Source organism: Vicia villosa, unplaced genomic scaffold, assembly GCF_029867415.1.
Source record: "Vicia villosa cultivar HV-30 ecotype Madison, WI unplaced genomic scaffold, Vvil1.0 ctg.000011F_1_1, whole genome shotgun sequence".
Taxonomy (NCBI): domain Eukaryota; kingdom Viridiplantae; phylum Streptophyta; class Magnoliopsida; order Fabales; family Fabaceae; genus Vicia; species Vicia villosa.
In genome coordinates, this window is record NW_026704941.1 from 75,398 (window position 1) to 146,532 (window position 71,135).

The following is a 71,135-nucleotide window of genomic DNA, read 5'->3' on the forward strand; positions in this document are numbered from 1 at the left end:
GTGATTAAAATTTCATCGAGAATTTGACTACCAACAATTTTTTTTTCTTTTTGAAATCACCTCACATACCACCTTTTTAAGACTATTCGGTAACACCTTTGATAAGACTTTGTTTTGGATTTGTTGTTGCATATTTTTGTTGTTTTAATATTGTTTTGTGTTTGAGTAAGAAAATGTTTTGTGCTAGGTTACATAGAAATCACTAGAAGTGGAATGTGAAACTAGGATGTCGGAAAGCTTTGTTGGATGCTAGTGTTTGTTTGACAACAAGATAGGCATGTTCGTGAAGGTGGTGTTAGTTGGCAACATAATCTTTGTTTCAAAAGTAGTATTTTCCTTGGGGTACAAATCTGTTTCAATAATGGCTATAAATAACGAAGCATTTGTAGAAAAGTAAAATGAAACTAGAGATTACGATTGTTGATTATTTTTAGAAATCAAATTATAATTATTTTAAAATTATTTAAATAATTTAAATTTATAATTATAATCACATTTCAATCCATATTAATTATAAAAATGATTATAAAACCTTTTTTTCGAAAAAAAATCAATTATAAATGATTTTTCTATAAAAAACATTTTAAAACCAATTGTTTATAAATTTGAAAAAAAACAGATTATTTTTTAATTTAAATTTTAGTTATTTCTTAAAATTTGGAAAATATAATATTTTTTCTTGAATTTTTTTAAATTAAAAAAATTGAAAAAGTATAGATTATCAAAAAACAATGAAATTTTATTTAAGAAAAAAAAAAATTGTTTTCAAAAAATAAAAATTATTTATTTCCGAAAAATAACTTGACAACAAATAAAGAAAAAGTAGAAGTTTTATAATGAAAATAATAATTTTAACTTTTTTCAAAAAGTTGAATACATTAATATTTCTATATTAGAGAAATGATATGAATTTTTTTTAACATTCTCTTACAACACTCATTTTTGTTACAATATGTGTGGGTCCTACTCCTACCATTTTATGTGGAATCTATTTTTAAAGTAAGGACTCACACGTGTTTTTACTAATAATTAAGTAAGTGTTGTAGAGAGTGTTGAAAAGAGAATTGTGAGCACTCCTCTTCTATATTACTTTTTTCGTTTTAAAATAAGTGTTGTTTAAAGTTTTTGCACGCGAAATAAGAAATACAATAATGTTGTTATAAGGCATAACATTTTCACTAAATTAACCCTATTAATATGTTAGAAATAATGTACAAGCTAATAATTAAATGACACAATTGAAAACAAATAATAATCATTGATACATTAAAAAAAGAGAATGACATTCATTTTGAAACAATGTTTTTCCTAAAACGGAGAGAATAGTTTCTTTTAAAAGAAAATGTTAAATCCATAAAATATAAATGGTTAAATAAGCTATAAATAAAAAAAACATATTTTGACTTCTTCTATAATAAGGTTTATATTTATTGGCTAATTATTAGGTTATTTTACATGACCTAATTAAGTAGCTAATTATTTAAAGACATTTTAGATAAATTATACTCTCTCAGTTTTAAAATAATTATAGTTTAAGATTTTTGCACACAACTTAAGAAATATAATCATATTGCCAGTTTTACTAAATTAACCTTATAAACATTTTAAAAGTAGTGTAAATTAAAATAATTAAGGAAAATTTTATGGTGAATTCATACAATTGACTTCTTTGTTGAAGAAATTAATTTATTCAATGAAAAAAAAATGTTGACTTAGTCAACGTTGCATATTATTTTATTTTATTATTTTAAACTAAAAAAAATTTATTAATTCAAAAAACAATGAATTATATGTGATCACCTGGATCCAACAAATCAAAAAGGACAAAGTCTACGGAAAAACACTACTAAATTGTAAGCCTAACAATGTGAACTCTTAGATCTTTATCTTTCCAGCCTCTATATATGATATTTTCAACCATAATATTAGCTGTACAACTATCAAGATTACTAAAAATGGTAGAATTACGCAACTGCCAGATACCACAAACAATTTTTGTAAATGTCAACTTCAACAATCTAGCCTTCCGACAATCTAGCTTTCCGACCTTTCTTGTTTGTACTGTCACTGATCCACATCATTTCAGCTGGGAAAAGCTGAGGATAATTTGCAACCTTAATCCAATTCAGAATGTGAGACCAATTGAAGAAAATATGGTAGAGTGTTTCGGGTTTAAACTTACCAGACTACATGTATGCTACATAGCATTTATTATATATCCTCAGAGATTAAAAGGGAAAATTTATTTCAATATTTATATTGTTTTTTAATTTTAATTCTTTCTATTAAAATAAATCATCACAAAAAATTTAAATGAAAATCATGAATAAAAACATATGTGTTTGATAAAAAATAAACTCACATATAAACCAAAATCATATTCATATATTTTTAATATACTGAGACATGTTATCAATTGCACCGATTGAATACAAATTCTCCTGCAATAGAAAAATAAATAAGAGATTTTCCCAATGCACCCATTAAATCTTGTAGCCATTAGGCGCAATTTTAATTATGTCATTTGCTTCCGTAGATGTAGAGCTGTCAAAATGGACTCGGTTCATTGGACCGGCCCATAAGGCCTACAATTTAGCGCGGGTCGGGCCCGTCAGGCCTATGCTTTTTATGGACTGGGGTGGACCGGGCCAAGCGGGCTTCGGGCTGACCCATTAAAAAAAGATTTTGGTAAATTTTGGAGAAAAAAGATTGAGATAAGATATAATTTTATAAATGTATTTTCAAGTCATAAAGAAAAGTTAAAGAGGATCAAAAAATATTTTTAAAATGATGTGATCAAGGAAATGACTGTGAGATGTAGAAATTTTTTGATAAGTATTGGTGATAATATTAAATTACTTTTATAAGAGTTAAAAATAGATATTAATTAAAATAATAAGGATAAAAAAGGATAAAAACAATAAGCTATAAGATATAACCTAAAACGCTATTTAAAATAGCGTCTGGAAAATAAGCTATAAATTAGTAAAATAAGTTATAAGCTTGTGATAAAAAGACCGTTAACAAACGAGTCTAAATTATTATATGAACTTATAAAACATAAACTATAAGCTCGAGAACATGTCTTATCAAACAGAACCTAAAAAATTAAATTTTTTAAAAAGTATTTTCGGATGTATGTCTACAGAGGAAGCAGAGGTACAATTTTGACAAATAAGTGGTGCGTGAGAGATTTAAGGGATGAGGTGAGAATTTTTCATAAATAAATTAATTTACTTTTTTTATCTCAAATATATTGATTGATATTTGATATTAAAAAATAATAATTATTACTATATTAAAACGGTATTCATTATAAAACAAGGAGGAAATAATCACTAATATCTCATGAGTTTATAAATACCATTAAATCCAAGTAATCACAATTATCAAAATAAGGAGGAAATAATCACTAATATCTCACGAATTTATAAATACCATTAAATCGAACTAATCACAATTATCGCACACATCTACTATAAATATCATTAAATTAAAGTAGAATTTCCGGACTTTTCATTATTTTTTACTCAAACAATGATATGATAATAAAAGGTTATCAAAAAAATATAAAATGATATGATGATAAAAAACCAACTATCCTTAGTCCTTCCTTACCCAAAAAGTCCTAGAAGAAGGCAAAGAAGAAGTAATGAGTCATGGGCAGTTGAAGAAACTTAACTGGACTCAGCTAATATACTAGTACTACAATACTGTGTCCTATCTTCCTTCAAACATCGAATCTAATTACACTACGTGTCTTTCTCAACAACACTACGTGTCAACTTATTATAGATTCTTCTTTTACTTATTTTAGCAAATAATAATTCCCTCTCTCATAACACCACTACATACACATCACTTGGTCAATTCTCCTCTTTTTTTGGATTTTTTATTTCTAATATCAATTTTATAAATTCAGAAAAAAATTCGGGATATTTAAATTTAATTTGCAAAAAATATAAATAAATAAAAAACTAAAATTTAATTTGTGTTTTGGGTTTGCTTTTGATATCATCATTGTATAAATTCCTCTCTTCTTCTAGACCAAAACCCTAAGGGTTCTTGTAAGAACCAATAGCCGCCAGATTCATGCTTTCATCATCACACTCGATTTCATCACTTTCTTCTCTTCTCACCGATTAGATTCTTGTTTCCGGTTTTCGGTCAGTAATTATGGAAATCCAATCTAAAATACTCAAATTCTCAAGCTTTTTTGATGATTGATTCTTAGGTTAGTTTTGTTTCAGCTTGCAGTGTTCATGTTCATGAAGATAGTTGATTTTTATTATTATTACAATTATTATTATTATCATTGTTATTTTAATTAAGTTTTGTTTTTCAGTTTTACATACAAGTGAGAGCTATTGAAGTTGTAAATATGGGGCTTCTGCGTTTTGACGATGAAAGTTTGGGTTTTTGAGTTGTTTAGCGGTTTAGGGTTTTGTTCTGGGGTAAGGGTAGTGATCAGGTTTTAGGTGATGAAAACTGCGATGATGGTCAGTTTGAGTTTTTGAAGGAAAAAATGTTGTCTGAATTGGGTAGGAGGCCGGTGATTGGTGGTGGTAACGAGGGTTCGTTTGGAGATGAATTTGAGAAGGAAATAGGGATGTTGCTTCGTGATCAAAGACGGCATGAGGTTGATGATCATGAACATGAAGTCAATTTGTATAGGAGTGGATCAGCTCCTCCAACTGTGGATGGTTCTTTGAATGCAGTTGGTGGGTTATTTGGAAGTGGGTCGACCGGGGTAGCTGGGATTTCGGAGTTTTCTGGGAATGATGGTTTTGGTTCTGAGGAAGAGCTTAGGTCTGATCCAGCTTATCTGTCGTATTATTACTCGAATGTGAATTTGAATCCTAGACTTCCACCTCCTATGCTATCAAAGGAGGATTGGAGATTTTCGCAGAGACTAAAAGGTGGAGCTTCTGTAATTGGTGGGATTGGTGATAGGAGGAAAGTTAATGGGGCTGATGATAGTGGTGGTAGATCGGTGTTTGCTACGCCTCCGGGTTTTAACAATAGGAAAAGAGAAAGTGAGGGAGTGGTTGATGAAAAAGCTAGAGGCTCTGCTGAGTGGGGTGGTGATGGTCTCATTGGTTTGCCAGGACCTGGTCTTGGAAGCAAACAAAAGAGCCTTGCAGAAATTTTTCAGGTGATTTGTTTCTTTCATTGCTCTGTAATTTTGTTGGCTTGTTTTACTCGGTTTTTGCATTTGTTTAGTTTTCACTGGAATTTGTCATGTTTCATTTCTGTGTTTTCGCTTTTCAGTTTGATCTTTGCGTCCACTGTAAAATCTTTTGGGCACATGGAAAGTTTGAAACTTCCAAGGCCTCTAACATATTGAATACCATAAATTTAATTGATTTGACTCGTATTCTGCACTTCCTAATAATCCTATATTTTTGGACACTTGTAAACATCATAGTTTAAAGCTTCTGAGCATATGTTGATAATGGCCCTGGAGCTCTTTTGCTGCTACATTGTTGAATTCATATCTTTCAGAGCCTTTTATCCGTTCAGCTTAATCTTTTATTTCTTATTCGATTTTGGATGTTTGCTTGATAATTCATTATCTTTTTATTTTTTTGGGCGAAACAATCTATCTTTCCTACGGATTGTAAATTTTTTTTTTCTTGCTATTATCAAACGCGAACTTCCTGCACTACATGTTATATATTAAATGTATGAATATTCAAATTTTACATTTATCTCTTTCTTGACCCTTTTCATTCTACTGATCATCTCAAACCATTACTTGTGCAGGATGACTTGGGACGCAGCTCCTCTGTCACTGGCTTTCCTTCTCGTCCAGCCAGTCGTAATGCATTTGATGAAAATGTTGAGATTACATCCTCTGCTGAAGCAGAGCTGGCTCATTTGCGCCACGGTTCCTCAGCCGCTGATTGTGTAAGGTCTGGATCAAATGTTCAAGGGTCACCTGCATCCCAAAATGTTGGTTCTCAAGCTTCATATTCTTATGCTGCTGCACTTGGTGGCTCTTCCCTGTCACGAAGCACTACTCCTGATCCACAACACATTGCTAGGGCTCCCAGTCCTTGCCCCACTCCGATTGGCAGTGGGAGAGTTGCTGCTGCTGAGAAGAGAGGTATTACCAGTCCTGAAGCATTTACTGATGTATCACCTGGCATCAAAAATGGGTCTGCAGATATTGTCTCAGCCTTGTCTGGCATGAAATTGTCAGCAGATGATGTGTTGGATGGTGATAACCATTTCCCATCACAGGTTGAGTCTGATGTTAATAATTATGAGAAATATCTTTTTGGTATGCAAGGTGGTCAGGATCATGGCAAGCAACACTTACAGAAAACAGCTCACTCTGATTCAGTTAAGAGAGGCGGAAGCAGGCCAGACATGAAAAGTCCATCCTTGGATAGGCAGGTCGAGCATCAAATGTCTGCTGTTTCTCCTAATAACTCGTATTTCAATGCATCACCTAGCTCTCCTTATAGTGGTGGAGGTGGCTTGCCTGCACAGTACCAGACTTCAGACAGTACCAATTCATCATTTAATAACTATGGCCTGAGTGGGTATGGTGGAAATCCAGCTTTGGCATCCTTCATGGCTAACCAACTTGGAACTGGTAACTTGCCACCCCTGTTTGAGAATGTTGCTGCAGCAATGGCATCTCCTGGAATGGACTCAAGAATCCTTGGAGGTGGTTTTCCCTCTGGAGGTTCGTCTCCATCTGATGTGCATGTTCTCAGTAGAATGGGAAATCAAACTGTAGGTGGTGGTCTTCAGGCTTCTTATGTTGATCCAATGTATCTTCAGTACTCGAGGACACCCGAGTATGCTGCTGCACAACTTGGTGCTCTTAATGACCCATCTGCAGACAGGAATTACTTGGGAAATTCGTACATGAATTTACTTGAGCTTCAGAAAGCTTATCTTGGATCTCTGCTTTCACCCCAGAAGTCACAATACAATGTTCCACTTGGTGGTAAATCTGGCGGTTCCAACCATCATGGTTATTATGGAAATCCTGCTTATGGTGTTGGTTTGTCTTATCCGGGAAGTCCAATGGCAAACTCTTTATCCAATTCGCCAGTTGGGTCTGGCAGTCCTATCAGGCATAATGACCTGAATATGCATTTTGCTTCTGGAATGAGGAATGTAGCTGGGGTTATGGCACCATGGCACCTAGATGCTGGAAACGTGGATGAAAACTTCGCTTCATCTCTGTTGGAAGAGTTTAAAAGCAATAAAACAAAGTGTTTTGAGCTTTCTGAAATATCTGGCCATGTTGTTGAATTCAGGTATACCTTTTTAGCCTGGCTGGTGTTCTGTTGGTTAATTATTTCTAATATTTATCAACATTCTTGGGGGAAAATAAAATTAATTGAATTTGCTCTTATTGGCAGTGCTGATCAATATGGGAGCCGTTTTATTCAACAAAAGCTTGAAACAGCAACTACTGAAGAAAAGAATATGGTTTATCAAGAAATCACTCCACATGCTCTTGCTTTGATGACTGATGTCTTTGGTAATTATGTGGTTCAGAAGGTAATTATAATTTATTACTTTGTATCTATGTTGACCATGCATAAATATGAATCTTGGTAGAGTAACAATTTGCATCCGACAGTTTTTTGAGCACGGACTTGCATCCCAGAGAAGAGAGTTAGCCAACAAGCTTTATGGCCATGTTCTGACGCTTAGCCTTCAAATGTATGGTTGTCGAGTCATCCAGAAGGTATTGACAATTAAGTGCAGTAGTTGATATTTCAAGTGGCTTTGTGTCCATAATTGTCTGAATGTGACATCCTTTCTTAATTTGTATATATAATTAGGCCATAGAAGTTGTTGATCTGGACCAGAAGATTAAAATGGTTCAAGAGCTTGATGGTAATATCATGCGCTGTGTACGAGATCAGAATGGCAACCATGTCATTCAGAAATGTATTGAATGCGTACCTGAAGATGCAATTGACTTTATTGTCTCAACTTTTTTTGATCAAGTTGTGTCATTATCTACCCATCCATATGGTTGCCGGGTGATACAGGTAAGATCTATTAAGTGCTTTTCTTTCTCTTTTTTTGTGCAGTTTAAAGTCCTCGAAAATGTAATACCATTTATTTCACATGGCAGAGAGTACTGGAGCACTGTGAAGATCCTAGCACACAGCAAAAAGTTATGGATGAGATTTTAGGAGCAGTTAGCATGTTAGCCCAGGATCAGTATGGCAACTATGTTGTCCAGGTTTTTAATTCATCATTACTACTACTTATATTTGAGCTATTTATTGTTGCACTTATTGATTCGAAGTGGTTCACCTAACAATCATAATTTTTGTATGGTTTACTTTATTATGGTGTTTTGCTTTGTAATTCATTGCAGTTATCTAGCTTTTCTTCACTTTGGGCCAAGTAAAATCTCAGCCGGGCCACTCGTTTTTGACAATATGCTTGTCTCCTTTTTCTATGATATATACACCATCTCATACAGTACTCTTTATGTCAACTATATTAAATGACTAGTTTTTAGATTTTTTATGGGTTGATACTAAGTTTATTAAGAATGTCTGGTCTTAATTGTTGCTTATTGTTTCTTTAAGCATTTATTGCTTGATGTCATAGCATACCATGCTTTATACTCAATTCAAATCCTGTCCTTTTGTGATCCAAACTTCTAGTTGCTCTCCACCCAATACTTCATACTCCACTTGTATTGAGCAATTACCCTTTAGCATGTCATTTATACTTATAAGCTGATATTTTTGCTTTCATCTTCTCCTTTTCAATAACAGCATGTCCTTGAGCATGGTAAACCTCACGAGCGTTCTACAATTATCAAGGAATTAGCAGGCAATATAGTTCAAATGAGCCAGCAGAAGTTTGCCTCTAATGTTGTGGAGAAGTGTCTGACCTTTGGAGGTCCTGCTGAACGCTTATTGCTTGTAAATGAGATGCTTGGCTCAACGGATGAGAATGAGCCTCTGCAGGTTTCTTTACATTCCTTAAAAACTAAGAAGTTCTGCAGATAGAATCATATCAAACTTTCTGTATTGCTCGACAAAATTGATTCTAATTTGTCATCTTGCAAATGATAAATCAATCCCCTCTTGTATGCAGGCAATGATGAAAGATCAGTTTGCTAATTACGTTGTACAGAAGGTGCTGGAGACCTGCGATGATCAACAGCGCGAGCTAATTCTTTCGCGAATCAAAGTTCATTTGAATGCACTGAAAAAGTACACTTACGGAAAGCATATCGTAGCCCGTGTAGAGAAACTTGTTGCTGCTGGAGGTACGTATTTATTCCTTAATTGAATGTAACTTTTTATATACTCTTGTAATTGCATGAGAAGGTACTAATTACATGTAATTTGTTGCAGAGAGGAGAATTGCTGCTCAGTCTCCTCATATTATTGCTTAGGAGTGAGAGTAGAAAAAGAGTGTTGTCTGTACAGCTAACTGAGGCTAGTGTGATCTCCTCCTCTGCATGCAAGAGTTATTTATGTTTATCTATCTATTTATCTGTCTGTGATGGATAGTTGTGGCCGATTGGTAATAAAATTATCGGTTTGTAATTGAGAACTGTACATTCTGTAGTGTATACATAGAATATTTAAGTGAGGTAAGGTTCAGATGTGTAATACTACTACTACACCTCTGATGCCCCTGCAGTGGAAGATAAAATGACAATACAAGGCAAGGTAAGGTGGATGTAAAGTTTTCATAAAACGGTGAGGTAGTTTATAAGCTGACGAGAATGTACAAAATATTGCTATGTGAAGAGCTGTTTATGTTTATCATTATTAGATGAAAGCAGAGTTTTTCTTTCTCATATTTGCCTTCACTATTATATATATCTTGTTTGTTATGTTGTACCATGTTTATTCACTGATACAAGCTTTTGTACGGTGGAAATTCCAGTCATTTGGACATGGTTCTTTTTAAAAAGCTGCTTGTGACAGGTTCTATATTCAACTTAATTCATTTAGTTACTAATTTCTTATAATTGGAAAGAGGCTTAGTATTTTTTTTGCCAAACTAGATAAATCTATGTTTTGTTGATCAACCTTTTTATGTTTTGTTTTTGTGATCGATGATTAATAAATATTTAGAGATAAAATGATAATGTTTTTAAGGACAACCTATTATTTTGGATATTGAAATTGTTAATGTGTCTCAATTTTGCAAAATCTCAAACTCTTTAGAGCAATCTCATTCTTTAGATGAGCTACACTATGTTGTTTTTGGCAGTTAAGACTTCCATTTTAAATTTTAATATAATGGATTATAGGGTCAGGAAAATTGTAGTAAGATTTTGTGTTGGAATTCCATTCAATTTTTATTGTAAGTAGATGGTGTATTTCCTCTGATGAAAACAAACTTTTACTGTAATTAAACAATATTTAATATTTCGTTAATTTGATGTTCAAGTCTTGGAGTTATTTTTCTTTACATATTACTTTATATATAGTCTGTAGGAAGAGTTTAAAATATTTAATGTAATTTACTATGAAATTTTGTGATAGGAGTTTAATTTAAGTTACATAAATGAACTCAAGGTTTTAAAAAACGATCTACGGCTGCGACAAAACGGTTTTGGTAGATGATGATACTGATATTGTCATCACCGTTTTCTATATTTTAACCACGACGGTTTTTTAATACCTTGAATGAACTTACTTTGTAATGTGTGTATGCTCAATAAATTGTATACTCAATTGAATAGCCAATTCTCCAGAATCTAGCCCGACAAAAAAATGCAAATGTAGCAGTAAATTTCAAACAGAAGATAACAAACTAGGATTGAAGTTTGACCCATAAAAATCAGTGATGGAAACCAACACATGAATCCTCAAACATGTCATTGACGATAATGTTTCTCGCTTCTCTATTAAAACATCGTGATAACTACACAATTTGCTAAACCATAGGAGAAAATAAATCTGATTTCATTGCAAGTATGGATTGGAGAACCTTATGAATTAATCATCTTCCTCGGTTTCAATAATCTTTTGACCAAATCCTTTAGGTCCTGCCCTAACAACTTTCTTCTTCTTTTTCTTTTTTCCACTCTTAGCTTCTTCTTTCTCAAACTTCTCCTTCTCTCTCTTTGTCAAAAAATCGGTTACTGCTAAATAGATTACCTGACATATAAATAATCAAATAAACACCGACTAATTCATGTTTATAAAAAAAAGAGTAAAAAATAGAGGAGCAAATTACGAATATACCCCAATAGTGATAACGGATAAGCCAATGAAGGCGATGAAGAAAAGAACTGATACGACTACGGACACTCCATCATCGGTGGTTGTGACCAATTGCTCTGTAGCATCAACGGCGGCGTCTTCGGCAGTTGCAGCAGCGACGGGAAGTGGGAGAAGTTTGGAGTTTGTTTGAAAAAGGATGGGTTTTCTGGATGTGGTGATAATGGGAGAGAAAGATGGAGTTGTTGGAAGACTTAGAGAGGAAAAGCGTGGTTGGAAATGGAAAGAAGAAGAAGAAGATTTTGAAAGGAATGTTGCAATTTGTGGAGATGATGCAAATGCAGCACTGGCCATGGCTCCTTACCCTCACTTGCTGATTCACCCTCTTTAGGCTAGCAAAAGCAATCACTTGATTTCACTTTTTTGTTTATGTGACGTGGCACAACCACGGTTTTGATGGGTTGATTTGCTATCTTTGTTGATTAGATCCTACGAGGAAATCTTATGGGAAATGTTTAATAGTCCTCTTGTGAAACTTCTAAATTACATTAAATAGTTTTACTCCTTATCTTAATTTAATTTAATTTAATTTAATGTTTCACTTTAGTTTTTTAATTAAAAATTATTATAAATTAGTCTCTTAACTTCATTTGTGCTATACTATTTGGTCTCTTCCATCAATTTAAAAAAAAAAAAAGGTTAAGTTATAGTGACATAGATACAGCATGACTCAAAATCTAAATTTGACTTAACATTTATACTATAAGATAGAGGTTTCACTTAAGTTTTCACTGAATCACATTATCCACTTCTCCATAACGTCTTTTTGCCAGAATTTGACGGAATAGATCAAATAGAATAACATAAGAGAAGTTAAGAGACTAATTTGTAACTTTTTTAGTTAAGAGACAAAACAAAATATTAAATTAAACTAAAAGATTTGGGGACTAAATATGCCTTTAATTATTATTGATAATTCATATATACCACAATGACACAAAATACAAATAAATATTTTCAAATATTGCGTTAAACAAAAATATTTTCAGATATTGAAATATATATTAATGTTTATCTATCATGTAAACAAAACATATAAGTAATTAATTCGGTCAAAGAGTGTGACTGGATAGTAAAATTTAGATTCACCTTTATTATTACGAACACAACACAAACAACAATTTAACAATTTGGTTTAGGATTTATTCGAAGATTGAAATTCAAATTCTTTTTTGGTATCACAAACACAGAACACACCAACAATGGCAAATAAAAAAATAAAAAATAACATAATTTAACATAGACGTTTTATATCACACACAAAATACATAACATAACATGGATACTTATTAACTTAAATCTAACATGACATTTCATCACATATAAATGGTTCACGTTGTTTCATCATCTTTAGAATACTCGTGGTTGATCTCACAAGTGTCACATCCACCTCGATTAAACTCTAAACTATGTAATGATGAAATGTACTCCACATAGCAATTACATCTGCATATGTCTCCAAATCAAACTTATTGAACTTAATCTTTCCTTCATTATCAATAGTTGGTGAACGATATTCAAAGTGAGTGATAATCAGAGTGATGATAGTAGTGGAGTTATAAGAAAGAAGTACCATACGTTCAAGTTACAAAAAGACATGGCCAATTACAAGTAGGAAGTATGAATGTTTTTTAATATCAAAGGGGATTTTAAGGAGGCAATAACCACATATGTAGTACAATCTGGAAGAAACTTGAAGTTCATTAAAAATGACAAAGTAAAAGTAAGGGTTAGATGTAAGGATGAATGTGACTGGGAAGCATATTGTGCTAAGTTGACAAATGAGAATTCTTGACAATAACGGAAGGTGGTTAATATTCATAGTTGTAGTAGAGAGTATAATATGAAGACGATGAGTATTAAATGGCCGAGCAAAAGGATTTGTAACTCCTTGAAAACCAATCCTAGGATGAAGATTAAGGATATAAAGGAAAAGGTGCAAAAGAAGTGGAATGTAGGGGTCAACAAGACTAAGGCCATGAGAGCTAGATTTGCTGCTAAAGATATGGTTGACGGGTCTTTCATAAGGGATTATACTAGGATTTATAACTATTGTCATGAAATATTAAAAACAAAACCCAAGGTCAACTATAAAACTAAATGTTCAACCTATTCAAGAAAGTGAGGCTGATCAAATGACCCATTTTAGAAGGTTATACATTTGCTATGCAGCCTGTAAGGAGATCTTCAAGTTATGTAGACATAGGTAGAGATCCCAATGGTAGATCCTGGCAGCCATAGGTAGAGATCCCAATGATCAAATGCTGCCAATAGAATTTACAGTAGTGGAGGGTGAAAATAAGGATAGTTGTACATGGTTTTTTGGAGCTTCTTATTGATGACCTTGGAGGTAGAGATAAATGTCTAGCATACACACTCATTTTTTATCAACAAAAGGTATGTTTATGTTTGTTTTATGTTTATATTTGATGTTAATCTTGTGTTTTCATTTCTGATCATGGTTATCATTTGTGATTGCATGGTCTGTGACCTGCAATGGATGAGCCTCTCCCTGGTGTTGAGAAGAGATTCTGTGTTAGGCACCTTTATAACAACTTTAGAAAAAAAATTCTAGAAAAATGCTGAAGGAATTTATATGGAAGGCTGCAAAATCTACCTACTCACAAGCATGGGAAAGAGAAATGAAAAGAATCAGAGCTGCAAAATATATGCCTTAGGATGTCTACCTACTCATAAGTATTTATTGAAATTTGTGTCTAAATTTTATGTGCCTACCTTGTGTTGATCTTAATTTTTATGCTGTAGGATGTCAGATGAACACATCTTTGAAGTGAGACCCCTTAAAAATCTAGCAGATACATTTCCTATTAGTTTGAAGGATCACATATGCTCCTGTATAAGATGGGAACTCACATGTCTTCCTCGTATTCATGAAATTTAAGCTATGAAGAGTAAGAACCATAAGGTTGGTGATTATATCCCTGAGTATTACAAGAAATCAACATACATGTCTATGTACAAACATGTGATTTATCCTGTAAATGGAGCAGATATGTGGGTTATGATATAATATCGCGATGTGTTACCATCTAAGTACAAGAAAATTCCTAGAAGACCAAAGAAAAGGAGAAGTCTATATTAAAGGGAGATTGATGGCTCTGATAGAAAAATGAGAAGAACACATTTCATTATCAAGTGCATTAGGTGCAAGAAGGTCGGTCACAACAAACTCAATTGCAAGGTGACACCAGCTAGTCAACCATCTCAACAAGCATCTTACCAACCTACTCAACAAGGATCTCAACAAGGATCTCAACAACCTACTCAACAAGAATCTCAACAACCTACTCAACAAGCATTTCAACAAGCTACTCCACATGGATCTCAGCAACCTACTCAACTAGGGGAAAAGAAGGTAACTACTAAGAGTGCATCTTAACCAACTACTCAACCAGGGGCAAATAAGGTAACTTCTAATAGTGCATCTCCTTTAACTACTCAACCAGGACCAAAGAAGCTACATGTTAAGAGGGCACCAACACCATTTATACCACCAGGACCTACAACTAGATCGGGTGCAACTAAGAGTGAAGTTGGGCCAATAACAAGAAGGTCTACACCAACAAAAAGAACCACACCAAAGAAGAAAAATTAGTTTAGTTTATACTTGTTTGTTGTGTGTTATCTTTTGAACTCAATTTAAGTTAGATTATGGTGCATACACGAAATATTAGTAATGTGTTTTAGTAAAAAATCAAATGAGCATTGTCTTAGCTGTTTTGGTAAAGATCAAGTAAGCATTGTCTTATCTGTTTTGGTATAATGTCAACTGATGTATACTAGTATAAACCATTCAGATGAGCATTGTCTTAGTTGTTTTGGTAAAGATCAAATGAGCATTGTCATATCTGTTTTGGTGTAATGTCAACTGATGTATACTGGTATAAACCATTCAAATGAGCAATGTCTTACTGGTATAAACCATTCAAATAAACCATTCAATTTCTAACAGCATTATACTGCTTCAAACATTAACTGGTGTGAAGACATTATACCCAATTTCTAACAATATTATACTGGATCAAACATTAACTAGTGCAAAGACATTATATTCAATTTCTAACAACATTAACTGGTGCAAAGATATTATACTAACTGAGATGGATTCATATGACTTCAAATTTATCCCATTCAAAATTATTCCATTCAAAGTGATAGCCACTGATACAAATATCAACTTGTTCAAATTTTACAACTTGATACAAACAGATATAACCTAACACAAAATGATTAACTGAACAATTACACAAAATGTTACAAGTTTATAACATACTAAATACCAACACAGAGACAACAATACAAAACATAATCTTCAAAAATTTGGCCCCTTTCACCATCTTTTTCAATTGAATTTCAAGTTCCACAATCTCTTTCTTCTGCTCCTCATTTGTAACTCTAAGATTTTCGACCTCCATTTTTGCTGCATCAACTTCTTTTGCTAGCTTCTCCAACCTACATTTTTGCTCCATAAAAAATTAGTCATTCTTATCTACCACATCTTCATAGGACGAATAAAAAAAATCCACATACAGCTTGTATAAAACCTGCGAATAAAAACAAATGATACATTTATTACAGTTGACACTACAAAGAAAAGAACATTCAAAATCATTCTTACCTTGAAATGTCGACAAGCCCAAAATTATTTTCCAAAAGTTGTAACAATTGATACCCTACGAAGAACAACCATGTATCCACAAGGACAAATGTGCTTCCATCACATATTTGAGCTTGTATATACATTTGAATCAAAACTTGCATAGCTGTTTTGTTTAGATAGGTTCGAATAACGCCCAGAATACATCACATATGAAACCTTCGATTTCAATGCACAATTTTAGTTAGGAATCATCCAATTCATAAACCCAAATTTGATTTGTGAAGAAAACGAACCAGAATATGTAAACCTTAGGGTGGAAACGAAGATGATGAAGAATAACTGCAAACTAAATTGCCACGCGTACTAGATAAACAACGTTTGACCAAAACAGACGGAAAGAATTTCTCTAACACTATTTGAACAATTAAAAGACTACTTTACACTTTTAAAAACCAAGGGTCAAAATGAACTCTAGAATATATTTAAAGGACAAAAAAAAATTTTTTTGCCATTATTTTATAATTTTGTTGTATTCTTAGAAGATGTTGGAGATACTATAACATGGAATTCCAATTAACAATTTGGTATAAATGCATCTTTGCTGTCAATATTTAATGAAGATACATTGTTATTTTTTTCTATGGGTATAGTACCTTTATTTTATGAACCATACATATTTTTATCATATTATTATTGATTTAATGTAGAGAGATTGTCATCTTTTGGGTTGTTACTTTAAGAACCATATATATTTTCACCATATTAGTTTAGTATTGGTTTAATGAAGAGGGAGATTATAATTTTTTGTGAGTACATTAACATTATTTTAAAAATCATATATATATATATATATATATATATATATATATATATATATATATATATATATATATATATATATAAAAGTTAAAAGGTAACATAATTAATAATGAAAAAATGTGGCTATATATATATCAAATGTTTTCATTTCATTTAGAAAAAGCGTTGCACGCTAGTAACACCTGTTTTATATGATTTTTTATGAAAGAAAAATCAAGTAAAAAATTAATTTTTTAAAAGTCAGGAAAAAAAATTGAGGCAGGCTAGCAGCCACGATTTACTTTTATTTTACAAATGAGTTTAATGGATATGCACTGATAGTGTAAAATAGTTTTACATGTCATCTAATAAAAAATCATAAATGTATCATATCAAAATATTTTTAAAATAAATAAATGATTTAATTGAATACATGGTTGTGATTGATTGACAATGTAAAACTATTTTATACCCAAATACTTCAGCTATTTTCACTTTTAAATATTTTAAAAACTTCTTCAATTTAATCTTAAACTTAAAAAAATACTATTTCTTAATTTTAAAAATAATTATTTTGTTTAAGTAAGAAAAATCTAAATCCCCAAAATTGGGACCAAAAAAATCGACTGAAGGTAGAAAACTAGAAATGCAAAGAAACGCAGACGAATTACATGAGAAGAAATTATTAGTCCCCACAAATTTATATCGTTAATTACGGCCGAGAGAAACTCCAAATTTCAACCGAACCAGAAGAACCAGAAAAAGATGATAGAACAACAAAGCTTTCTCCATTAACATGCATCCCTTAACTCTCCCTAAAATGTTGCTTTCTCTTTCTCCAATTTACCGATTTCTTCAACCATCTTCATGCCTCCATTACCAAACCCAAACCACTTGTTCAATTTCCATACCTAGATGCAGAATCAACCCTAGAATCTTCACAAATAGAAATCAGCATGGGAGTAAGGGAAGAGGTAGCAATAGAATAACTGTAATTGTAAAAGCAAGGCGCAGCGAGTCTCCATATGAGGTTCTGGGATTGTCTCCTTCCGCGTCTGTGGCTGAAATCAAGAAAGCGTATCGGAAACTCGCTCTCAAGTATCATCCTGATGTTAACAAAGAGGTAATTTCTATTATTTCAATCTCTATTTGTTCTGTACTGTGTTGAATTTTATCTATTCATGATTGTTGCTGGACATTTATTCTGTTAAAGATAATTTGATAATTTGTCGAAAGTTAAATGCAAATCCAATTCTTTATTATTGTCCCATATGTGAACTATTGTTTCTCCAAAACTGCCATTATAAGAAGTCTAACATATTATTAGTAGTTTTAAATGGCGTTAGCAACTATGAAGCATGGACTCCAACACAGACACTCAGACACAGCTATATATATAATAGTATTTCAATTATTTTTATCCATCTATTATTTAGAAAATTCAAAATATTCTAATCAAAATTAATGTCTTTAATTCTTGATTGATAACATTGTTTCAATGTCTGTTTAACCATTTAGATGTGTGTGAGATTTGTTGAAGAAGTGTATAAGGGGTGTTGAAGCAAAGATAAAAACATTTTTTGTGAAACATATGTCTGAATTGTCCGACATGTGTTGTATGAATGTCATATTAGTGTCGGACACCGATTTAAAAAGTGTCGAATCAAAGAAAAAAAAGCCATTTTTGGGGGACACTTGTTTGACAAATCTGACATGTGTCGTACGGGTGTCATAGAAGTATCTGACAGCACGACACGCCTTCCCCTAGAGGTGTCCGTGCTTCATAGGTTAGCAGTGCAGTAGCTAATTGTTTGAAAATTAAATATTTCATGGTTCTAAACTCTATTGATTTTCGTTGTTAATATTATCCTCATGAAATTTTGCTGGTTTGCACAAAAGGTTGTATTTAACGATTTCTTTATTTTAACTATATTTTCAATTATTGTATCAATAGTCAACTATCAGAAGATACAAATTCTTGGTACTTATTTTTGCATTTTAAAGTGTACTCTCGCAGAAGAATGCACAGGAGAAATTTTTGAGGATAAAACATGCATACAATACATTGCTAAATTCTCCACGCAGAAAGTATGATTCGGGAAATCGTGGTTCTAATTCTTCTCAAAGAAGTCAAAGTCGGAATCCACAAGCTGAAGAAGAGTTTTATGGATTAGGTAAAGGTTTATAATAATTTGCAGTCTTGTTTGGAGATCTATCTACAAACTTCAATTTGAATACTTTTTCAATTTCGTTATTGCATTAGCATCTGTTGAAGAATACATTTTCAATTCTTCAATTTTGTTATTGCATTAGCATCTGTTAAAAAATACATTTTTGACTTTCATCAATTTAGCAACATTTTTAGAAGAAAAAAAATCTTATGTTAATATCTTACTGCTGCAGGTAATTTTTTGAGAGATGTTGAAATAACAATAGGTAGTTATATATACTCTCTGATAAACATCATGTGACCAAACCAGCAATACGATTAGCCTGCATTTCATTACAAATTTTATCCGGGGAAAGGGATGTCTCTAATGTTACAACTTAGTTTTATATTTCATTTCATGTGTAGTTTGAGTTCTGATGATTTCGTTATTACAGGAGACTTCTTTAAGGATCTTCAAGAAGAATTCAAGAACTGGGAAGCCAGTGCGGCTTCACAAGGAAAACCAAAGAGTCTATGGGAGGAATTGTCGGTGAGATTTCCTGTTAACATTTGTATTTGTTTCTAATTGTTTGTGGTTTGTTGACAATGTATAATCCTTTATTATCACCATAGATTTCCAAGAAAAGCCTTAGTATTCAACAAGGAATCATGATTTCTTAAATTTTAACTTACAGGAAATAGGAGAAGAGTTTGTGGAGTTCCTTGAGAAAGAACTCAATATAGTTGATCCAAATGACAATCCTCAAGAAGGAAATCCATCTAATTTATATGGCACAGAGACACCAAACAACAGGACTCAAGGGGAAGCTCGCAAGGAAAACAAAAGCGTTGAGGATAACCTTGATGAAGTAGAAGCTGCTCTTGCTCAGTTAAAAAAGGAGTTAGGTTTATAGAAGAAAAAAATGATAGTTGGTTGAAGCTCAGATGCCAATTTATTGCCTCTCATTCATTTATTATCTCTTGGTGGCTCCTGCTAGCAAAATTGAGGAGTAAATATGTAACTTAGTCATTGAAATTGTAGGAATGCATCAATAGTCTTCTATATCACACATACTATTCATCTGATACCGCGTGCGAGTGTCTTCAGTTATGTGGATGAAATAGCTATTTTCAGACAGTATATGGCTAATGGTCGGACTTTCCAACTCTGTCACACTCTTAATCATGCGTGCTGACTTCTTAGCCAAGCTTAGAGCATGGTCTATTGTGGATCATCCGGCTAGGCTCTATCTGTTTCTTGCACAGATAATAAGAGTGTTAGTTACTCTTGTGGTCAGTAGTTTTCTTTCTTACATTTTTTTTCTTTGTTTTCTCATGTAAACAAAAAGAAAATAGTCTTCACATATCAATATTTCAAAATGATCTTTTGTTATGTAAAATGTTAGTCGATGAGTTGGGTTAGTGGGAAAGGTGTGTAGGAGAAGAAAAAATGTTAGATCTAGCCGTAATTGAGGGGGAAATGACGGTAGTGGAAGTATGGTGAAATTAGCTAGTTACTTTGGGAGATCCTTAGGCTACTTGAATTGTATAGACTATCAATCTCCATTGTGTTATGCATTTTTCTTGTACTAAATAATGTAATTCTCAATATTACAATGTTCTCTACCATATTAGTATTTTACTTTACTTTCATATCCTGTTTTACCAAGTTGAATACTATCAAATGATATCCAGAGCCTTGTTACGATCTCCAGAGCCTAAATAGATATAAACCTCAAAAGTTGAGGTAAAGGTTCCAAACTTCTACCAAGAACTGAGAAAAGATGAGCATGGTGACCGTCATCCTTTACTACTCCGTCTAAATAGTCGGAGATTCTAACCAAGCAGACCGGAGAACCATGGGAGGAGCCTAAACAAGGGGAGAAAGATTTGGAGAATTTCTTCACCCACCTCCTAACCTTCTTGCCCACCCCTGGTGAATTTATAACATTACCCCTTGTTTCGGAAGTTCATTTCCGAAACGGTACTTTTTTTTGAAAAAAAAGGTGTTTTCGGAAATGAACTTCCGAAAACGTGTTTTTTTTTTAATATAAAATATTGATTTCGGAGATGCATCTCCGAAATAAAGTTACATTTTCAGAAAATGTGGTGTTTCGGAAGTTCATCTCCGAACTCACCCCCCAGATGGAATTCGGAAATGAACCTCCGAATTTATGTCTGGACAGCAGAAAAATGAAAAACAACAACGATTCGCTTTATTTAATCGGGTGAAGATTACAACGATAATATTACTGAAAATTAAAGTTACATATTGTTGAACACGGGTAGGTGGGGATGAGTCAACATTTTGATAACGTCGTCCGCCGATCTTTGAAGTTTGACGTCCAACTCGATCGGGCCTTTCGAAGAAAATCGGTCGAACGTTGTCCACAAAATCGCTAAATCTTCGTCGTTCTTGATCTCAAAAGGTGTGAACTTAATGCCTCCCTCGTCGTTAAGCGATGGCGAGCGGTACTCGAGCTTGACAACCTTTCGATTCTCGGGATAGCGCAAAAGCGTGTTGAGTGACGGTATCAATTCCGCAAACGGCGTGTCGCGCGAGAAGCGAAATTGGAACGGCATCGGGTAGCCAGTTTCAAAGTAGACGAATGTTAGGTGGGGGTAGGTTTGTGTCATTTGTGTTTTGTGGTGTGAGGAGGATGAAGAAGAGTGTGTGATATTTATAGACTTATTGGAGCATTGATGGCCCAACAAACCTTATCCTGCCGCAGGGGACATTTCGGAAATGAACTTCCGAAAATAGGCTCCAGACATGTATATTTCGGAAGTTCATTTCCGAATTATGCAGAAACAGACTTAAATTTTACATTTTGTTGCATTGCATTCTGTTTTGTGTAAACAATACCAAAAGCATACAAAATAGGCATAAAATAGGCAATGACAACATAAAACATAGTTATATTATATATGTATTGAATCGGTCCCATTTTGCATGATAAACAACAATGCATACAAAAAATGATCGTTACAAACAAAAAACGATCCGGAACGAACTAAAATTCACCGAACCAATCGGTGGATCCTAAGTCCAAAATAGGCACGTTCTTCGACCGCTCTCTATTTTGCTCGCGCTCTTTGCTCATCATTTCTTCAAACTACGCCATTCTCGAAACGAACGGATCCGGCCAAGTCTCCGCCTCATTTGAACGATGTGTCGTCCATTGACAAGAAGTAGCCAGTATAGGACAACCCGGTTTCAAAAACACTTGAACGAAGTGCCGCGATCGTAGATACCCGATGCATATGATGCGGCCCGACGCGTCCAACAGCGGTCGACTATGAAGTGGAAAGAAAGTCTCACTTAGTCCAAACCTCGTCAAATCGACGCACACCATATCATACGCACTTGCTATTAGATGACCCATATCGGGGAATGACATCCACTTTGAAACCGGAGCGATACCGGTAAGTGATGGAACAAGTGCGTCATGAATTTTTGCAAACTTTTCTTGATTTTCATATAGTCGGCCGTAGATGTCCCGATACGAAGTCAACTCCGCAATGAGCTCCCGTCGGACTAAAGTGTGATTATTTTCCCCTTTACCGAGCAAACCCGCAACGGTCCGATATCCACAATTGTCGTCGCCTCCAACATCAACGATGTTATCGATATATTTGTGCATAAAAAGTGGCATCTCATCAATGTAGACAATCGGTGATTTTTTGATCGGCGGTGTGCGAGGTGGCTTCGAAATACGGGCTCCTTTGTTACCACTACACGTGGACTTCGGTGTCTCATGAATTTCCGAAAACGATGCATCAACATGTTCAAAGTAGGAAGGAGATCGTTTTGTTGACATGTCATCTTGTGTAATTTTGGACTTTTTCGGTGCACCTTTCGTTTTAACCGATTGAGATGGCGGTTTCAAATCGGTGGTCTCCGGAAACGCGATCTTTCGCAATTGTTCTTTTATGTGTGTTTTTGTTGTGTCGTCCGCTTTAGAAAACTTCTCTATTATCAATTCCAACTCGTCGGAGATGGTGATTTTGGAGTCATTTTCTTTCGCCGGGTCAAAATCATCAAAACGAAGTTTCTTCCAATGGTCGGCTACCTCATCCATGCGTATGGGTGAACTTAACTTTTTCTTTTTTGCAAGTATACAAGCACACGGAAGGCCGTATGTAGTTCTAATGGTGCACCCACATAATGAACTATCCGTCCCCGTGGTCTCCGACCGATTAGCTTCATGAAACAAAAAATTCAAACCCGTTCGAGATATGTTGTAAATCAATTGGGAGAATAGAATTTGGCCCTTATACCGGTGTTCCATAACCGTCTTGCTCCGACCGAACGATGTTTGAATTTCATTGTGTTGATTTTCAAGCATTTGGTTCACGGTGTCCCATCCCCGACACAAATCTCCCTTGCTATCACCCAACCACCTCTTGAAGACCGCATGTGCGGATTCAACACGGTTAGTCGTGGTGCAACCAAGATGTCTAACCCGATTTGTCCAAGCGCACACGACTTTTTCTCTAACCTTGTCAAGAATGGTGGATTCGACGTAATGACAAAAAGTCTTAATGGAACCACACAAAGACCTAAAGTGTACTAATTTCTCGGTATACACCTATTCGGAGTATGCATCCAAAATTTCCCTCCATGCCGCCATTATCCTATCAACCACAACACCGGCTTTGACAACTTTACCATTTTCATCCGGCCTATCTTTTGTCCCAACCGCGGGTTTCAACTTGCTTCTCACGTTGCAAGTTATGTGATACCAGCAAAGTAAAAAGGTAGATGTCAGGAAGACGGTATCGACCGTATTCATCAAAGCATTGTCTCGATCGGTGACAATGACGTTTGGCATAACCTCTTGATCAACTAACAAAGACTTGCAAATTCCCAAGGCCCACGTAAAGTTTTCTTCTTTTTCACACTCCAAAAAAGCAAACCCCACCGAATAAGTCTTGTCCGTCGAGGTCACACCGACGATCTCTAGAAGAGGAAGCCTATACTTGTTTGTCTTGTACGTCGAATCCATGACTAGAACGGTTGGAAATGTGTTGAACAATTTGATACTTTCGGGATGAGTCCAAAAAATATCACGCACGGTAACTTTGTCCTCGGAGGTTCGGAAGCTTGAAACATAATTGTTATCGCCTAGAAGTTTCAAAAGTTGTTGCATTTCCGACCGAGGGCCCATATTTAAAACCTTGAGATTGTGTCGTTCATTGTAAACTTGCTTGATATTTGAAACGCTATCCGGTTTCTTACGCTTCAAATCGGCAAGTATGTTGCGAGGCGCCACTTTGACTATTGTTAGGTCCGATATCACTTTCCTCTCTTCGCGGGACAAACGACACGCCATTGGATGTCCGTGTAACTTGACATCCAAGGCATGATTATGAATTCCACAAATTACGGTTAACCGCCACATATCATCAACCCTCCGAGTGGCACGCAACTTAAACGGACAACCGCACTTTCTCGATCCCGTGTCCTCGTGTTTTAGCACACGGTTTGATTGTACATAACTACCACCCCGTTCGCAATTCAAAACAACGAAATCTTTTCGCCTACTGTTTCCGTTGTCCGACCTTAAAATAACAATTCCAAATCCAAGTTTACTAGCTTCGTTCCGAACCCACTCAATCAATTGTTCGCGACTACCGAAGCTCCGATCATTTGTAAATTCTTGCCGAACATCAACCGCATTGATCATAGGAGTAACGTCAATAACCGGATCGTTATTAACGTTGACAATTTCCGGATTTAATACTCCATCGTCTTGCACAATGTTGTCCGGATGCACCATACCTAACAAATGCAAAAAATTAGCAAAATTGGCCAAAACTGTTTTTTTTTTAACTGCTAGGGCATATTTTGGAAGTTCATTTCCGAAATTTATTAGGTGATATATTTCGGAAATGAACTTCCGAACCATATCAGTTTCCAGCATAAATTTGTTGAATCAATGTAGTGAAATAAGGGATGAGATGAGAGATGTTTACCTAAAATTGTAGCTTTCTATGCTCCCTTTAACGTGATCAACGGTTTGAAACTTGATTTTAGGGCGAAAAATTGATGGAAATTGATTGGGTTTTAGAGAGGGTTTTGAGAAGTTTTGGAGAAAAATGATAAAATAGTGAAGGAGGGAAATTTGTATATGCAGCAATAGTTTCGGAAATGAACTTCCGAAAATATGCACGGATTTTGAATTTTTTTTGAGTTCGGAAATGCATCTCCGAAAACATCAAAAATTTGATGTTTTCGGAGATTCATTTCCGAATTAAAAAAAAATCAAAAAAAAAAAAACTTCGGAGATGCATCTCCGAAGCAGGGGCAGTTTTGGGTTTTCGCTGGGGGTGACCCCCATAGGGAGGTGGGTAAAGAAATTTTCAAGATTTGTTATCAAAGGGGGCGCCAATATAAATGTTATGGGTGGCATCACATAAGACCTAACCAATGGAAAAGGGGTGTGGCAATCCGACCCAATGCATGAAAATTTGAATTTAAACCCTAATAACCTTTCGGAAAGTGTACCGATAATGTCAAAGCAATAATAAAAGATTCTTTTCCACGAGGACTGGATTTAAAAAAAATTAATTGCGAAATTTAGTAATTAAACAGAGTGGGGTTCGTTGAAAAGCGATTCTAAACAAGGATTGAAAAGGAAATAATTTAAGATTGCGAAGGTGATTAGAGCTATTTATCGAATCCCTTTATTTTTACCAGTTGATGAACTATGTATCTTTTGAGTTTCAATCCTATTATTATCTCACTACATATTAACATAACCACTACATCCCATTCTCACTACATATTAACATAACCATACATCCAATTTTTTGGTGTGTAGCTCACTAATTAATACGACAATTCCCTAATTTCTTAGGTCAATTCAAAGACAAATTAGGCGTTGTCATTGTGTTAATTCACAAGCAATAACTTTTAAATTCCTATTCTTAGTTCATTAAAAAGTTGAATAAATTTTCTAGTTCAAATAATTAAAATAACGATAAAAAATTCCTAATTATCGAGATCAATTCATACGCATGTAAGCGACTAAAAACATTAAACACAAGAATAATTTAAATAATATAATAATATTGAAAATATTTAACAAATCTCAAATAGACATGTGATCCAACATAGTAAAAACAAGGTTCATCTCAAAAAGCTCTAATCTAGAGAAAACTTAAATACTCATTGATAAATTAACAAATACCATGAGTGGAGAAACATTCATCATCAAAATATATAGAAAAATTGCTCTCTAATGACTCCAAACTCAAAACCCTCTAAAAAGTGGCCAAAATTTCATTTAAATAGCAAAATTCAGAATCCGGACAAGCTTCCTCCAATAATAACAACATCTGCTCCATTAAATTACTCATGAGAAGGAATATCAAAATTGCTACCATTCCACGAATTAGAGTTTGTAACAGCCACATTTTTACGATCATGATAAAAAGGCATTTTACCCTCCATGAGAGCAAAATGCAGTGAGATGCAATGGATGAATTATAGTGGATAATGATAAACGTAATGCATGCAGCATTGCAGCTTTATAATGATATGCAAGAAAAATGCAAGAGGGTGACTAGACAAAGCTCTCTAATCCCCCAACAGACACAGAAAAATGCAAGTCTTATGATGCATGATAGTGGCGGTTGATCTTCACATACTAGAAGATTCTTGTAGTGGATATGAATGCACTTTTGGGGAGATGAAACCAACAAAAATGTAGAAATGTAGTTAAACTTGTTATGTAAATCATCAATATTTGAATCCCTTCATCAAAGAAAAAAATTCATATAACAAGGTTTCATCTGTTATTGCAGACTGTGTGGTAGGGATCACTGGCCACAAAAAATAAAATTATCTAATAGCAAACATCAAGATGCTGCTACATAAATATTATTCCAGAACTTTTGTACCAATTCTCCAAGTACTAAAAAAATCAAGTCTAGCACAATCACCAAAAATTGTGACTTATTTGCAACTTAAAACCTATCTCCGAAACGGAAGAAAAATGCGCCAGTTCCTGAGTTATAATCAATGGCATACTCTGCTCTGGCATTACCAATCATGGCACCAACACCATAAGATGAACCCTGACCCGTTCGCCTATAGACTTCTGAAGGATTTCCCATGACATCCTTTGAACTCCATAGATCATTGCCATGCTCAACGAAGCCAAACACATTCACGCCTTTGACAGGTACCCGTAACTCAGCTGCAACCTGTGGAAAGAAAAAGAAATCAGTTGTTTCCTGAGTATCGGGCTGGTTTGGTTCCGGTTATACTGCAATCTGGTTGAACCAATGTCCGTTTTTTAAAACATTGGTTCGGATAGCATACAAATAATAAAGTTCTGATGAGTCTAGTGATTCCTACCTCCAGCATGTTTCTGGAAACACCAAGCTCGCCCATACCGTAACCCCTTACAGAATAAGGGCCACCGAGAGCAAAAGCATCATAACTTGGAAGATCGCCAAAACAACCACCATGACGGCCGTGGAGGACTAGCACTGGTGGTGGTGATTTACTAGCTCCTTTCTCCACAGACATCAACTGGAAAAATCGCGTCACAGTTAGCAGGTAGCGATTGAAGAATGGGGACTTAGTGCCAATGCCTAGGCCTTGATCCACCTGTAATTTTCACAAGTGAAAAATGTATAATCAGAAAGCATTGACATATCATACTTCAAGAGTTTAAAATACAAAACATCAATTTCTTGTCCTCTAAGCAAGGTTTTATCCTTTAACAACGCGTTCAGTTAACCTCAAAACATCAGATACACTAAAATGCCATTTAGGATGAGATAGTCACCTGAAACATATTTCTCATTCCAACTAGAGCTCCATTCACAAAACGTGTGTTATCACGAGTGATGTTTGCCTGTAAAAATGCCATGCGATCAACGCCAGTGCCACTGAGGCTGGTAGGAGGTCCATTTAGTAAAAATGAACCATCAGGTAATACTCTTGGAGCTTCTGCAATGATCTTGCAATTCTCATCACGAGTTGTTATCTCTTCCATTACAAGTCCATAAGTGAATTTACTCTGCGGCGTGAAACTCTGCGTGGCACACAACAAAAAATTAAGATAAAAAAACACACTACATTAACCTAAATAGCCATTCCAAGGTTTATGTGTTCATGTAATGATAAAGAACAAACAAACTTGCCTCTGTAATATTAGCTTTGACACCAGCACGGTCAATCCATACTGATGGCAGTTCATCCATCCCAGGCCCCGCAATGAATGTCGGACTAATCTTTCTGCTATTGAAACAGTTTACTCGGAGAGTACGGTTTCGTTGATCATCTAGACCATCCCAATAGGGATGTGTGTACTCTAGCTTAAATGCAAGATCATCCTAGGAAAAAACATGAAGGACATTTTCATACACCAATCTCACAATATCTACAAAACACAAAACTATTCTCAAAATAAAATGCACAAACTCAACAAACTAACTCAAGAGTACCGGAGGGTTGAGGAAGTTGCTGGTGGTTATAGTGCCACTAACAGATCTATTCAGTCCTTTAATATTCCGATGGTCAAAAGTAATAGTCCCGCCGGGTTGAAGTGATGCCTAAACAGAAATCAAACAACAAACAATCAGATTAATCGAGCAGACAAAATCCGTCGGTTTTTAAAGAAAACTGATATTTAATTTGACAGTAAAATACCAAAGTTGGATATCCATCTTTTCCAGGGACAATACTCCATTCAGTACTGACTTCAGCCGCCTTCTGTTCCATCTCTTGTAACTTAACTTCAACAACAATGTCTCCCTCTCTACTCTCACCAGGCCGCGGATTAACCTCGATATTCGAAAACAAAGAAAGCGAATTTATGTTTCTCAAAGCTTGCTTCCCTGCTTCAATATTGAAGGTATTACCCGGGTGCAGCTGTTAATCCAACACAAGTGAGTAACTCAAAAACATATAATGAAATCATTGAAATTAGCAGCAGTTAATCACACTAGACATATCAATTATGCAGATTAACAGATACAATATCATGATACATAACTATGTAGTTTATATTATTGTACCTTTTTCGGAATCTCTCTCGTTATAATAGGGATTTGAGTGTTGCCTTCAACAACATTGCCAAGCTTATCCAAGAACTGAATAGTCAATTCACTGATATCCCCTTCCGCAACCTCGCAAACAACCTCTTTTGTATTGAGATTTCCAAAATTAACCACCTGAGCACAAGCATAGCCTTGATCATGGTACCACCTCTGAACTTTATCCCTTATCTTCTGCAACAACCTAGCACTCAATGCCTTCTGTTCGTTCATCATCTCCATAATCTCCATATCCACTGCCTTAGGCAACATACAAGGACTTGCCTTGTTAATTCTCTTCTCGTACTCCCTCTCTTGATTCAAATAGGTTCTTAACTTCTCCTTTTCAGTCATATCAGGATCCAATTCAATACCCTTAGACGTCGGCAACATACCGACACTTATACAACGAAACGATTCAGCGCGTTTCCAAGTACTCTCGTTAAACAGAATCGTAATTCCCACAGTTCCATCCGGATTGGTTTTTCCTTCAAGATCAACGTTCACAAACATTCCACTCATTACCAAACCATCTAATTCCTTACTAAGCTGTGCCTTAGTGTATACTCCGCCAGGAGAAATATTAAGCATCTCCCTGAATGCATCGTTGGAATTCAGTTTTACTTTTCGCTGCCGATCAAAGAATGTAATATCGGAAACCTTGTACTTCTTCAACGCGTTGAGTTTGTATAACGGAATCACAATATTAACCGGCAAGCCATGAGAATCAAACTCATCTGACAGAGGTTCATCCGCGTTTGCTCGTGGCGGAGTGAAAAACCGAGACCAGAATCCTCCGTTTCCGTCTCCACCATGAAACCACCATCCTCCGCCACCTCCACCATTACTTCCACCACCACTGATGATTCCACCACCAGCACCACCACCGATAGTTGGTTTAAAGTGAAGCACAGCGGAAGTTGCTGTAGAAACAGCGAGGGTGGTGGAAATGGCTTTGAAGACACTGCGACGGTTAGGGAGATGTGTGCGAGAATTACATTTTGGAAGAGACCGTTTGTTCTTGTTGTTGTTAGCGGACATGATAGCGCCGATGTTGCCGTTGGAGGGAGCAAGAGAAGACATTGTTGTTGGCCACGGTTGAGAAGGTGACATCTACAAGAAAGCAAGAGATAACAGAAAGAAAAACATAAGAAAAGGGTTTTAGATGGGTTTTGGTTTTGCAAAATCAAATGGTATTTATATTGTGTTTTCTACTACTACAATGCTGCAATGCTATTGGTTGTTGGTTTCAACTAGGTTCATGCATTTTTGCAATTTGTACATCATGTTTTTCATTTGCATTTATTAATTAATAGGGTAAATTTTAGGCTACACTAAAATTAATTACATTTTATCATTTATATTATTTAGTATTTTTAATACAAAAAATTAAGTATGAGATGTCACAAATTTGATAACGAATTTACATTTATCAGCGCTAATAACTTACATAAATCGAATAATAATGGTCATGGCGATCAATCACACTGTTATAACGGTTTTTAAAAATTATATTTGATTTTATCAAATAATAACTATAATATCGTTAGTCATATCGTTATAACGGTTTTCTATAAGTATATTTGATTTTTAAAGAATGGCGTAAAATGTGTTTGTTGCATATTCCTTTTTAACAATGTTAAATATAGAAAAATAAAAAAGTTAATATAAGAGTAAATAAATATCTAAATTAATTTTTTATTTTGTTATAACGGTTTTTTAAAATTATATTTGATTTTATTGAATAATAACTATAATATTGATAGTTATATCGTTATAACGGTTTTTTATAAGTATATTTGATTTTTATCAAAGAATGGTGTAAAATGTGTTTGTTGCATATTCCTTTTTAACAATGCTAAATATGGAAAAATAAAAAAGTTAATATAAAAGTAAATAAATATCTAAATTAATTTTTTATACCGTTATAACGGTTTTTTAAAATTTTATCTGATTTTATTGAATAATAACTATAATATCGATAGTTATATCGTTATAACGGTTTTTTATGAGTATATTTGATTTTTATCAAAGAATGGTGTAAAATGTGTTTGTTGCATATTCCTTTTTAACAATGCTAAATATGGAAGAATACAAAAAGTTAATATAAGAGTAAATAAATATCTAAACTAATTTTTTTTAATATTTTCCTAGATGTGGATCAAAATTAATTATGTCTTCATCCAATGCATGAATAGAAGAATTAAAAATTCAAACAACAATAAAAAATAATGAATTGAAATTCAATTTCAAAAACACTAATTAGCGGGACTCGGAAACCCAGACATGTAAATCTAAGATATATTTTTCTATTGCTAAACTAAATAATTGGTATGGCTTAAAATAGTTTTTTAGAATTTAATTAATATACACCGAAGATGAGTTTTACTTCGTCAATTAGTTATATAACTGTTTGATTTTTACTTTAATTACATTTAAAATATTAGTGATGCACTGTGTAAAAAAAATGTATATAGACACTACTACTCCCTAGCTTTTAATGCAACCTAACAAATTTTAAAAATATTTTCATGGATCAAAGTAGAGTAAATTTTAATTTTCATGACCAAATAAACGCATGAGTTTAAATTATCAAGGGCTTTATGCTTGTTATCCATAGATCATACAAACATTTATCCATCTCTTGATTCCAAGTTGAGTTCATATAAATACTTATATTATATGTTTTGTGAATGAAAATGTGATTAGCAAAATTAATTTTCAAAGTACTGTACACTATTAAAAATCTTTTTCTTTAATTGAAATGTACATAACAAACCAGACAGTGATGTGCATCGAGTAATTAATGTTCGGATATGAAATTTACCTTAGTTTTCTGTTTTCAACATTATATGAAAATTGAACCGTGGTGACGATTCAGAACATGTGCTTCCACTATGAAATGATCCTGTGATGTTCTTTAGAATAACCAAAACTTGAACTATTTGGGATGGTGGTGGTTAAGGAGAGGTTGCTGAAAATGCATTGGTGTTTTAAACAATTTTGATGAATTAGTAGCGGTTGTGAGATAGTGTACTAATTCAATTTCCCATGGTAAGTGAATAACTACCCTACCTTTTTTTTTAGAATTTAATTTTCTAGTGTAGTTGTTACCTACATCAATTTTTTAAATTCTTCCCTCCAAAAATTTTCTCTACTCCCTGTCAAACACAGCTTAAAGAGTTAGAATAAATCAAAATAATGGAAAGTTTTGAGAGGTGGGAACTTTGAGAGTTTATTTTTCTTTGTGATATAATTTTTTTCATGTTTGTAAGAGGTTTCAAACAGAACAAAGGTGTCGACTTCAATGATGTGTTTTCGCCTGTTGTGAAGCTGATGTTGTAGAAAGTACAATTCAAATGTAAGTATTTTATATTATCGTATCCACTGGGATTGGAGCGATATCAAAACCGTTCAACAATTTCTATAGTTCTAAGCATAAAGTTTCAAATTTGTTTGGTGTGAAGTTTACGGAAAGATAAGTTTCAATAGAATAGACTTGTTGGGAATTGGTTTTCATCCACCGATTCAATATGTAAATCTTAGATCATTTATACATAATGTATGCTTGTTTCAATATCATCATGTATTGCTCACAACAAAGTTCATGTCTAAACGTTTGTTGAGATTTCTACCTTATGGTTTAATCGACGATTTCTCAGCCTATTAAACGATACGGTAGCATTAAGTTTCAATACTTGAAGTGAATATTAAACCTAAATCTATGCCTAGCATTTAGAGTTTAATAGTTGTTATCTTGGATCGAGATTAGAATCGTATTTGTCAATATCAATTCAATCCATGAAATAAACGGTAAAACGAAGATAACAACGATAATGATTCAAACATAAATTATATATAACGCCATGATCAAAGAAAATACATACTGTTTGGTGAACTACGACCAATCCCAACAAGAGAGGGATTTAGCTACTCATGGTAGTTTGAAGCTCAATGGAAGATTTGAGTTGGAACGACATCAATGACGATTTCTCGACTCTCGATGTATCTCCAGCTCCTTCTCCCTAAAAACCTCTTATATTTCTATTTTACTGCTATTACAAAAGTGTTACAATGATAGAAAGTGAATGAATGCTTTCTGAAATGAGTTCTGCTCCTTTTATAGCAGTTCTGGCCGCCTGAGTTCGCTACGCGAACAGAAGTTCGCTACAGCGAACGTTTGCTTCAGGGTTAAGTTGTTGAACCGCCAGAGTTCGCTACGCGAAGGATATTTCGCTACAGCGAATGTTTTCTTCAGCTTTAAGAAATTCAAATCTTCTAGAAACCGCCAAAGTTCGCTACAGCGAAATATGGTTCGCTGCAGCGAATGTACCTCGCTACTGCTTGCTGCTAGCAAAACTGGGAAGTTTGATTCTGACTTCATTCGCTACAGCAAAATATGGTTCGCTGCAGCGAATCGGGCCTTCGCTACCATTCGCTACCTTTCGCTGCAATGAATGCATTGTTTCTGGATTTTTGCCTTTGAGTGCCTGGAGTTCGCTACAGCGAAATATAGTTCGCTGCAGCGAATGCTCTATTTTCTGGTTTTTGCTTTAAGGCCAAATCCTGCATAAAAACAAACCAAGCCAAGTAATCTTGCACAATAATAGTTTATTCAATAATTGGGGGTTTTTATGTAAGAAATAGGTCAAATAAGCAAGATAAGTGCTATGTTATAATAAGTCATTGGCTTAAATGCAATTTTGGTCCCCCTATTTATATATTTTTTTGGTTTTAGTCCCTTCATTTTAAAATCAGTGTTTTTAGTCCCTTTTTAAAGATATTTTCATAATTTTAGTCCCCTTTCTAATTTGAGACTAAAATTTAATGACATGGCACTAAAATGATGATGTGTCATTGCCACATTTAACAAATTTAAATCCATGTCATTTTCATTAATAATAATTATGTTATTTATTAAAAATAATTTATTATTATTAAAAATCCAAAAATAACTAAAAATAATAATAAATTTTAATTGAATTGAAAAATTATAATTAAAAAATAAAATTGTAGAACATTAACTTAGCAAAATAAATTATAAAAAAAAAACTAGATCCCTAAATACTACCATCTTCATCGTCAACTATTATTATATCAAAACTTCAAAATTAATTTTTTAAACCTAAAACATTTTTTTTGGATGAATGTGTCTCAAAATGTTCTTGAAACTCTGAATCATTCACCACTTCTTTCAAAAGATCTTTTTCCAAAAATCACCACCACTTTTTTCAAAGGCCATTTCTTCAACAATCACCACCACTCATAGTTTGAGTTATGTTCTCGGCCATTCCCTTTTCTTTTCTCCTGGGTTGATTCCAACATGCTTGAAAGTTGAAACTAAATCCAAATATTTTGTGAAACATTTCTTTTTCTCAGCCATCCCTTTTCTTGTCTTTTGGGCTATTTCTTCAATGATTTGATTTGGTTTAATTTTTAGGTAGAGTGGGATTATTAATCTGATTTAATTATTTTCATCAATTAATTAATATTTTAGATTCAATATTTAATTTTGTTGGTCTTGAGTTTTCCAGATCTACTTTTCCCACAACCAACATCAGAAAGTAGTCGAAAAACATGGGTTCTTGAAATAGCAATGGTGGTTGTCAATGTTTGTTCGTTATTGTTCTTCATTTCCATTTACATAGAGAAGCAAAGATTGATTGATAGATAGATCTACTCATTAAATTTTTTTGGGAGATGAACTATCGACTTTAGGTTTGGGGTTTTACTTCTAGTATCTTTTCTTCTCCATCAAAAACTTTACTATTAAGCTCAGAATAAATTTTGTTGATAATATCTTTCTGGGTTAATTGGTTTTAATTTAGAGATTGGAATGAATTTGTTGATCATTTTTTTCTGGGTTTTTTGGTTTAATTTAGGGATTGGAATGAATAAGTTTAATATTTTGTTAAACATATTTTTTTTTGGGTTTTCTTGGTTTCAGTTTAGGGATTGAAATGAATAAATTTAAATATTATTATTATTAAATTATTTTTAGTTATTTTTTGATTTTTAATAAATAACATAATTAATAATAATTATTATTATTAATGAAAATGACAAGGATTTAAATTTGTTAGATGTGGCAATGACACATCACCATTTTAGTGCCATGTCATTAAATTTTGGTCTCAAATTAGAAAGGGGACTAAAATTATGAAAATATCTTTAAAAAGGGACTAAAAACACTAATTTTAAAATGAGGGGACTAAAACCAAAAAAATATATAAATAGGGGGACCAAAATTGCATTTAAGCCTAAGTCATTTTAGCATGAATAAAGCACTTATCAAACTCTCCCCAACTTGAATCTTTGCTTGTCCTCAATCAAAGTAAAAACAAAAGCAAGAGTTTCTAAACCACCTTCACATGATTAACCAAATTTCTCAATGAAGTATAGGAGGCACATGGCTCTTTGAAGTTTGAACATTCAAGGATAAATGTTTTATGACTTCCTTTAGTACTTAGACATATTCATGAAACAAGTCTTCCACATAAAAACCATGTCAATCAATCCAAAGCACTAAACATGTTAATCATGAATCACACTTACCACGCTTTTTGTATAAGTGAAAATGATGAGGTATGTTGATCTCTCACATGACAAATTTTGCTAACATCTAGATCAATTCATACTTTCATCCAAGCAAGATATGTTGATAAGCAAGAACATAGATCACTAAGGTCTTTTATGGTTGTAATGTGGCCAAGGTACCAAGGAAGTGTCATTTCTAGGGGTAATGGAAACAAAAAGGTTGTTGATTTTTCTTTTTAGAAGAGCATTCATAAATTGTGATTCTTCTACACATATCACTCATCCTACCTTTCTTGTTTCTTTCTTTTTGAATTCTTTCTTGTTGTTCATTTCTTTTTCTTTTTTTTTTCTTTTCTTACTTTCTATTTCTTCTTTTGATTCTCATATCTCTTTATTTTCTTTTGAAGAAAGTATTTTTTTTCTCTTTTCTTCCCAACTTGAACAACACCTTACTTGCTATGAATGCTCATTAAGATTTGGCAAAAGATATCATGGTTTCAAGGTTTTATTCAAGGAAAAATAGAATCTATCATTTATGAACTTTTTATGATTTTCAAAGATATAGAACAATATCCATTAAGTGGTTTACTTAATGTATTGTTCAGTTCATCAATGATAGATTCATAGTCATATGGCTCAAAAAGGGTTTGCAAAAGATCACTTACTCACAAGGGATAATGAGGCTATATTTGGTTTAGTAGTTATGCTCAATTTCAAAGAATTTGCCTTGATCCCTTCTATGTCTTTGCAATTACCAACATAAATGCAAGATTAAGCATGAATCAAACGAGTTAAAACAAGAATTTATCAGTCTCCTTAGCATATTGTGAACAATGGAAGGTTACCTCACTTTCTTGTTTTAGAACTTAGTGATTCATATGAAAACATGTCATGGCATAGGTTTGAATGAACTCGTTTTATGCAGCCTACTCATGTCACGTATATGCTAAATTCTAAGAAAGCATTAAACATGTACCTTGGATAGTGCAATCCTTTCAACTCATGTCCTTAACCTTGTTCTTTTGGTTTAAGTGAAATTGATCTTCCACTCTATGCTTCTTCTTTCAATTCATCGTTAGAGGACAACAAGCATCATGAATTGGTCATAAGTCATCTATAGCTCAAAAGTGAAAACACACAAAAAATGAAGAAGATGGCATGATTGGCAAAGATTTTTGCTGAACTTGTTGCGTTCGCTGCAGCGAAGCAGGGCTTCGCGTAGCGAACTCTGCATAATTATGTTTTCTGCAGAATTTTCTTTGTGCTATGTCATGCCATTTTCTTCCTACTAATCTATTAATTATGCATAAAGGAAATGAAATCAATGAAAAATTGGGTTACCTCCCAACAAGTGCTTGTTTAACGTCGTTAGCTCGACGCCTATTTCGAGTAAGCTTTATGGTGGTTTGTATGAATTCGTCAAAATATCCTTGCCACCATCCTTTGGCCTTTCTTTCTTGTCCATTTCTTTTAATGCTTCCAGGCCTAATTCATTAGGAGCTTTATCTTTGGAATAATCATCCTCCTTGTGTTGAAACAATGTGAAATTGATTTCTCCATCTTTGTGCCTTACCTTCATTTTCCTTTCATCCACGTCAATCATCATTCTTGCCAATTTTATGAAGGGACGACCTAAGATTGGAGGGCCGTCTTCATTACCGTTCATGCTTATTACCACAAAGTCAGTTGAACATTGAAAACTCTCCAATTTGATCTTTACGTCTTTCATCACGCCAATTGGTTTTGTGGTTGACTTGTCAGCAAGTTGTAATTTCATTGTCGTAGGGCTCAAATGAAGATCTTCAATCTTTCTCATGGTGGATAATGGAAGAAGATTGACGCTTGATCCAAGATCAACTAAAGCATTATCAAAATAGATATTTCCAATGGTAACTGGTAAGGTAACTTGTCCAGGATCGGTCGCCTTTGCTTCATCCTTCTTTTCATTGTTTTCTTCTTGATTTTCCATCACCACCATCTTTTCTTTTTCACTCTCCCCAACTTTATTTTCAACCACTTCTACTTTTATTGTTGTGATTGAATTGCAATTCTCTTTTGGATTGGTTTGAGTAGATGCAGTGAACGTACCTCTTTGTTGATCACTTAGTTGCTTTGCAATTTGTCCAACTTGCGCTTCAAAATTTCTTATTGATGCATCGGTGTTTTTCTGGTTTGCCATGGACAGTTGCATAAATTGATTCAAGGTATCCTCTATCTTTGAAAGCTTGTCTGAATGCGTGTAACTTTGGTATTGATTTGATCTGTTTTGGCCATACCTTGTGTTGTTGTTATATGGATAACCTTGGTTATTTTGGTATGGAGTTTGCCTTTGTTGTTGATTTCCAAGATAGTTCACTTCTTCATTGAGTGGAGGGCAAAAACCAGTTTGGTGATCCCTTGTGCATAACTCACAAACAGCTACTTGTTGTGATGTGCTTGACGAACCGTGCATTTCTTTGAGTTGTTGAGGTAGTTTGGATAATTGTTTTGTTAATTCTTCCACAGTTTGAGTGAGCAGTTTATTTTGGGCCAGGATTGCGTCATTCGTGCCTAATTCCAAAATTCCAGCTTTCTTTTGCACGTTACCTCGATTGTGTTGCACTTGGTGGTCTGTGAGAGGCATTTTGTTGATAATAGCTGCTGCTTCTTCTGCGCTTTTTGCTAATAACGAGCCACCAGCTGTTGCGTCGAGTAAGAGTTTCGGTTGAGGTAGCAATCCATTGCGGAAGATGTGGATTTGTGAGAGGTTATCAAAACCATGATTTGGACACTTTCTTAGCATGGATTTATAACGTTCCCATGCTTCACATAATGTTTCATTTGCGGCTTGAGTAAATGTGGCGATGGCTGTTTTCGCGTCCATGAATCGATTATGTGAGAAAAACCTGCTAAGAAATTTTTTCTCCAAAACGTTCCAATTGGTCATGGTTTATGTTGATTGATCGAGATACCATTCCTTTGATTTCCCAATCAACGAGTGCGGAAATAGTCTCATGAACACGGCTTCTTCTTCGGCTGCCAGTGTTCCTAATGTACCAGCGATCTCATAGAATTTGGTGAGGTGGGTGTATGGATCTTCATGGTCCAAACCTGAAAAAGGGTTAGCGTACATGATTTGTAGCATACCTGTTTTCATCTCAGCTCGTCGTGCGGCTGGGTTATTGGTGAGATGAGCGAACCGTCTTGGGCTGCTTTCGCAGGGTGGTTCCACATGGTTTTCTTCGGCCATTGTCTCTTTGATAGGATGATTTGAGGAAGTATTTGATATAGAAGCTCCTTTCTTTTGGTTTTTCTGTTTGGATAGTTGTTTTTGCCTCTTTGTTTGCCTTTTGTTCTTTCGGATTGTTCTTTCGATCTCGGGATGAAAAAGAAGTTGTTCCTTTGAATTTTTGCCTCGAAGCATAAACAAAATTTCTTTCACCTATCCAAACACTTGAGGAGAAGTTGCGAAAAACAGAAAAATATATACAATATATAAACAGATTCACAAAGCTTAAAAGTATAGAAACGATTGCGATGTTGTAATATCTTAAACGCCAATCCCCGGCAACGGCGCCAATTTGATGTTGTAGAAAGTACAATTCAAATGTAAGTATTTTATATTATTGTATCCACAGGGATTGGAGCGATATCAAAACCGTTCAACAATTTCTATAGTTCTAAGCATAAAGTTTCAAATTTGTTTGGTGTGAAGTTTACGGAAAGTAAAAGTGCGTAAATAACGAAAGATAAGTTTCAATAGAATAGACTTGCTGGGAATTGGTTTTCATCCACCGATTCAATATGTAAATCTTAGATCATTTATACATAATGTATGCTTGTTTCAATATCATCATGTATTGCTCACAACAAAGTTCATGTCTAAACGTTTGTTGAGATTTCTACCTTATGGTTTAATCGACGATTTCTCTGCCTATTAAACGATACGGTAGCATTAAGTTTCAATACTTGAAGTGAATATTAAACCTAAATCTATGTCTAGCATTTAGAGTTTAATAGTTGTTATCTTGGATCGAGATTAGAATCGTATTTGTCAATATCAATTAAATCCATGAAATAAACGGTAAAACGAAGATAACAACGATAATGATTCAAACATAAATTATATATAACACCATGATCAAAGAAAATACATATTGTTTGGTGAACTACGACCAATCCCAACAAGAGAGGGATTTAGCTACTCATGGTAGTTTGAAGCTCAATGGAAGATTTGAGTTGGAACGACATCAATGACGATTTCTCGACTCTCGATGTATCTCCAGCTCCTTCTCCCTAAAAACCTCTTATATTTCTATTCTACTGCTATTACAAAAGTGTTACAATGATAGAAACTGAATGAATGCTTTCTGAAATGAGTTCTGCTCCTTTTATAGCAGTTCTGGCCGCCTGAGTTCGCTACGCAAACAGAAGTTCGCTACAGCGAACGTTTGCTTCAGGGTTAAGTCTTTGTTGAACCGCCATAGTTCGCTACACGAAGGATATTTCGCTACAGCGAATGTTTTCTTCAGCTTTAAGAAATTCAAATCTTCTAGAAACCGCCAAAGTTTGCTACAGCAAAATATGGTTCGCTGCAACGAATGTACCTCGCTACTGCTTGCTGCTAGCGAAACTGGGAAGTTTGATTCTGACTTCATTCGCTACAGCAAAATAGGGTTCGCTGCAGCGAATCGGGCCTTCGCTACCATTCTCTACCTTTCGCTGCAGTGAATGCACTGTTTCTGGATTTTTGCCTTTGAGTGCCTAGAGTTCGCTATAGCGAAATATAGTTCGCTGCAGCGAATGCTCTGTTTTCTGGTTTTTGCTTTAAGGCCAAATCCTGCATAAAAACAAACCAAGCCAAGTAATCTTGCACAATAATAGTTTATTCAATAATTGGGGGTTTTTATGTGAGAAATAGGTCAAATAAGCAAGATAAGTGCTATGTTATAATAAGTCATTTTAGCATGAATAAAGCACTTATCAGAAGCATAGGTCCATTTCAATGTTTCTTGCCATGGTGGTACATTTCGACCTTGAACTGGAACAGATGGATCTGAAGACTGCGTTCTTGTATGGTGATCTAGATGAAACAATCTTGATGAGACAACCTGATGGGTATGTCGAAAAGAGGAAGGAAGAATATGTGTGAAAACTAGTACTCTTTTTGTAAGAAACACGATCTTATACAAAATTAATTATTATTATTTTAATTGTGATACTATACTTATATTCTAATGTATTATTTTCTGTTGCAAAAAAAAAATCGAAGTTTATAGCTGGTTTTACATATAGTAGAAGGTTCCGTAGGTACATCTACGGAACATTCTGGCGTTAAGACGTCCCGGAGCTATATCTACGGAACAGTTCCTGAACTGAATTAATTTGAATTTTTCCAAACATTTACCATTATAAACCACCCCTGTAGATGCACCTTCGTAAAAAATTAAATTTGGGCAAAAAATGTAATTCTTGATGTGCATCTACGGAAGTAAATGACATAAATGAAATTTTGTTAGGTGCCTATGAGTATCAAGGGGTGGATTGAGATATTCTCACTCGAAAATGAAACTTTAAAGGTTCATAAACGTTTTAAGGAGTGAATTAATTGCCATGACAAATTTCAATGTCTAAACAAGGTAAATTGTGACCTTTTTGCACTTATTTTTTTTTTAAAAAGCACGAGTTTGTCTCGATAATATTATTCAAACAAAATAAGTTGGAGCAGTTTTAACTACCACACTTTTAAAAAATTAAAAATAATTTCATTTAAATAAATATATAAGATATGATCGAATTTACGCTACAAAAATAATTTTAAAATTTTATTGAGTATGAGAAAAATACTATTAAAAAGTGAAAATTTTTACCTCATACTTGGACAATTATTCTCCTACTATAATTTATATAATTTGACTAAAATATCCTCAAATAAATGATTTATCTTTAAAAATAAGTCACATTTCAAACAAATTTTGGTAAGTTATCAAGAAAATTTAAAACAAAATGAGTTTATTCAACATAGTAAAAAATGGTCTAAAGTGATCACCCGTTGCCTAAGAACTAGAACATTACTTTAAACGACACTTTTAAATCGTTGTCTAAAGTAAAAATTGTGAACCGGTTAATTTGCAACATAAAGCACTACACCACTATTAGCCATGTTTTTAAACCGTTGCCTAAGTCAAAAATTTTGAAGAAAATTAAATCTCTAAAACACTTTAATTAAATTGTCTGGGAGTAATTTGAAAACTACCTGAACACCTTGTGAGTAATTTGAAAATTACTGAAACACTTTAATTAAGTTATCCAGTGAATAATTTAAAAACTAGGGTTAAACACCTTTTTGTCCCCTGCCATTTGGGGCGAATCCCAAAAACAATCCAGTAAGAAAAATACAAATTTCATCCAAGATTCCCACATTTTAAACCTTTAGTGAATTTGGTGACTTAACTTGCAAAGTTGTCATTGCTATGTAAGCATTTTGAGTATACCCCTTGCTTAAGTGTGTAATTTATTCCAATTATTTTTATTATTGAATCCAATTAACATAATTTTTTAAATTTTTTTATGTAATTAAAATCAAATGGCATGCAAGCACACTCATTTACCCACCCCGAAAACCTAATTTAGAAAACACAAGCTTCTTCTTCGTCACCTCTTTCAAGCTAACGAATCCACCATTGTCAAGTTGTTGAAGCTTTGTTAGGTACGTTATTCTCTAATTTCACTTAGGTTACATCGTTTTTCATGAATCCTAAAATGTATTTTCCATTTGTAGGAATGACGCTATTCACTGTAGGCTTTCACCATGATGGTCAGTTTGTGCGTGATAGATTCGTTTTTTATAGAGGAGGAACTGAAACTATTGTTAGAGGGCAAGATTCAGACACCTCGTCATATACAAAGCTATGAGTTTAGTTCTCGAATGTGGTTTCGACTGTAGTGGAATCCGAATGTGGAGGAAAATAGAAGGTATTGACGAAAACTTCTTTCACGTTATTGATGATGTTCATGTTACAGCATTTGCAAATCATGCTACTATGAACAATGTTGAGGGACATATTTGTCTTGAGCATTTTGTTGGTGACAATACAAAGAGGGCTGAGATTCCGAATATAGTTGGTCATATACGAAGCTATGAGTTTAGTTCTCGAATGCGGTTTCGACTATAGTGGAATCTGAATATGGAGGAAAATAGAAGGTATTGATGAAAACTTCTCTCACATCACTGGCGATGTTCATGTTACAACAATTGCAAATCATGCTATTATGAACAATGTTGAGGGACATATTTGTCTTGAGCATTTTGTTGGTGACAACACAAAGAGGGCTTAGATTTCGAATATAGTTGAAGTTAATGTTGGCGAAACGAGTGAAGATGAAGAATCTGTAGGAATAGGATTTGGGGACAACGAGGAAGAAAGGTGAATGATGATAACGAAGGATTTGTGGTTGTGGAGGTTGAGAGACCGAATGAAAGTAATAGGGTTGAAGTTGGTGGTAAGAAGCTAAGGTACAAGTCAAGAGCTAGGAAAGATCAACCAATTTTTAAATTTCCAAAAAAAAATGAAGTTTCGTGTTCCTGCAAGGGTCATGAAAGGCAAACCTAGTTCATCAAAGGTGGTAGAGCAAGATGGAGATTATGAAAGTGAAGAGCTTGGCAGTTCTGATTCGGATGTTAGTGACAATGAAAAGATGCCTAAGTATGAGAAGTTTAGAACACTTTAATTAATTTATTTGGTGAACAATTTAAAATAACTTATTACCAATTTACCCGATGAACGTATATTTCTACTGGAATACTTTATTTTAAGTTATTTGGTAAACTAATATAGGAGTACAAAATTTATCATTTTAAAAAATTTAATGATATATATAATGGTATAGTTTGAAAAGTTTTGATAAATATTGTGAAGGATAGAAAAACACTTAGAAAGGGGGGGTTTGAATAAGTGTAGTTTTAAAACTTGAATGATAAAAATAAAGTGCACAGTTATTTTTATCCTGGTTCGTTGTTAACTAAACTACTCCAGTCCACCCCCGCAGAGATGATTTACCTCAACTGAGGATTTAATCCACTAATCGCACGGATTACAATGGTTTTCCACTTAGTCAGCAACTAAGTCTTCCAGAGTCTACTGATCACACACTGATCACTCCAGGAACAACTGCTTAGATACCCTCTAAGACTTTCTAGAGTATACAGATCCACACGATCACTCTAGTTACAACCTGCTTAGAAAACTTCTAAGACTTCCTAGAGTATACTGATCCACACGATCACTCTAGTTCCTTACAACTTAATGTAATCAATTCAAGAGTTTACAATTGCTTCTTAAAAGCTATAATCGCAAACTGTGATATTTCTCTTATCGTTTATGCTTAATCTCACTAAAATATTACAACAGCAATGTAGTGAGCTTTGATGAAGATGAAGATTCTGAGCTTTGATTGAACAGCGTTTCAGCAAGTCTTTTTGAATTATTTCGTTCAGAGTTGGTAACCTTGCTTCTCATCAGAACTTCATATTTATAGGCGTTGAGAAGATGACCGTTGAGTGCATTTAATGCTTTGCGTGTTCCGTACAGCATTGCATTTAATGTTATACGCTTTTGTCAACTACCTCGAGCCTTGTTCACGCTGTGTCTACTGACGTTGCCTTTAATAGCTTTAACGTTCCTTTTGTCAGTCAGCGTAGCCTGCCACTTGTACTTCCTTCTGATCTGATGTTTGTGAATACAACGTTTGAATATCATCAGAGTCAAACAGCTTGGTGCATAGCATCTTCTGATCTTCTGACCTTGAAGTGCTTCTGAGCGTGATACCATCTTCTGAGCTTCAGTGCTTCTGATCTCATGTTCTTCTGATGCTTCCATAGACCCATGTTCTGATTCTGCTTCGACCATCTTCTGATGTCTTGCCAGACCATGTTCTGATGTTGCATGCTGAACCCTTTGAGACACATCTTCTGAGCGCTGAATTATGCATACTCTTTATATATTTCCTGAAAAGGAAATTGCATTGGATTAGAGTATCATATTATCTTAAGCAAAATTCATATTATTGTTATCATCAAAACTAAGATAATTGATCAGAACAAATCTTGTTCTAACAATCTCCCCCTTGTGCATAACTCACAAACAGCTACTTGTTGTGATGTGCTTGACGAACCGTGCATTTCTTTGAGTTGTTGAGGTAGTTTGGATAATTGTTTTGTTAATTCTTCCACAGTTTGAGTGAGCAGTTTATTTTGGGCCAGGATTGCGTCATTCGTGCCTAATTCCAAAATTCCAGCTTTCTTTTGCACGTTACCTCGATTGTGTTGCACTTGGTGGTCTGTGAGAGGCATTTTGTTGATAATAGCTGCTGCTTCTTCTGCGCTTTTTGCTAATAACGAGCCACCAGCTGTTGCGTCGAGTAAGAGTTTCGGTTGAGGTAGCAATCCATTGCGGAAGATGTGGATTTGTGAGAGGTTATCAAAACCATGATTTGGACACTTTCTTAGCATGGATTTATAACGTTCCCATGCTTCACATAATGTTTCATTTGCGGCTTGAGTAAATGTGGCGATGGCTGTTTTCGCGTCCATGAATCGATTATGTGAGAAAAACCTGCTAAGAAATTTTTTCTCCAAAACGTTCCAATTGGTCATGGTTTATGTTGATTGATCGAGATACCATTCCTTTGATTTCCCAATCAACGAGTGCGGAAATAGTCTCATGAACACGGCTTCTTCTTCGGCTGCCAGTGTTCCTAATGTACCAGTGATCTCATAGAATTTGGTGAGGTGGGTGTATGGATCTTCATGGTCCAAACCTGAAAAAGGGTTAGCGTACATGATTTGTAGCATACCTGTTTTCATCTCAGCTCGTCGTGCGGCTGGGTTATTGGTGAGATGAGCGAACCGTCTTGGGCTGCTTTCGCAGGGTGGTTCCACATGGTTTTCTTCGGCCATTGTCTCTTTGATAGGATGATTTGAGGAAGTATTTGATATAGAAGCTCCTTTCTTTTGGTTTTTCTGTTTGGATAGTTGTTTTTGCCTCTTTGTTTGCCTTTTGTTCTTTCGGATTGTTCTTTCGATCTCGGGATGAAAAAGAAGTTGTTCCTTTGAATTTTTGCCTCGAAGCATAAACAAAATTTCTTTCACCTATCCAAACACTTGAGGAAAAGTTGCGAAAAACAGAAAAATATATACAATATATAAACAGATTCACAAAGCTTAAAAGTATAGAAACGATTGCGATGTTGTAATATCTTAAACGCCAATCCCCGGCAACGGCGCCAATTTGATGTTGTAGAAAGTACAATTCAAATGTAAGTATTTTATATTATTGTATCCACAGGGATTGGAGCGATATCAAAACCGTTCAACAATTTCTATAGTTCTAAGCATAAAGTTTCAAATTTGTTTGGTGTGAAGTTTACGGAAAGTAAAAGTGCGTAAATAACGAAAGATAAGTTTCAATAGAATAGACTTGCTGGGAATTGGTTTTCATCCACCGATTCAATATGTAAATCTTAGATCATTTATACATAATGTATGCTTGTTTCAATATCATCATGTATTGCTCACAACAAAGTTCATGTCTAAACGTTTGTTGAGATTTCTACCTTATGGTTTAATCGACGATTTCTCTGCCTATTAAACGATACGGTAGCATTAAGTTTCAATACTTGAAGTGAATATTAAACCTAAATCTATGTCTAGCATTTAGAGTTTAATAGTTGTTATCTTGGATCGAGATTAGAATCGTATTTGTCAATATCAATTAAATCCATGAAATAAACGGTAAAACGAAGATAACAACGATAATGATTCAAACATAAATTATATATAACACCATGATCAAAGAAAATACATATTGTTTGGTGAACTACGACCAATCCCAACAAGAGAGGGATTTAGCTACTCATGGTAGTTTGAAGCTCAATGGAAGATTTGAGTTGGAACGACATCAATGACGATTTCTCGACTCTCGATGTATCTCCAGCTCCTTCTCCCTAAAAACCTCTTATATTTCTATTCTACTGCTATTACAAAAGTGTTACAATGATAGAAACTGAATGAATGCTTTCTGAAATGAGTTCTGCTCCTTTTATAGCAGTTCTGGCCGCCTGAGTTCGCTACGCAAACAGAAGTTCGCTACAGCGAACGTTTGCTTCAGGGTTAAGTCTTTGTTGAACCGCCATAGTTCGCTACACGAAGGATATTTCGCTACAGCGAATGTTTTCTTCAGCTTTAAGAAATTCAAATCTTCTAGAAACCGCCAAAGTTTGCTACAGCAAAATATGGTTCGCTGCAACGAATGTACCTCGCTACTGCTTGCTGCTAGCGAAACTGGGAAGTTTGATTCTGACTTCATTCGCTACAGCAAAATAGGGTTCGCTGCAGCGAATCGGGCCTTCGCTACCATTCTCTACCTTTCGCTGCAGTGAATGCACTGTTTCTGGATTTTTGCCTTTGAGTGCCTAGAGTTCGCTATAGCGAAATATAGTTCGCTGCAGCGAATGCTCTGTTTTCTGGTTTTTGCTTTAAGGCCAAATCCTGCATAAAAACAAACCAAGCCAAGTAATCTTGCACAATAATAGTTTATTCAATAATTGGGGGTTTTTATGTGAGAAATAGGTCAAATAAGCAAGATAAGTGCTATGTTATAATAAGTCATTTTAGCATGAATAAAGCACTTATCAGAAGCATAGGTCCATTTCAATGTTTCTTGCCATGGTGGTACATTTCGACCTTGAACTGGAACAGATGGATCTGAAGACTGCGTTCTTGTATGGTGATCTAGATGAAACAATCTTGATGAGACAACCTGATGGGTATGTCGAAAAGAGGAAGGAAGAATATGTGTGAAAACTAGTACTCTTTTTGTAAGAAACACGATCTTATACAAAATTAATTATTATTATTTTAATTGTGATACTATACTTATATTCTAATGTATTATTTTCTGTTGCAAAAAAAAAATCGAAGTTTATAGCTGGTTTTACATATAGTAGAAGGTTCCGTAGGTACATCTACGGAACATTCTGGCGTTAAGACGTCCCGGAGCTATATCTACGGAACAGTTCCTGAACTGAATTAATTTGAATTTTTCCAAACATTTACCATTATAAACCACCCCTGTAGATGCACCTTCGTAAAAAATTAAATTTGGGCAAAAAATGTAATTCTTGATGTGCATCTACGGAAGTAAATGACATAAATGAAATTTTGTTAGGTGCCTATGAGTATCAAGGGGTGGATTGAGATATTCTCACTCGAAAATGAAACTTTAAAGGTTCATAAACGTTTTAAGGAGTGAATTAATTGCCATGACAAATTTCAATGTCTAAACAAGGTAAATTGTGACCTTTTTGCACTTATTTTTTTTTTAAAAAGCACGAGTTTGTCTCGATAATATTATTCAAACAAAATAAGTTGGAGCAGTTTTAACTACCACACTTTTAAAAAATTAAAAATAATTTCATTTAAATAAATATATAAGATATGATCGAATTTACGCTACAAAAATAATTTTAAAATTTTATTGAGTATGAGAAAAATACTATTAAAAAGTGAAAATTTTTACCTCATACTTGGACAATTATTCTCCTACTATAATTTATATAATTTGACTAAAATATCCTCAAATAAATGATTTATCTTTAAAAATAAGTCACATTTCAAACAAATTTTGGTAAGTTATCAAGAAAATTTAAAACAAAATGAGTTTATTCAACATAGTAAAAAATGGTCTAAAGTGATCACCCGTTGCCTAAGAACTAGAACATTACTTTAAACGACACTTTTAAATCGTTGTCTAAAGTAAAAATTGTGAACCGGTTAATTTGCAACATAAAGCACTACACCACTATTAGCCATGTTTTTAAACCGTTGCCTAAGTCAAAAATTTTGAAGAAAATTAAATCTCTAAAACACTTTAATTAAATTGTCTGGGAGTAATTTGAAAACTACCTGAACACCTTGTGAGTAATTTGAAAATTACTGAAACACTTTAATTAAGTTATCCAGTGAATAATTTAAAAACTAGGGTTAAACACCTTTTTGTCCCCTGCCATTTGGGGCGAATCCCAAAAACAATCCAGTAAGAAAAATACAAATTTCATCCAAGATTCCCACATTTTAAACCTTTAGTGAATTTGGTGACTTAACTTGCAAAGTTGTCATTGCTATGTAAGCATTTTGAGTATACCCCTTGCTTAAGTGTGTAATTTATTCCAATTATTTTTATTATTGAATCCAATTAACATAATTTTTTAAATTTTTTTATGTAATTAAAATCAAATGGCATGCAAGCACACTCATTTACCCACCCCGAAAACCTAATTTAGAAAACACAAGCTTCTTCTTCGTCACCTCTTTCAAGCTAACGAATCCACCATTGTCAAGTTGTTGAAGCTTTGTTAGGTACGTTATTCTCTAATTTCACTTAGGTTACATCGTTTTTCATGAATCCTAAAATGTATTTTCCATTTGTAGGAATGACGCTATTCACTGTAGGCTTTCACCATGATGGTCAGTTTGTGCGTGATAGATTCGTTTTTTATAGAGGAGGAACTGAAACTATTGTTAGAGGGCAAGATTCAGACACCTCGTCATATACAAAGCTATGAGTTTAGTTCTCGAATGTGGTTTCGACTGTAGTGGAATCCGAATGTGGAGGAAAATAGAAGGTATTGACGAAAACTTCTTTCACGTTATTGATGATGTTCATGTTACAGCATTTGCAAATCATGCTACTATGAACAATGTTGAGGGACATATTTGTCTTGAGCATTTTGTTGGTGACAATACAAAGAGGGCTGAGATTCCGAATATAGTTGGTCATATACGAAGCTATGAGTTTAGTTCTCGAATGCGGTTTCGACTATAGTGGAATCTGAATATGGAGGAAAATAGAAGGTATTGATGAAAACTTCTCTCACATCACTGGCGATGTTCATGTTACAACAATTGCAAATCATGCTATTATGAACAATGTTGAGGGACATATTTGTCTTGAGCATTTTGTTGGTGACAACACAAAGAGGGCTTAGATTTCGAATATAGTTGAAGTTAATGTTGGCGAAACGAGTGAAGATGAAGAATCTGTAGGAATAGGATTTGGGGACAACGAGGAAGAAAGGTGAATGATGATAACGAAGGATTTGTGGTTGTGGAGGTTGAGAGACCGAATGAAAGTAATAGGGTTGAAGTTGGTGGTAAGAAGCTAAGGTACAAGTCAAGAGCTAGGAAAGATCAACCAATTTTTAAATTTCCAAAAAAAAATGAAGTTTCGTGTTCCTGCAAGGGTCATGAAAGGCAAACCTAGTTCATCAAAGGTGGTAGAGCAAGATGGAGATTATGAAAGTGAAGAGCTTGGCAGTTCTGATTCGGATGTTAGTGACAATGAAAAGATGCCTAAGTATGAGAAGTTTAGAACACTTTAATTAATTTATTTGGTGAACAATTTAAAATAACTTATTACCAATTTACCCGATGAACGTATATTTCTACTGGAATACTTTATTTTAAGTTATTTGGTAAACTAATATAGGAGTACAAAATTTATCATTTTAAAAAATTTAATGATATATATAATGGTATAGTTTGAAAAGTTTTGATAAATATTGTGAAGGATAGAAAAACACTTAGAAAGGGGGGGTTTGAATAAGTGTAGTTTTAAAACTTGAATGATAAAAATAAAGTGCACAGTTATTTTTATCCTGGTTCGTTGTTAACTAAACTACTCCAGTCCACCCCCGCAGAGATGATTTACCTCAACTGAGGATTTAATCCACTAATCGCACGGATTACAATGGTTTTCCACTTAGTCAGCAACTAAGTCTTCCAGAGTCTACTGATCACACACTGATCACTCCAAGAACAACTGCTTAGATACCCTCTAAGACTTTCTAGAGTATACAGATCCACACGATCACTCTAGTTACAACCTGCTTAGAAAACTTCTAAGACTTCCTAGAGTATACTGATCCACACGATCACTCTAGTTCCTTACAACTTAATGTAATCAATTCAAGAGTTTACAATTGCTTCTTAAAAGCTATAATCACAAACTGTGATATTTCTCTTATCGTTTATGCTTAATCTCACTAAAATATTACAACAGCAATGTAGTGAGCTTTGATGAAGATGAAGATTCTGAGCTTTGATTGAACAGCGTTTCAGCAAGTCTTTTTGAATTATTTCGTTCAGAGTTGGTAACCTTGCTTCTCATCAGAACTTCATATTTATAGGCGTTGAGAAGATGACCGTTGAGTGCATTTAATGCTTTGCGTGTTCCGTACAGCATTGCATTTAATGTTATACGCTTTTGTCAACTACCTCGAGCCTTGTTCACGCTGTGTCTACTGACGTTGCCTTTAATAGCTTTAACGTTCCTTTTGTCAGTCAGCGTAGCCTGCCACTTGTACTTCCTTCTGATCTGATGTTTGTGAATACAACGTTTGAATATCATCAGAGTCAAACAGCTTGGTGCATAGCATCTTCTGATCTTCTGACCTTGAAGTGCTTCTGAGCGTGATACCATCTTCTGAGCTTCAGTGCTTCTGATCTCATGTTCTTCTGATGCTTCCATAGACCCATGTTCTGATTCTGCTTCGACCATCTTCTGATGTCTTGCCAGACCATGTTCTGATGTTGCATGCTGAACCCTTTGAGACACATCTTCTGAGCGCTGAATTATGCATACTCTTTATATATTTCCTGAAAAGGAAATTGCATTGGATTAGAGTATCATATTATCTTAAGCAAAATTCATATTATTGTTATCATCAAAACTAAGATAATTGATCAGAACAAATCTTGTTCTAACAATCTCCCCCTTTTTGATGATGACAAAAACATATATAAATGATATGAATTTGCGATCAGAAAGAGCATACGGCAAAAGACAAATTACACAGCTATAGCATAAGCATATGAATATGTCTCCCCCTGAGATTAACAATCTCCCCATGAGATAAATAATCTCCCCCTGAAATAAATACTCGAAGAACTTTAATAAAAGACTTCCCTGATTATTTCGGTAGAGACGATCATATAAGCTTCTGCCTTCAGAGAATTCATAGCTTCTGACTTCTGCTTCCATTGGACAGCTTCAGAACTAGAATTTCTTTAGATCCTTAGAACACTCACAGCTTCTGATTCCTGCTTCCATCTAAGACAGCTTCAGAACTTGAATTTCTTTGATCTTCAGAACATTCACAGCTTCTGATTTCTGCTTCCATTCAGGACAGCTTCAGAACTTGAATTTCTTTGATCCTCAGAACATTCACAGCTTCTGATTTCTGCTTCCATTTAGGACAGCTTCAGAACTTGAGTTTTCTGGATCTTTTAGAACATTCACATCTTCTGATTTCTGCTTCCCTCGGATAGCTTCAGAACTTTGAATGTCTACCAACATCACTTCATGCTAGATTTGTATCAGAACATTGTTGAATGTACCAGAGCATCATCAGAGCATCTCTACATCCTGAAATGTTACAGAACAAAAACTAAACGACAAAAGTCAGCATGAACGAGTTAGAACATAAAATGTATATTAAAACACATGATATGTATTAGAGCCATATATATATCAGAGCTATATAGGCTAAAATAGTGTATCAGAGCAAATAGAATTTTGTCAAAGCAAATAGACAAATATGGATCAAATTCTATTATCCGTGCTTCTGATTCATTCTTCTTTCTTCTGAAGCTTGACAGCACTCAGCTTGCTTCAGTATCCATGAGCTTATTCTTTTTACAGAATAACGCTTCTTATGGTTTTGCTTCTTGTGTTTGCTTCTGAAGATTCTCTTCAATTCTTTATGCCTGCAAAACACTTAAACCATATAGAACTTGCAGTTCTTGTTAGTAAATGTGTGGGAGCTTTACCCAGCAACTGATAGATTAATCAAATCATTTATCATTTATCTTCTCCCCCTTTTTGTCATAACATCAAAAAAAATATTTCAAAAGATTCAGATGTATAAAACGACAAAGAAAATTTACTGGAATGTAAAAGCAAAGAAACTTTTCATTAATAATCAAAACAAAGATTACAAAAGGTTCCTATGTTTAACAAGATGAGAAACATTCCTAGCAAATACAAAAAAAATCATCCAAAGAGGAAATTACTACAAAAATTAAAAACAAAACCCTAGCTAGACACACTTTGTGTCAACCCATCAAGAATCCCTGAGGACTTCTTGTCTTCCAGACTGGAACCTCCACTGTAGGAGAGATCCCAGAGACCAAGGAGGAAGTGAGGGACAGTTCACAGACAGAGAGCTAATGTTGCAAACGGGGCTTTCCCTTAACATAGAAGTTAAGAATATCATTCTTAACCTCCTCCCATAACTCAAGAAAGTCTTCTGTCTTTGGGTGAAAGTTGATAACAACATCAAAGAAGAGGTCTGACTTGAGAGGTATTAGGAGAGCCATCCCGAGATATGCAGAGATCTGTCGCCTTTGAGTCATAGATCTTCAACAGGCTTAGGGTGAACGCTAGGTTTGAGCAAGGATTTTTAAAAGAAAGAAGAAACTTGTTTGAGCAAGAGACGAAAACAAAAGAGAGAGAGAGAAAAACTTTAAGAGGAATACAAAGAGATAGGAAAACAAAAACGTTTGAAGAGTATTTAAAAAAAATAAAATGAAGCAATTGATGAAAAGCATTTAATGTTGCGTGAAAAGATGAGAGATAATAAAGACAAATGAGGTGACTAGCACAGTTACCTATGGTCGGCGTCCCTTCAACTGCACGCGCGCTTATCCATAAACAGTAACAACAGGTTTACCATCCCGAGATAAAGCGTTACAGCTGTTTTGCTTTAAAAGAGGTTCTGAATCAACTTAGACAATGAAACGTTAGTAATAACCGAATCATAATTTCTAGAAGATTTCAATCAGAACTTCTGATTAAAAAATAACATTCATTTCAGAAGATACTCATACATAAGAACTTCTCATCTTCTCATTATGGGCATAGATCCATACTGATGTTCTTCAGAATGAATTTAAACCTATCTTCAGCCAGGGGTTTTGTAAAGATATCAGCCCATTGATGGTCTGTATCCACAAAGTTTAAAGAAATAACACCCTTCTGAACATAGTCCCTTATGAAATGATGTTTAATCTCAATATGTTTAGCTTTTGAATGAAGAATAGGATTCTTAGATAAACATATAGCAGAAGTATTATCACAGAATATAGGAATGTTACTCTCATATATCTGATAATCTTCTAACTGACTCTTCATCCAGAGCATCTGTGTACTACAACCAGCAGCAGCGACATATTCTGCTTCTGTTGTTGATAGAGCAATAGTTGCTTGCTTCTTGCTGTACCAGGAGATCAAATGACTTCCAAGAAATTGGCAACTTCCTGAAGTACTCTTTCTTTCAATTCTGTCTCCAGCATAGTCAGCATCACAGAATCCTACTAAGTTGTATTCTTTAGATTTTCTGTAAACTAAGCCAACATTAGTAGTACCTTTCAGATACCTTAGAATTCTCTTAACAGCAGTTAAATGAGATTCTCTAGGATCTGATCGGAATCTAGCACACAAACAAACACTGAACAGAATATCAGGTCTAGAAGCAGTCAAATATAGAAGAGATCCAATCATACCTCTGTATAACTTCTGATCTACCTTCTTACTTACCTCATCCTTACCTAGGATACATGTTGGATGCATAGGAGTTTTGGCTTCTTTGCAGTCCAGAAGATTAAACTTCTTTAGGAGTTCCTTCACATACTTGGTTTGGTGAACATACGTTCCTTCTAATGTTTGATTTATTTGTATTTCAAGGAAATACTTGAGTTCTCCCATCATGCTCATTTCAAACTCAGCCTGCATAGACTCAGCAAACTCCTTTCCAAGTGTAGCATTAGATGTTCCAAAAATAATATCATCTACATATATTTGACAAATTAAAATATCCCTTTTAAAGGTTTTACAAAAAAGAGTAGTGTCCACTTTTCCTCTAGTGAAACCATTATCCAGAAGGAAAGAACTTAAGCGTTCATACCAAGCTCTGGGAGCTTGTTTCAATCCATACAACGATTTCTTTAGTTTAAAAACATGATTAGGAGACATAGAGTCTTCAAAACCAGGAGGTTGATGGACATAAACTTCTTCATCTATATAACCGTTTAAGAAGGCACTCTTAACATCCATCTGATAGAGAGTGATGTTATGTTAAGTGGCAAATGAAATTAATAGACGAATAGATTCTAACCTGGTCACTGGTGCAAAGGTTTCTGCATAGTCAATCCCTTCTTGCTGACTATAACCCTGAGCCACCAGTCTGGCTTTGTTTCTTATCACTTCACCTTTCTCACTGAGCTTGTTTCTGAAGACCCATTTTGTACCGATTATATTGAATCCATCTGGTCTAGGAACAAGATCCCAAACATCATTCCTTGTAAACTGATTCAGTTCTTCTTGCATAGCAATTATCCAGTCTGGATCTTCTAGAGCATGATTAACAGAAGTTGGCTCGATCAAAGATACAAGACCTAATTGACAATCTGCGTTGTTCTTAAGGAATGCTCTTGTTCTGATTGGATCATCCTTCTTTCCAAGAATGACATCTTCTGAATGACCAGAGATGAGTCTGGATGATCTTCTGACAGATGGTTCTTCAGAAATGCTTAGATTGTCCAGAGAAGCTGATACTTGATCTTCAGATTCTTTGCTTCTGAGAAGCTCTGCTTCTGATGCGTTGCTTCTTGGCTCAACAACTTCTGATATGTCAATATCATAATCTGCAAAATTATCAAACTGCTTTGGTTTTTCAGAACCAAGCTTATCATCAAACCTGATATTGATTGATTCTTCCACAATCAATGTTTCAGTATTGTATACTCTGTAGCCTTTTGAGCGTTCAGAATATCCAAGAAGGAAACATTTTTGAGCTTTGGAATCAAACTTACCAAGATGATCTTTAGTGTTCAGAATAAAACATACACATCCAAAAGGATGGAAATATGAAATGTTGGGCTTTTTATTCTTCCACAATTCATAGGGAGTCTTATTTAGAATAGGTCTGATAGAGATTCTATTCTGAATATAGCATGCAGTGTTTATTGCTTCTGCCCAGACATGCTTAGCCATATTGGTTTCATTGATCATGGTTTTGGCCATTTCTTGCAGAGTCCTATTCTTTCGCTCTACAACTCCATTTTGCTGTGGAGTTCTAGGACAAGAGAAATCATGGGCAATACCATTTTCTTTGAAGAATTCTTCAAAGGATCTGTTCTCAAATTCACCACCATGATCACTTCTGACCTTTATGATTTTGCACTCTTTTTCAGATTGGATCTGAATGCAGAAGTCAAAGAACACTGAATGTGTCTCATCCTTGTGTTTCAGGAATTTTACCCACGTCCAGCGACTATAATCATCCACGATGACTAATCCATATTTCTTCCCTCTGACAGATGCTGTTTTGACTGGGCCAAACAGATCAATGTGCAGAAGTTCTAATGGCCTTGAGGTAGAAACAACATTCTTGGACTTGAATGCAGGTTTGGAGAACTTGCCCTTCTGACATGCTTCACAAAGAGCATCTGATTTGAATTTCAGATTAGGGAGTCCTCTGACAAGATCCAGTTTGTTAATCTGAGAAATCTTTCTCAAACTAGCATGACCTAATCTTCTGTGCCAGACCCACTGCTCTTCAGAAACAGACATAAGACAAGTCACCTTCTGACTCATAAGATCTTGCAGATCTGTCTTATAAATGTTATTCTTCCTCTTGCCTGTAAATAGGATTGAGCCATCCTTCTAATTTACAGCCTTGCAAGACTTTTGATTAAAGATTATATCATAACCATTGTCACTTAATTGACTGATAGATAAGAGGTTATGAGTTAATCCTTCTACAAGAAGTACATTAGAAATGGAAGGAGAGTTACCAGACTTTATAGTTCCAGAGCCAATTATCTTGCCCTTCTGATCTCCTCCAGACTTGACTTCTCCTCCAGACTTAAGCACCAGGTCTTGGAACATAGACCTTCTTCCTGTCATGTGTCGTGAGCATCCAGAGTCCAGGTACCATGACATGTTGTGCTTTGTCCTTTTTGCAGCCAAGGATATCTGCAATAGGAATAATCTTATCCTTAGGTACCCACATCTTCTTGGGTCCTTTCTTGTTAGATTTTCTCAAGTTCTGATTGAACTTGGGTTTGACATTATAAGCAATAGGAGGAACAGCATGATAATTTTTAATGTGAGTTTCATGATATTTCCTAGGTTGTGTCACATGCTTTTTGGTGTGTGTTATGTGAAAACTTTTAGCATGTGATGTGTGCCTAATATCATGGGAGTGGCCATACTTGAACTGATCATACAATGGTTTGTATGTGAATTTCATTTCATCAACAGGTTCAAGTTTGCATGGGGTTTCACCCTCATAACCAATGCCAACTCTTTTGTTTCCAGACACGACATATATCATAGAAGCTAGCTGACTTCTGCCAATACTTCTAGATAAGAACTTCCTGAAACTTAAATCATATTCTTTTAGAATATGGTTTAGACTAGGAGTGGATTTTTCTGAATCAGAAGGAGATCCAACATTATTGGATAATTTTAAAAGTTTTTCTTTTAATTCAGAATTCTCCAACTCAAGCTTCTTTGTTTCAAATTCAAATAGCTTTTTCAGCTTTTTGTATTTGATACAAATCTGAGACTTGGATTCCAGAAGTTCAGTTAACCCGGAAACTAACTCATCTCTAGTAAGTTCAGAAAATACCTCTTCAGAATCTGATTCTGATGTAGATTCTGATCCGTCATCTTCTGTCGCCATCAGCGCACAGTTAGCCTGCTCATCTTCAGAGTCTGAATCATCTTCTGACTCATCCCAGGTTGCCATAAGACCTTTCTTCTTATGAAACTTCTTCTTGGGATTTTCCTTCTGAAGTTTTGGACATTCATTCCTGAAGTGTCCTGGCTCATTGCATTCATAGCACATGACCTTCTTTTTGTCAGATCTTCTGTCATCAGAAGATTCTCCATGTTCAAATCTCTTTGAACTTCTGAAGCCTCTGAACTTCCTTTGCTTGCTCTTCCAGAGTTGGTTTACCCTTCTGGAGATCATAGATAGTTCATCTTCTTCTTCAGATTCTGATTCTTCAGGATCTTCTTCTCTAGCCTGAAAAGCGTTAGTGCATTTCTTGATATTAGATTTTAATGCAATAGACTTACCTTTCTTTTGAGGCTCATTTGCGTCCAGCTCTATTTCATGACTTCTCAAGGCACTAATCAGCTCTTCCAGAGAAACTTCATTCAGATTCTTTGCAATCTTGAATGCAGTCACCATAGGACCCCATCTTCTGGGTAAGCTTCTGATGATCTTCTTTACATGATCAGCCTTGGTGTATCCTTTGTCAAGAACTCTCAATCCAGCAGTAAGAGTTTGAAATCTTGAAAACATCTTTTCAATGTCTTCATCATCCTCCATCTTGAAGGCTTCATACTTTTGGATTAAGGCAAGAGCTTTAGTCTCCTTGACTTGAGCATTTCCTTCATGAGTCATTTTCAAGGACTCATATATATCATAGGCCGTTTCCCTGTTTGATATTTTCTCATACTCAGCATGAGAAATAGCATTCAGCAAAACAGTTATGCATTTATGATGATTCCTGAAAAGCTTCTTTTGATCATCACTCATTTCTTGCCTTGTCAGCTTTACGCCACTGGCATTTACTGGATGTTTGTAACCATCCATCATAAGATCCCATAGATCACCTTCTAGACCAAGAAAGTAACTTTCCAGTTTATCTTTCCAGTATTCAAAGTTTTCACCATCAAATACCGGCGGTCTAGTATAACCATTGTTACCGTTGTGTTGCTCAGCAGAGCCAGATGTAGATGTAGATTTTTCAGTTCCATCAGCCATCTTTTACTGAAGCGTTTTTCTCTTCCTGAATCTTTTCTAAACACGGTTAAGTGCTTGCACCTTAGAACCGGCGCTCTGATACCAATTGAAGGATAGAAAAACACTTAGAAAGGGGGGGTTTGAATAAGTGTAGTTTTAAAACTTGAATGATAAAAATAAAGTGCACAGTTATTTTTATCCTGGTTCGTTGTTAACTAAACTACTCCAGTCCACCCCCGCAGAGATGATTTACCTCAACTGAGGATTTAATCCACTAATCGCACGGATTACAATGGTTTTCCACTTAGTCAGCAACTAAGTCTTCCAGAGTCTACTGATCACACACTGATCACTCCAGGAACAACTGCTTAGATACCCTCTAAGACTTTCTAGAGTATACAGATCCACACGATCACTCTAGTTACAACCTGCTTAGAAAACTTCTAAGACTTCCTAGAGTATACTGATCCACACGATCACTCTAGTTCCTTACAACTTAATGTAATCAATTCAAGAGTTTACAATTGCTTCTTAAAAGCTATAATCACAAACTGTGATATTTCTCTTATCGTTTATGCTTAATCTCACTAAAATATTACAACAGCAATGTAGTGAGCTTTGATGAAGATGAAGATTCTGAGCTTTGATTGAACAGCGTTTCAGCAAGTCTTTTTGAATTATTTCGTTCAGAGTTGGTAACCTTGCTTCTCATCAGAACTTCATATTTATAGGCGTTGAGAAGATGACCGTTGAGTGCATTTAATGCTTTGCGTGTTCCGTACAGCATTGCATTTAATGTTATACGCTTTTGTCAACTACCTCGAGCCTTGTTCACGCTGTGTCTACTGACGTTGCCTTTAATAGCTTTAACGTTCCTTTTGTCAGTCAGCGTAGCCTGCCACTTGTACTTCCTTCTGATCTGATGTTTGTGAATACAACGTTTGAATATCATCAGAGTCAAACAGCTTGGTGCATAGCATCTTCTGATCTTCTGACCTTGAAGTGCTTCTGAGCGTGATACCATCTTCTGAGCTTCAGTGCTTCTGATCTCATGTTCTTCTGATGCTTCCATAGACCCATGTTCTGATTCTACTTCGACCATCTTCTGATGTCTTGCCAGACCATGTTCTGATGTTGCATGCTGAACCCTTTGAGACACATCTTCTGAGCGCTGAATTATGCATACTCTTTATATATTTCCTGAAAAGGAAATTGCATTGGATTAGAGTATCATATTATCTTAAACAAAATTCATATTATTGTTATCATCAAAACTAAGATAATTGATCAGAACAAATCTTGTTCTAACATATTGGAGTATAGGAATAATGGTAGAGGTATAGTGTAAAGTATGAAAATTTTACCCCATACCCCAACAATTAAGGATGACAAAAAAATTCATATTCGCGGATAAAATTCGTCACAGATACGGGGCGGTTAGCTTAATAGATATCCACAGATATAATAAATGGATATTTAAATATCTGTTTACTAATGGATATGGATACAAGTTTAATATTATCCATATCCGCGGATACCCATATCCGTTAATAAATTATAAAAATTATTTAAAAATTAATTGTTTTCATCCTCTAAAAATCTAAGCTGCTCATATTTTTTTTATTTTCTTTTAAAGAAAATATTTATATTTCATACAAATCCTTTTGACAATTTCATATTTAGCCTTCTTCTATACTCTATACCTCACTTCAACAATTCTTCTATATTTATGCCTTGGTGAAAATGAAGAAAATTAATATGATGAATATTTGTTGTTAAAATAAGAGAGGTTTGTATGGATGTTATGTGAAAATAACTTATGTCTTTAAAAGTAGCTAAAAATATTTTTTTCAAAACATAATTTTAGAAAAAAAATATTATCCATGGATATCTGTAAATATTCGCAGATATCTTAAAACTCGCGGATTATCCGTTTAACAGATACCTGCATGAAGATGGGGCGGATATGGATATCATATTTATACAACGGAGCAGATACGAATATCATATTATCTGTCTCCATGAATATCAATTTACATCCCTACCAACAATCATTCTCCTATCCCTACGATTCATTCAATTTGACTAAAATATCCTTAAATAAGTAATTTAAGTTGGAAAAAATTACACTTAAAAAAACTTACAATTCATTCAATTTCGAAGAAAGACTTTAGGCAACCCCAAAAAGTGTTGCCTACACTACAACCCACTTTTTACAAAATACACCACTTTTAGCCACATTTTAAAATCATTCCTAAAGTCAAAAATTTGAAGAAAAAATTAAACCATCAGAACTCTTTAATAAAATTGTCTGGTGAGTAGTTTGAAAACAACTGAAACATATTAATTAATTAAGTATTCCGATAAGCAATTTGAAAATTACTGGAATACATTAATTAAGTTATTCGATTGAGAAAATTAAAATTTAATTATCGAAATTCCTTTTCTAAGTGTTTCGGTACAGGAAAAATTAAAATAAATTTCTACCAAAATACTTTTGTCAAGTATTCCGGTACATTAAAAAATTAAAAAATTAATTATCGAAACTCTTTTATTAAGTGTTCCAGACAAGTAATGTATTAGTAAAAAAGAGGAGTGCTAGCAACACTCTCTTTTCAACACTCTCTCCAACACTCACTTTCTCTCCAACACTCACTTTCTTATTGGTTGAAACATGTGTGGGTCTCTCACTTTGGAAATGGATCCCACATAAAGTGGTATGACCCACACATGTTTCAACCAATAAAAAAGTGAGTGTTGGAGAAAGTGTTGAAAATAGAGTGTTGAAAATAGAGTGTTGCTATCATTTCTCTAGTAAAAAAATATTAATAATAAATGAGAAGTGTATAATTCTACTATCTTGATAAATGTTGGGGTATAGGAGTAATGGTAATGTGTATAAAAGGTAAAGTTTTCTTAAAACAAAAAACAATGCCCAAACATTAGAAGGCCCATTTTGCAAAATGGTCAGCATTTGGGATAGCTTCTTACTTTACTGTCAATCAATTCCCAAATTTTCTAAACCCCAAAACCCTACTCTCTCCGACCACCGCAATGGCATCGTCGCTAATCATCTACCGCCGCACCTTGAGAGCACTCTCCTCCCTCCACCATTCCTTTTCATCAACTCTGACTCTCCCGACCAGCTCCCACATTTCATCATCATCATCACTACCTTCACGTCGGGAATCGTCGCCGAACATGGTTGCCGTTCAATCCCGTTCGTTCAGGTCTACCCCAATTTCTCTTCTATCTTCTCGCTATGCCGAAACCCCCGACGAGATTGGTCCTGATACGATCCTCTTCGAAGGTTGCGACTACAACCACTGGCTTTTCGTTATGGATTTTCCCAAAGATAACAAGCCTTCACCCGAAGAAATGGTTCGCACCTACGAAGAGACCTGTGCTAAGGGTCTCAACATCAGGTTTTTGATTATTCATTATTAGTTACAAAAATTTAGTTAAGATTCTTGAAAATTTGTTTGATTTTGAATGTGAATTTGTATGTGATTTTAGTGTGGAAGAGGCAAAGAAGAAAATTTATGCTTGCAGTACAACCACTTACACTGGATTTCAGGCTGTTGTCACTGAAGAAGAGTCCAAGAAATTTGAAAGTATTTCTTCTTCTTATTCCTATTCACTGTTTTAAACGCAATTTCGGTTGGTATAGGTGTTGAAGAATTTTGCGATTTCGGTTGTTATAACTGTATTGGTATCGGCTACTCTCGAAACCGTTTTGTCGCGGCCGTTTTCACGGTCGGCTGGCCGTTTTTTAAAACTCTGTTCCTAATACTTACCTTTAATTCAATAGGCTTGTTTAGTTGAATTGATACATCTTCATGCTTTTCAACAACAGGTCTTCCTGGAGTCATCTTTGTGCTACCAGATTCCTATATTGACCCTGTCAACAAACAATATGGAGGTAACTTTTTAGCTTAATTCTAGTTATGCTTAGCTCAATTTCAGTGTAAGCTATTTACTTTATGATCTCTTAGGTGTTAAGCTGCCTGCCCCTTTTGATTATGAGAATCATTTTTAATTGTGTGATACAGGAGACCAGTACATTGATGGAACCATCATCCCTCGACCTCCGCCCATACAATACGGGAGAAACCAAGGAGCAAGACGAGACTTTAATCGACAAGGACAAGGGAATCCCTCTTACAATAATCAGAGTGGAAGGAATTTCGGACCTTCACAAAACTATCCATCCCAACAAGGATCACAAGGATATCCACCCCAACAAACCCATGCTCAAACATCGCAAGGATATCCACCCCAACAAAATTATTCACTCCCACGTAACATTGATCAAGCACCGCAAAATTACTCCCAACAGCAAACCCTTGGTACTGCTCCACCACAACAAAGCTTTGGATCACCAGGACAAGGAGAAAGAAGAAATTATGCGCCACAACAGAATTTCGGACCGCCAGGACAAGGAGAAAGAGGAAATTTTGCACCACCGCAGAACTTCGGACCACCGGGACAAGGAGAAAGAAGAAACTATGCACCACAACAGAGTTTCGGACCACCAGGACAAGGAGAAAGAGGAAATTTTGCGCCACCCCAGAACTTCGGACCACCAGGGCAAGGAGATAGAAGAAATTTTGCACCACAACAGAACTTCGGACCCCCAGGACAAGGAGAAAGAAGAAATTTTGCTCAACAACAGAACTTCGGGTCACCAGGACAAGGAGAAAAAAGAGACTCTGTGCCTAGTGAAGGTGGATGGAATTTCAAACCATCATATATGGAGGAATTTGAACAAGCCAATAAGGGGAATCAGCATGCCAATGAACAGTCAGGTTCCCAACAAAGATTTCCACCTCCTGGTCCTGGCAATTTTACCGGAGAGGTATGATAGAATAGAATTGAGCAATATTTATGTTTATTTAAGAATAAGAATTTTTATTTGTAGAGCAGTCATGCTCGCCTTGTTTTAGGAGTTTTGTGAAACTGTAAATGGCAAACCTATATCTCTGTAATATGTTCTATCAGAAAGAAGAAAAAAAAAGAAGTAATTTCCTTGTTTAAACTAATGCGAAATGTGATTTGTTCTTGTTATTTTATGCAGGGAAGATATTGATAGTAGTCTGAGTCATGATGGGTGGCCTGCATCGAAGTTACCAAAATTTATTATAAGCTGATTGGACGTCCTTGCTGATGGGGTCAAAATTTGAATCTATTGAGTTGTCATTGTATATATCTTTCCATGTTCTGTTTTCATTACAAAGATGGATGTTGTAAGGCTCTTACTAGCTGCCTCATGATTAGTTTAAACATGTTTGAACTGGTTTATGCTGGATGGTTCTTTCTTTCCTTGATGATTAACAGATTGAACGTGGTTTTGTTATCACTTGTGTTGCCCCTAAGTCTGATGTTATTGATAATCACAAGGAAGAGGAACTCACTGCTTAGTTTAATTTCAATTTCTACTTTAAAATTCCTCTCATGCTATTATTATATATGTATGTTCCCTTTTGAATTTTGTGTGTCTACATTGTCTACAATAAGTTGTAGTAACTCTATTAATTCCTTCACCTGTTTGCAGTAACATGTGAACTTATTATGTTGTTTTGTCTTTATTATTTTTGTTTATCTTGTTTGTTTTTCTGTTTCACAAATCTTCATTTTCTCTCTTGGGTTGAATATTATAAGAAATTACATTTCCCACATGCTGAATTTTGGTGTGTTTATGCCTGGATATTCTTCTGTGGAATCAGAAGAGTGCTTCTTTTTTTATTAGAACTAAAGAGTTTGTGTAGTGTTGATATAAGAAATAGTGGAGCATGTTGTGCAGCAAGGAAGTTCTCTTACTGAGACAATTGCCTCTGTTACTGTCACAGACAACGCTGCTTCTTGGTTGAGCATACTATCGGCCTCTCTGGGGAGTTAAACAATAATGCATTCACTCTGCAGATTTCAATTGTAAAACTGCAGGGTATTATCTTCTGTTGAACAGACTGGGAATATCTAGTACAATCATGCTTCATGATACACCTCATGATTATCTTTTGGTAATCCGGGTAGGTTTCATCTCATGAATTGTTTGTTGTATACGTTATTGACCATTATTTTTAGGTTCTACTTTTTAACAAATCAATTTTTATGGTTAATTAAGTGATTATCATTTACAACAAGACCAACAATTTCTATTGTTACTAAAATGACTATCAGTTAGGGGTGTGCAATTGATCCATATATATGGTTTGGTTTAGTTTTTAAAACTGTTTTTATAAAAATGTTTTAGGTATATAAAACCGGTTTATATTTGGATCAGGTTGGTTCAAAACCGGTTCCTAATAAAAACTGCTTTTTCATTCGGACTTTTACACTGTGTTTGGTTGGTAAAAGAAAGTTAGAAAATAAAAGGAAAGAATGAGAATGGAAAGTGAGATGAATAATTTTGTGTTTGGTTGGTAAAAGAAAGTTAGAAAATAAAAGGAAAGAATGAGAATGGAAAGTGAGATGAATAATTTAATTGTTTGGTATGAAAGAAAATAGAAGGAAAGAAAGATAAAAACTTCTAGAAAGTGAAAAGAAATAAAAATACATATACTTATCCCACTTTCTTCTCATTTTGGCGTGGAAGATTTGTTTAAGTGGGACCCACCAAAATGTAATCCTTCTTTTAACTTTTTGAGAGAATCAAATGAAGGAAGGATATCGTTTCCCGTGCTTTCTTTCTTTCTACAATCAATCCTTCCATCTTCTTTTGAAACAAACACTGTTAAATCTGGTTTCTCTAAAACCAATCATGCTATTTTTTTTTGCTTTGCCATTTTTTTTTTCTTTACCAATTTTTTAATAACTGAAATAACGCAACCTAACAATCTAACAGTGTACATGATCCACGAATCTTATTAATCAAACCACATTTCTAGTTCTGATCTGATAAATTGAGCTTTTGTCACAAAAATAAATGGATCCAAAATAATTCAAATTATTATAATTAAATAAAGTTACAAATTTTTTTTTTAAAATTTTTCAGTACTATATATAAATTTATTAAACTAACAAATATTTGGGGAAGAAGAATAATTTATATTAACCAAGTACCTAACAAATTAAAATGCACACCCCTAATTTAAAATAAAGTGTTAAACAATGCTTCAATTCTTATGAAAATATTGTTATGTGTGAGTGTGTGTTAAGTTTCAAGTTTCAATTTATTTCCTTATTGTAACCAAAAACAAGTTTCAATATGTTATCAATGTCAAGTCACTACTTAGCTTGAAAATTTGTGACTCCACCACGTGCAAAAATATGAGTCCACTAATGTATCTCTACTCTATTTAGCCTTTTCAATCATTGCACAATGCTATAATCTCGGAGCCAATTCCTCCACCATGGTTCATTTTGTGTTAAAATTAATAACCTTTTATTATTAACCATACAAATTTATCACAAACGTTACTTTAAAAGCTGAAGCACATTGCAATTTCCAGGGAACTTTTTAGAAAAATGCCTCAGACAGAACGCACTTACAAACATGTTGATACTACAACAAGAAGTCCTTCCATTGCTACCATGGAACAATTCCTCCGAGGTAACACCTTATAAATTATGATTAATCACATTTATATTCCCGGTTAATGTAATTATGCTAATTATTAACAAGTTTTGATATGTGAAACACATGCATAGACACACCACTAACATTGAATCTAATCACATGTATCAATGTATGTTGGTGTTAAGTACTAACAAGTGGTTAACGCTAAATACAAGCTTGTTCAGAAATGTCATACTATATATATTTGTTATCATAGATATCTTTTAATCATGTGGATATTTGAACAATCACAAAATTTGTCTGATTTACCAAATTACACAAATGAATTGCTTGCATCACAAGTAACACCTATAAAAAATAATCTAATTTTATGTCCTACATAAAAGTCATATTAATTTTATGTTATGTTTCCATATGCAGGAGGGGAATCCTCTAGGATGTCACCAACCTATTCTCCCACATTTGCTTCTTCCCCTTCCTCTCCTTACTTTGGGATGAAGCCCCATGACCTTGAAGAAGATCAAGGCCTCTATCAAAGAAAATCAGTTCTTGCCAAAGTGAAAGAAAGGGCCAAGAAATTAGTATTGCGCAACAGTCTAAGCCAAAAAAGACAGGACGACAAAAATCTCACTCCTTCTTGGGGAGTTAGCCTAGAAGACGAAGAGGAAGAAGAAGACCCTGAATACCTTGGAGCTCCAAGTAATTAATAAAATTCTTAAATTCCTAACCTAGATGTTAGAAAATGACCACTAACGATATTATAATCAGATAGCAACTTCAACAGCAATTTAAAACCTTAGTCTTATGTCTATTCGTTCTTATTTCTTAGTAAATTTTATATAAATTTAATGTGAACATTTATATTCCATTATTTCAGTCTATGAATCAGAGCTAGCACCAGAAGAGTACAAGGAAAATGCGAGACAACATCCAAGAGCAAATCCAGTAATCTCCGAGAAGCGTGTTCTAAGGACAATGAAATCAGGAGAAGAGCTAGATCAAGAAAATGCACTTACTCCTATCAAATCCACAACTTCTACAATAAAATCTCCTCAACTTGCAACAACGCCAACTAATAGCCCAAAAGAAAGTGTAACAATGACTCAGAAACTGACATCATCCAATGTTGAAGGGTCAAACTCAACTGCACCATCTCAATCTGCTTCCTCCTCTAAATATCATGTTGGTTCAATAACCCCGGTTGCTCCTTTTACTTCAGTAATGATGAAAAATGCGTCTCCTTCTCTTGCGAGTGTGAAGACTAATAATACTACAAGCCCCAAAAGTTCATATAATTCTCAAGCATTGTCGAGTCCTAGAAGAGGTGCTAATGGTAGTGGTGTGATTGAGAGGGTGAAAGGAGCTGTTAGTTCTTTGCTAAAGAATGATGAGCAAGCACATCTAAAATATGGTGTTAAAAGTCCTATGACGCGTGCTAATTCCTCACAGACAAACTACAATACACAACAAGGTACATAAAATATAAATAGCCTATGAAGCATGAACACTGGAAACATGACACTGACATAGATATGTCGACACTGCTAATAATTTTAAAAAGTGAATAAATTAAAAATAATCACAAGTGTTAGTTTCGGTTTCAAACACAGATACATGCGTCACATTTTCAAAGGTGTTGGTGCTAAAGAGTAAATACCACATATTTTCTTAAACAATGTTATTATACTATATACTAATTGATATTTTCTTATACTATGTGTGTGTTTGGATCGGTGGTGGACTAAATTGATTTTGAAAGAATTGATTTTTGTAGAACTAATTTTGACATAATTAGGGATGACAATGGATAGGGTCTGGATATGGTACTATAGTACTCATCCCCATACCCGCGTGGGCATCAACGTTTGTGTCCGTACTCGTACCCTCTGGGTACCTAAGTATTTCTAATAAAAATTTATCGATCAATTATAATATCATGTCGTTTTAAGTTTCTAACAACATTTAAAAAATTCGAGAATGTTATTATTGAGTTAAGAAATAAACAATTTTTTTATTAAAACACGTGCAAGTTTAAATGAGATGTAGTTAATATAATTGATAAGCATTAGTGTATATATAATAATAAAAATATAAATATAATTTGTGCGGGTATGGGGCGGGGTGGACACTAAGGTACCCCCGTACCCGCACCCATACCCGCTTTTTTTCGTGGGTAATTGCTTGTATCCGTTTTACGTATTTTTACCCTACCCGTTATGGGTGATATTTTAGGGTACCAACTGGGAATGGGTACAATTGTTATCCCTAAACATAATTAAGTTTTGCAGAATTGATTTATGTTTGGATACATATACGTAGAAGTGAGTTTAACAAAAAAAATCATTGTAAAAATCACATTTAAACTTAGAAGCTACAAATTTTAGCTTCAAGTAGAATCAATTTTGGAGGCAGAATCAATTCTACTTTTGAAAAATCAAACACCTCAAAATCATCCAGAATCAATTCTACATCCATATAATTGCTTTTGGCTCGCCAAATCAAACATACACTATACAGTTTTTTTTCTTATTTTCATAATAAACTATTGAACCTCAAAAAGACAATACTTCATATGATGGTTCTATATTTTGCAGTTGAACAAGGAGCTGAGAATCGAGGAAGAATTCTTCAAACAAATTAAAAAGTTATAGAAATATATATGTACTTTCTAAATTTTCGTATATCACCATTTGCATCAATATATGTATGTACGTATTTTTTTTTTGCATTTTTCTGTATATATATGTGTGATCATTAAATAGACTAAAGATCAATTTCAAAATTGTGTAAAAATTACTAGTTTGTAAGAATAAATAAGTTATATAATTTGTACAACATGATTAGCCAGAAATGTGATCAAGTAATGTGCTCATTGCCTAACAAGTAACAACACTATATAGGTTATTTATTATATATTCATATTAGAGAAACGTTATCTGTATACTCAAAGTAACACATACATCGTATAATGATACGGTTATTTTTTTAAAATATTTAATATTTATTTTTTATTTGGCCTGATACACAAACAATCACATGGACATGTTGAATATAATACGGTGTACTCCTATGAAGTAAGACTTTGGTGTACATATAGCAACCCTCTTCATATTACTACCTCCTTATAGCATCTTATGTTAGGATGTAATTTCTTCTTAATATGTAAACACTTCAAATAATGAGTTGAACAGATAACAATATATAACAATATATATATATATATATATATATATATATATATATATATATATATATATATATATATATATATATATATATATATATATATATATATATATATATATATATATATATATATATATCCAATTAAAAACACTGAATTGTATCAATGTTTTAATATAGTTCACTAAAAAAGTTGATTTATGACAAATGTGCTACTGCTATTAGATTTCATTAGACCATTTACAATGGGGGTGTTGAAAAAATTATTCAATAGTTGAATGTCTACAATGGCTTGTTGAATGAGGTGTTTAATGTGATGTGGATTAATTGGTGTTGAAAAGATTCAACATGTTAAATGAGAAAAAAGTGGGGTCACATGCAACACTTTACACAATTTTATTGGTTGTTGTGATTATTTAGATTTTATTTTCTTTTAATCATTTAAAATTAATTATTTCATAGTAAATACATTTTTTATTTATTTTTATTTTTATCAAAATTCATTATTTTTTTTCCTCTATAAATAGAGACTTGGTTCATTTGATTTGGACTCATAAAAAAAATTCACTTTTTTCTCTCAATTTTTTTTCTATTTAGCCTTAAAAAAATCATTGTTTGTAGCTCTAAACATCTTTGTAGTGAAATGGATCCCAACAATAACCCTTTTAACACCCAAAATTCTACTAATTATCCTTTCAAATACCCAAATTCCAACAACTATATATTTCAAAATCAATCTTCCAACAAACAAGGTCCCCAAAATATACCAAATTATGGATTTCCTCCGAATTTCATAATGTCGTCATCTAATCCAAGTTATCGCCCATATTATGGAATGATGCCATATTCATCTCAAACACCCCCTGATTATTCTTCTACTCCGATGAGAAATGAAAATATTTCGAATGTTGGAGTTGATGAATTTCCTGAGTTTTCTACACAAATGGATATTGGTGCCATGAGAGGTGGTCAAGGAGCCACTCCAAATGCAGATGATTCAACTCCTATACGCCGGAAAAGCCCCAAATGGACCACTGATCAAAATTTGGTTCTAATTAGTGGGTGGATTAAATATGGAACAGATAGTGTTGTTGGGAGAAACCAAAAAAGTGATTCATATTGGGGGAAAATTGCTGATTATTGTAATGAGCATTGCTCATTTGATCCTCCCCGTGATGGAGCTGCATGCAGAAATCATTACAACTACATGAGCAAAATACTCAATAAATGGATTGGCGCTTATGATAATGCTAAGCGTATGCAACAAAGCGGGTGGTCGGAGAATGATGTATTGGCAAAAGCGCATGAATTATATTCAAGTGGTAAGAGTGGGCATTTTCTTTTAATGTCAGAACGGCTTGTTGTCCGTGATCAACCACGGTAGTCAGGTAGGAGGAAATACTGGATCTGGAAATATTTGGTCATATTATTTGTATTTTGATTTCTTATAAATGGGAGCTCATTCTTCTATTGATGTACCAAAAATATCAATGGATCCTACAGAATTTCCTTTTGATATTGAAGCTTACAAAAGGCAGTCTGAAATCGAAGAGAGGTATATCATCAACCGGTTTAATGAGCGACGAAATCAAATAGAGGGAGGATATAAACACTGTGGCAAGAGAAAATATCTCAACAGAGATCATACAGCGGCAAATCAAAGACTAATTGACGATTACTTTGCAGACCAACCTACATACGATGATGCGATGTTTCGTCGACGATTTCGGATGCGGAAACATGTGTTCCTTCGGATAGTTGGGGAACTATCCAGTAGTGACAACTACTTCACCCAAAGAGTTGACGCAACAAAAAAAGAAGGTATATCTCCATTAGCAAAATGTACCACGGCCATGCGAATGTTAGCATATGGTGTGGCGGCCGATGCGGTCGATGAATACATCAAAATAGGAGGTACTACAGCATTGGAGTGCTTACGTAGATTCTGTAAAGGAATCATACATTTGTATGAGCCAGTGTACCTCAGAGCCCCAACTCAAGATGACCTGCAAAGAATACTGCGTGTTAGTGAAATGCGGGGGTTCCCGGGGATGATTGGCAGTATTGATTGCATGCACTGGGAATGGAAAAATTGTCCTACAGCATGGGAGGGTCAATTTACCCGGGGAGATAAGGGAACCACCACTGTTATTCTTGAAGCAGTTGCAA

The 71,135-nt window shown here is 34.6% G+C and overlaps 7 protein-coding genes across 9 annotated transcripts in view; 5 read left to right on the plus strand and 2 right to left on the minus strand.

Annotated features, from left to right (window-relative positions):
• The first annotated feature begins 3,968 nt into the window (after window positions 1-3,968).
• Window positions 3,969-9,811, plus strand: LOC131621820 (pumilio homolog 2-like). Of its 2 annotated transcripts, none has more exons than XM_058892856.1 (10): window positions 3,969-4,234; window positions 4,346-5,155; window positions 5,767-7,280; window positions 7,386-7,527; window positions 7,610-7,717; window positions 7,815-8,027; window positions 8,114-8,224; window positions 8,772-8,966; window positions 9,097-9,271; window positions 9,360-9,811. In XM_058892856.1, the coding sequence occupies exons 2-10, from the start codon at window positions 4,526-4,528 to the stop codon at window positions 9,398-9,400; spliced, it is 3,129 nt and encodes a 1,042-aa protein (XP_058748839.1). In that variant the 5' UTR covers window positions 3,969-4,234; window positions 4,346-4,525; the 3' UTR covers window positions 9,401-9,811. The 2 variants fall into 2 exon arrangements, with proteins under 2 accessions (XP_058748839.1, XP_058748840.1); XM_058892857.1 differs by having other exon boundaries at window positions 3,969-4,166.
• Window positions 9,812-10,769: 958 nt separating this feature from the next.
• Window positions 10,770-11,647, minus strand: LOC131621821 (uncharacterized). The gene is made up of 2 exons (XM_058892858.1): window positions 11,211-11,647; window positions 10,770-11,123 (listed from the first exon to the last, which is right to left on the minus strand). Exons 1-2 carry the CDS (start codon window positions 11,538-11,540, stop codon window positions 10,962-10,964), a joined length of 492 nt encoding a protein of 163 aa, XP_058748841.1. The 5' UTR covers window positions 11,541-11,647; the 3' UTR covers window positions 10,770-10,961.
• Window positions 11,648-17,277: 5,630 nt separating this feature from the next.
• LOC131621733 (chaperone protein dnaJ 20, chloroplastic-like) lies at window positions 17,278-19,882 on the plus strand. 2 transcript variants are annotated; one of them, XM_058892777.1, is made up of 5 exons: window positions 17,278-17,788; window positions 18,683-18,839; window positions 19,069-19,101; window positions 19,270-19,364; window positions 19,510-19,882. In XM_058892777.1, exons 1-5 carry the CDS (start codon window positions 17,462-17,464, stop codon window positions 19,726-19,728), a joined length of 831 nt encoding a protein of 276 aa, XP_058748760.1. In that variant the 5' UTR covers window positions 17,278-17,461; the 3' UTR covers window positions 19,729-19,882. The 2 variants fall into 2 exon arrangements, with proteins under 2 accessions (XP_058748760.1, XP_058748761.1); XM_058892778.1 differs by lacking the exon at window positions 19,069-19,101 and having other exon boundaries at window positions 17,280-17,788.
• A 6,906-nt stretch (window positions 19,883-26,788) lies between these two features.
• Window positions 26,789-29,953, minus strand: LOC131621782 (protein TOC75, chloroplastic-like). Its single transcript, XM_058892824.1, has 7 exons — window positions 28,853-29,953; window positions 28,485-28,706; window positions 28,280-28,387; window positions 27,977-28,168; window positions 27,619-27,867; window positions 27,183-27,437; window positions 26,789-27,028 (listed from the first exon to the last, which is right to left on the minus strand). The coding sequence occupies exons 1-7, from the start codon at window positions 29,951-29,953 to the stop codon at window positions 26,789-26,791; spliced, it is 2,367 nt and encodes a 788-aa protein (XP_058748807.1).
• A 19,710-nt stretch (window positions 29,954-49,663) lies between these two features.
• Window positions 49,664-63,690, plus strand: LOC131621783 (multiple organellar RNA editing factor 1, mitochondrial-like). The gene is made up of 6 exons (XM_058892825.1): window positions 49,664-49,774; window positions 61,211-61,689; window positions 61,781-61,878; window positions 62,121-62,186; window positions 62,317-63,122; window positions 63,342-63,690. Exons 1-6 carry the CDS (start codon window positions 49,664-49,666, stop codon window positions 63,351-63,353), a joined length of 1,572 nt encoding a protein of 523 aa, XP_058748808.1. The 3' UTR covers window positions 63,354-63,690.
• A 2,042-nt stretch (window positions 63,691-65,732) lies between these two features.
• On the plus strand, window positions 65,733-68,656 carry LOC131621734 (uncharacterized). The gene is made up of 4 exons (XM_058892779.1): window positions 65,733-65,816; window positions 66,204-66,482; window positions 66,661-67,254; window positions 68,378-68,656. The coding sequence occupies exons 1-4, from the start codon at window positions 65,798-65,800 to the stop codon at window positions 68,422-68,424; spliced, it is 939 nt and encodes a 312-aa protein (XP_058748762.1). The 5' UTR covers window positions 65,733-65,797; the 3' UTR covers window positions 68,425-68,656.
• Window positions 68,657-69,609: 953 nt separating this feature from the next.
• LOC131621735 (uncharacterized) overlaps window positions 69,610-71,135 on the plus strand; it is a 2,143-nt gene continuing 617 nt past the window's right edge. The window contains exons 1-2 of the mRNA XM_058892780.1: window positions 69,610-70,333; window positions 71,097-71,135. The exon at window positions 71,097-71,135 is cut by the window's right edge and continues 23 nt beyond it. Of these exons, the coding sequence (XP_058748763.1) occupies window positions 69,610-70,333; window positions 71,097-71,135 (763 nt within the window). The remainder of the gene's footprint in view (window positions 70,334-71,096) is intronic.

Excerpts from the sequence above, each read along its gene's own strand:
- LOC131621820 (XM_058892856.1), top strand. The coding sequence starts at position 4,526 with ATGTTGTCTGAATTGGGTAGGAGGCCGGTGATTGGTGGTGGTAACGAG. Across the intron at positions 5,156-5,766 it reads GCCTTGCAGAAATTTTTCAG|GATGACTTGGGACGCAGCTC; the intron begins GTGATTTGTTTC and ends TTACTTGTGCAG. Across the intron at positions 7,718-7,814 it reads GTTGTCGAGTCATCCAGAAG|GCCATAGAAGTTGTTGATCT; the intron begins GTATTGACAATT and ends ATATATAATTAG.
- LOC131621821 (XM_058892858.1), bottom strand. The coding sequence starts at position 11,540 with ATGGCCAGTGCTGCATTTGCATCATCTCCACAAATTGCAACATTCCTT. Across the intron at positions 11,124-11,210 it reads TATCCGTTATCACTATTGGG|GTAATCTATTTAGCAGTAAC; the intron begins GTATATTCGTAA and ends TTTATATGTCAG.
- LOC131621733 (XM_058892777.1), top strand. The coding sequence starts at position 17,462 with ATGCATCCCTTAACTCTCCCTAAAATGTTGCTTTCTCTTTCTCCAATT. Across the intron at positions 17,789-18,682 it reads ATCCTGATGTTAACAAAGAG|AAGAATGCACAGGAGAAATT; the intron begins GTAATTTCTATT and ends GTACTCTCGCAG. Across the intron at positions 18,840-19,068 it reads AGAAGAGTTTTATGGATTAG|GTAATTTTTTGAGAGATGTT; the intron begins GTAAAGGTTTAT and ends TTACTGCTGCAG.
- LOC131621782 (XM_058892824.1), bottom strand. The coding sequence starts at position 29,953 with ATGTCTTCTCTTGCTCCCTCCAACGGCAACATCGGCGCTATCATGTCC. Across the intron at positions 28,707-28,852 it reads CGAGAGAGATTCCGAAAAAG|CTGCACCCGGGTAATACCTT; the intron begins GTACAATAATAT and ends TTGGATTAACAG. Across the intron at positions 28,388-28,484 it reads AAGATGGATATCCAACTTTG|GCATCACTTCAACCCGGCGG; the intron begins GTATTTTACTGT and ends ATTTCTGTTTAG.
- LOC131621783 (XM_058892825.1), top strand. The coding sequence starts at position 49,664 with ATGAAGTTTCGTGTTCCTGCAAGGGTCATGAAAGGCAAACCTAGTTCA. Across the intron at positions 61,690-61,780 it reads GCTAAGGGTCTCAACATCAG|TGTGGAAGAGGCAAAGAAGA; the intron begins GTTTTTGATTAT and ends ATGTGATTTTAG. Across the intron at positions 61,879-62,120 it reads AGAGTCCAAGAAATTTGAAA|GTCTTCCTGGAGTCATCTTT; the intron begins GTATTTCTTCTT and ends TTTCAACAACAG.
- LOC131621734 (XM_058892779.1), top strand. Across the intron at positions 66,483-66,660 it reads TGAATACCTTGGAGCTCCAA|TCTATGAATCAGAGCTAGCA; the intron begins GTAATTAATAAA and ends CCATTATTTCAG. Across the intron at positions 67,255-68,377 it reads AAACTACAATACACAACAAG|TTGAACAAGGAGCTGAGAAT; the intron begins GTACATAAAATA and ends TATATTTTGCAG.